Source organism: Microcebus murinus, chromosome 2 (assembly GCF_040939455.1).
Source record: "Microcebus murinus isolate Inina chromosome 2, M.murinus_Inina_mat1.0, whole genome shotgun sequence".
Lineage (NCBI taxonomy): Eukaryota > Metazoa > Chordata > Mammalia > Primates > Cheirogaleidae > Microcebus > Microcebus murinus.
In genome coordinates, this window is record NC_134105.1 from 94,356,845 (window position 1) to 94,422,920 (window position 66,076).

General features: G+C 43.6%; 1 protein-coding gene across 1 annotated transcript; it reads left to right on the forward strand.

Moving 5' to 3' along the window:
* The first annotated feature begins 30,982 nt into the window (after positions 1 to 30,982).
* On the forward strand, positions 30,983 to 60,744 carry ATP1A1 (ATPase Na+/K+ transporting subunit alpha 1). Its single transcript, XM_012761812.2, has 23 exons — positions 30,983 to 31,270; positions 41,567 to 41,677; positions 42,339 to 42,398; positions 43,738 to 43,941; positions 44,590 to 44,703; positions 45,120 to 45,254; positions 45,376 to 45,493; positions 45,968 to 46,236; positions 46,730 to 46,928; positions 47,295 to 47,404; positions 49,306 to 49,440; positions 49,901 to 50,093; positions 51,519 to 51,694; positions 52,683 to 52,819; positions 53,648 to 53,798; positions 54,393 to 54,561; positions 54,705 to 54,859; positions 55,230 to 55,353; positions 56,626 to 56,771; positions 56,879 to 57,009; positions 57,271 to 57,372; positions 59,510 to 59,601; positions 60,398 to 60,744. Exons 1-23 carry the CDS (start codon positions 31,259 to 31,261, stop codon positions 60,424 to 60,426), a joined length of 3,072 nt encoding a protein of 1,023 aa, XP_012617266.1. The 5' UTR covers positions 30,983 to 31,258; the 3' UTR covers positions 60,427 to 60,744.
* The last annotated feature ends 5,332 nt before the right edge of the window (positions 60,745 to 66,076 follow it).

A 66,076-nucleotide genomic window follows, 5' to 3' on the forward strand; every position in this document is an offset into this window, starting at 1 on the left:
CGGCTTGAGGATGGAGGAGCCACACAGTAAGGGATGCAGGAGTTAATACCTCTAGGAGCTGAGAGTGGGCCCCAGCTGGCAGCTGCAAGGAAACAGAGACCTCAGTCCTACAGCCACAAGGACATGAATTCTGTCAATAACAACAGTGAGCCTGGAGGAGGACCCCAAACCCCACATGAGAACTTCAGCCTTAGCCATGCTTTGATTTCAGCCCAGTGGGACCCTGAGGAGAGCATCCAGCCATGCCATCCATGCCCAGGCTTCCAACCTACAGAAACTGAGATCATTATTTTGTGACACTTAAGTCTGTGTCAATTTATTACACAGTAATAGATAACTAACAAAGGGGATAAATAAGCAATGGCCATACAGTAAGATAGTGCTATGAGAAAGCAAAGTTGCAGTATATGTCATTGGTTTTCAACTCAGGATCTATTCCCCCTTTCTCTTCCCTAAGTGAATCTCAGTTTTGTTCAGGTAGCTCATCACATTCATGGCCACTGACTGTACCCCCAGCCAAGTGCAAGGCTAATTGATCTAAAACAAGGCTTCTCAGCTTTGGCCCTATTGATATTTTAACCTGTATAATTATTTGTTGTAGGGGGCTGTCCTGTGCAGTGCATTGTAGGATACTTAACAGTGTCCATGGCATCTCTCCACTAAAAGCCAGGAGCATGCACTTCCCCTGTACCCCAGCTGTGACAATCAAAAATGTTTCCAGACAGGAGCTGGGCATGGTGGGGTGCACCTGTAGTTCCAACAACCCAGAGGTTGAAGCAGGATGATCACTTGAGCCCAGAAGTTTGAGATCAGCCTGGGCAACATAGCAAGACCCTATTTCTTATTTAAAAAAAAAAAAAAAAAACAAGGTTCCAGATATTGCCAGATGTCCCAGGTTAAAGGCGAGGGGAGACAGGGAGCAAAATCATCCCCATTTGAGAATCATTGTTCTAAAGGTGAGCTCATTGCCTTGCCAATGATTGGTTCAAGGGTAGGTACACTAATGGAAGTAACCCTGCTTCTCATCCTCCAGAGGTTCATAAGCACAGATGTGAGTCCTAGAGTTGCTGCAGCCATCTCAAACCCAGCTAGGGGATGAAGTCAACACACCACAGAGGACAGAGCCAAGACTAATGCAGGGAAATGGTCCTGGAGCCCCCAGGTGGAGCCAATCCTGAAATCTACTCTACCTACAGACTGCTGCTTGTATAAGCAATTAATTTCCTTACTGTTCAAGGGATATCTGGTTTTTGCAGCCAATAGCAGCCTAATTAGTGCCAATCTACAAGGTGCTACAGAAGCCCAGAGGAAGATGCACTTCATGAGGCTGAGTCAATAGATAAAAAGGAAAGAAGGAAGACCCAGAAGAGTACAGTTCGTATAGTGCTTTCGCATTCCACATTGGGTCCTAACACCAGTCTCATCTCGTGTCTCAGAAAAGTTAATGGCTCATCCACGGTTACAAGGCAAGCATGAGTCAAGTTGCAAACTGAGTCTTTGTGATGCCACATGTCATACTTTCCCCACATTTCCCTGAACCATGACTTCTTTCCTATCATCCTCCTGCTCAAAAATATTTAACAATTCCGTGGCCTCTAGGAGAATGCTCAAACTTTTTAGCTAAGGATTCGAGGTTTTCCACAAACCTGCTTCCACTGACCACTCCAGAATAGGTAAGCTCATCACTGCAGCTAATCACTCCAGTTGGGCCTTTCCTTGGACTTCCCCGTCTACACTTCCTTGCCATTTCTACTCCACTTGTTTTAGTCCATTATTTCATAATGTCCAAGTTGATTCTTGAAATTATGTAAAATGGCCCTAGGTCTTGGTGAAGTTTTTTCTTCTTAACTCTTAGAGCGTTGACTAAGCATGAGTCACCCAGATGTCATCAGACTTCAACAGATGGGGCCTAAATAGTAGTCACCATATTTATTTTATTTTATTTATTTATTTATTTATTTATTTATTTTGAGACACAGTCTCACTTTGTTGTCCAGGCTAGAGTGAGTGCCGTGGTGTCAGCCTAGCTCACAGCAACCTCAAACTCCTGGGCTCAAGGGATCCTCCTGCCTCAGCCTCCCAAGTAGCTGGGACTACAGGCATGCGCCACCATGCCCGGCTAATTTTTTCTATATATATTAGTTGGCCAATTAATTTCTTTCTATTTATAGTAGAGACGGGGTCTTGCTCTTGCCCAGGCTGGTTTTTAACTCCTGATCTCGAGCAATCCTCCCGCCTCGGCCTCCCAGAGAGCTAGGATTATAGGCATGAGCCACTGCGCCCGGTCACCATATTTAAAAAGTTTACAACTTTGGTCCCCATCTTATTATATAGATCCCATCACCACTCAGCTCCTCCTACTAAGTCCTCCTCACTGACAGCCTTCTCTTGGGGAGCTTCACCCCCATTCCTGCACCCCTCACTGGGAGGCTCCAGTGTGTGCACCCAGCTGGAGCCTGAATTCTCACGGCCCCAAAGCGTCCAATTGTGCTGGTCCATATGAAAAAAGGAAGGCGCCACTCCTAGTCCAGGCCACTTTTGGTCCCCTGAAAGCCAAAGCAGCTTTGCTTCTGCCTTAACTCCCCCATTCCCAACCCAAAGACGGAGCCCTATGGGAAAGAGCTTCTTCAGCCTTCATCTGGGCCCCCTCCTGGCGTGGCTTGGCTGGAATGGACACAGACCCCATGCTGCTCTCTCACATCTTTGTCTTTATTCCAGAAATGGTATCATCCTCCACATTTGACTTCTTGCTCTGGGCCAGGAATCGTGCTGAGCAACTAACAAGTCATTTCATTTAACTCTCACCCATAGATAGGAATGGTCTCTTATAGCAGAGTAACTTGCCCAAAGTCACACGGTTCATTGCAGAATCCAGATTCTACTAATCCTGTGCTCAGTAAGCACAACACCAAAGTCACAAGCTCCCTGTCTTGGCCAGTCAAAATGGAAGGCCCTTAAGAAATGACTCATGCAAGTCAGCACCCATCCACCTCTAGCACCCATCCACCCGTTCTGTGGACACACTAGGACACACTGCACGTGGCGTCACAAATCATCATTAACATGTACTGAGTGCTTACTATGTGCCAGGCACTATTCTAAACACTTTGCACCGTGAATGCATTTAATCCTCAAAACAGCCCTGTTAGGTAAGTACTATCATGACCCCTCATTTCATAAGTGAAAATAACATGAAAGCACTGAAATGGTAAAAACTGTGCCCGTGGTCGCACTGCTGATAAGTGGCAGAGCCGGGGTGAGCGCGCAGACAGTCCGGTGTCTGGGCCTATGTTCCTGCCACTCTGCTGCTGATTGTTGGGCATCTACTGTGTTCCAGGTACCAGCCTGGGTCCTCTGCATACATTTTTCCTAATCCTCACAATATTCCTGTAAGAGAGTTATGTCCCCAATTTTACAACCAAGGAAGTCAGAGAGATTAAATAAATTTGCAGAAGATGTTGGTTAGAAAATGTCAACGTCCAGATTCCATCAGGCCTGTGGTGTCCTGTAAAGTTATTTACCTTTTCATGCACATGTTTTTTTCTGCAGCTCTAACCAGACTCCCTACTCCACCCTCCCAGGACCTCTCTGAGAGCTGTGGCCTGGGTCTGTGTTCCGGGCATGTGTAGGAGGAGGAGGGAGAGAAAAGAAGGTGGTGGCTGCCAGCTGCTGCTTCAAACAAAATACATCCACATTTACAAAGGCACCAGGGCTGGTTGCCTAGCAACATCTTTCTGTCTCCCCAACCTGCTCCACCCCATCCTCACCCACCACACATTATACACATGCCTTGGCCTGCAGTGCCCTTCTGAGACCTCCCCCTTCAAGGCTCCCTTTGTTCATTGTAACCTGGTTTGCTGGGCAAATGCTTGCAGCTTGCGACTTGCAGGCAGTCCAGGAATCACACAATTTGTATCGCAGATGGCCCTGGGACAGGCAAAACAGCTATCCTCCCTGCATAGCCCATACCTTGGCACTCACAGGGTATCCAGTGCTGCAGGAAGGAGAGGGTCTCGTTTCGGGAGCTTTGTCATATCCCTGAAGGTTTAAAAAAAGGGTTTTGTTTTTCACATATGTCAGGTCCTTTAAATAGTTCTTTGAAATAAAAGTTTGATTGGGATAGAATTAAAGCAGGCTGTCTGGATTTCTTTTTTCATCTTATCTCCCATGTTTGAAGTTAGAGCCTCTTAAATTTAAACTTATCTTCAGTTCAACCAGTCCAAAAAGCCTTGGGGCTATTTTTGTCCTAGAGTCTCAAAGGGAGACGGAACAAGGCAGAATACACAGTTCTCTGAGCTTTTCAAGCATAAATGAAAGGGTATAGCAGGAGTGGACCCCTCTCCCCGCCAAGTCCAGAAGCTTCTGACTTCACGGTAAGAAAGTGATGCTGAGCTGAGAGCCAGGCCTGCACTGTCACTCTCATGGGCTCTAGGCACTTTTGCCTTCCTAGGCCCCTTCCTCCATGAAAAGAAGAAAGAATACTAAAAATTATATTTTGTTACTGTGCTGATATAAACACAAATACAACCCAGGCAGGATTCACTGCTATCTATTCATTGTTTTTTATTATGTTACGTTCATTTTTTTCTGGCATTTATTTATTTATTTATTTTTTGAGACAGAGTCTCATTTTGTTGCCCAGGCTAGTGTGAGTGCCGTGGCATCAGCCTAGCTCACAGCAACCTCAATCTCTTGGGCTCAAGAGATCCTCCTGCCTCAGCCTCCCGAGCAGCTGAGACTACAGGCATGAGCCACCATGCCCGGCTAATTTTTTGTATATATATTTTTAGTTGGTCAATTAATTTCTTTCTATTTTTAGTAGAGACAGGGTCTCACTCAGGCTGGTTTTGAACTCCTGACCTTGAGCAATCCGCCCGCCTCGGCCTCCCAGAGTGCTAGGATTACAGGCATGAGCCACCCCGCCTGGCCTTTTCCTGGCTTTTAAAAGAAATTGAAATATTTTCATGGCCTCTGAAAGTATCACAGGCACAAGCCACTGTGCCCACTGTGCCCAATGGATAAGAAGGCCCTGCCAAGAGTAGGCCAGCACCCAACAGTGTTATTGAGATATTGGTGCCCAGCTCTGTGCTCGGGGCTGTGGGGTAGGGAAGTGTGAGTGCCTTGAGTGAGGTGCCTTTGAGGGTGGTGCCTGCACGGAGAGGCTTCCAGCCTAACTGGAGAAAAAAGCAAGCTCGACAGCTGCCATCACTGAACCACAGGAACTCAGCTTGGCAGCCAGTAAGGAAACCGTTGGAACCCCTTTCTTGCTCGGTTGTATTGCCATTAATGGAATAATACATTTTAAAATGTACTGCCTATTGAGAGAAGTCCAGAGACGTGAGAGATGACACTAGCAAGTGCGGTGATGGATTGGATGGATATTGGGTTAAAGAAGAGTTGAGAAAGTTTTCTGGGCTGGGGCTTGGGTGACCGTCTACATATATAGGAAATTCAGAAAGGGGAACAAGCTGGAGGGGAGACCATGAGTCTAGTGTTAGGTGGATTGGTTTGAGATGTTTTGGAGAGTAAAGGCAGAGACTAAAGCTGTTTTGCTCCCCATGAGAGTCCCATTTCCCAACACACAACCTGACACTTCACCTGTATTAAGTAAATATTTATGGAATTAAGTGAATACAGGTAGATAAAGCTAATAATTAGTTGCCTTTACAGGCCTAATGCCCACAACAGAGATCTGGGCTATAGCTAAAGATTGGAGTGTTGGAGCAGATGCTAGCCCCAGACATTCACTCTCTATCCCAAAAGCTGCTTATGTGAACACTTGCAGCTCCCTGTCTTGTTCTAGCCTCAGGAATAGATTTGGCCCAATTACAGGACAAGCTGGAATTTCCAGAGAGTTAATTCCCAGAAGCAATCCTCAACCAGTGATGGGCAGGGAGTTAATAGATGAATAATCCAGCTCCTTATTCTTCAGCTAGGATAAGACTAAGGCACAGTCTATACAATCGCCAAGAATTCTCCAGTGAGATTGAGTTTCTAGAGCCCTGGGTGAGGCTGGAGTCATCCTGACCACACCTTCTCTGAGTGAGAGGTTTCTTTGGATGAAAAGGCTGCTTAGCTAGCTCCAGAACTATGTGCATCTGGAAACTAAACGTTGGTATTCTTAGTAGATAATCATCAACTTCTATAATACTTGAATATATATTTATTTACATACAGGGAGATTGCTATTGATCTCTACTTTTATTCCATGTGGGTGGAGAACAAACTTTGTATAATTTTAATCCTTTTTAATTTATTGTAGCTTATTTTATGACCTAGCATTTAGTCTATCCTGGAGAGTGTTCCATGTTCACTTGAGAAGAATATACATTCTGTGCTTGTTGTATAGAGTATTCTGCAGCGATCTGTTAGGTCTAGTGGGTTTACAATGTTGTTCCAGTCATATACATATATATTTTTCTGTTGATCTTATGCTTAGCTGTTCTATCAATTGTTGAAAGTGAGGTATTAAAGTTTCCAACTATTATTGTTGAGTTGTCCATTTTTCTTTTCAATCCTATCAGTTTTTGCTTCATGTATTTTAGGTGCATATATGATTATGATTGTTACCTCCCCCTGATAGATTGACCCTTTTTCATTATAAAATGTCTTTCTTTAATCACACAGAAAATTACACAACACTTAGAGATGACTAAAAATGAAAACACAGCATACCAAAACTTATGGGGCATTGCAAAAGTGGTACTAAGGGAGAAGTTTAGAGCTATAAATGCTTACATTAAAAAAGAGAGAAAGTCTCAAATCATTAACCTAACTTACAACTTAAGAAGCTAAAAAAAATAACAAAAACAAACTAAACCCTAAGCTAGCAGAAAAAAAGAAATAATAAATATTAGAGCAGAGATAAATGAATTAGGTAATAGAAAAATGATAGAGAAAAATAAAGAAAACAAAAACTGGTTCTTTGAAAAGGTCAAAAAATTTGACAAATTCTTAACTAGACAGACCAAGAAAAAAGAGATAAGACTTGAATTACTAAAATCAAAACTAAAAATGGGGACATCACTACCAATCCTACAGAGATAAAAAGGATTATAAGAGAGTACTATGAATAATTGTATGCCAACAAACTGGATAACCTAGATGAAATGAACAAATTCTTGAGAAATACAAAACCTACTATCTCAGTCCATTTGTGTTGCTAAAACAAAATACTTGAGACTAGGTAATTTATAAAGAACAGAAATTCATTTCCTCAGAGTTCGTGAGCCTGTTTCCATCAGGGCACTGGCAGGTTCAGTGCCTGGTGAGGGCCCCAGTCTCTTACCCCAGGATGGCACCCTGAATGCTGTGTCCCCACATGGCAGAAGAGCAGAAGGGCAAAGGAGGATGGAAGGAGCAAACTTGTCTCCTCAAGTCCTTTTATAAGGTGCTAATCCCGTCCAGAAGGACAGAGCCCTCATAGCTTATTCACCTCTTAAAGGCTCCACCTCTTGGTACTATTGCATTGTGGACTAAGTTTCAACATAAATTTTGGAGGAGACACAAATATTCAAACCAGAGCACCCAAATACTATATGTTCAGAAAAACTCAATGAAAAAACTTTAAAAAATGACAAAAACACTTGAAAACAAACAAACAAAAAAAAACTCATATTGGTAAAGGACTTGCATAGACATTTCTCCAAAGGAGATTTGCAAATGGACAATAAGTACACGAAAAGACGTTCAACATCACTAATCACTAGGAAAACATAAATCAAAACCACAATGAGATACCATTCCACACCCATTATAATGACTACTATCAGAAAAAAAAATGTTGGTGAGGATGTGAAGAAATGGGAAACCCTGTACACTATTTTGGTAGGAATGTAAAATAACACAGCACTATGGAAAACAGTATAGTGGTTCCTCAAAAAATAAAAAATTTAAAATAGGATTACCATATGATCTGGCACTTCCACTCTGGGTATATACCCCAAAGAACTGAAAGCAGAGTCTCAAAGAGATATCCTACACCCATGTTTATAGTACTTTACTCGCAAAAACTAAAAGGTGGAAGCAACCCAAATGTCCATCAATAGATGAATAGATATACAGGATGTGGTATACATACATAAAGGAATATTATTCAGCTCTAAAACAGAAGGAAATTCTGATATATACTACAACATGGATAAACCTTGAGGACATTATGCTAAGTGAGTAAGTGAGTAAGCCAATCACAAAAAGACAAATACTTTATAATTCCACTTATATACAATATTGAGTCAAAAATAGAATGGTGATTACCAGAGGCCTCTGGGAGAGTGAGAATGGGGAATTATTATTCAATGGGTATCAAATTTCAGTTTTACAAGATGAAAAGAGTTCTGGAAATACATGCTGGCAATGGTTACACAGCAATAAGAATGTATTTATAATACCACCGAACTGCACACCTAAAAATGGTTACGATGATCAATTTCGTGTGTATTTTATCACAATAAAAAAAAAAACTGAAAAAGGTCCTTCGTTATCTCTATTAACATTTTTTTAATTTTAAAGTCTATTTTGTATGATATTAGTACAACCTCTTGTATTAGTTTTCTATTGCCTCTGTAAACAAAGTATCCCAAATTAGTGACTCAACACAAATTTCTTATCTTACAGTTACGGGGGTCAGAAGTTCTGATGTCAAGGGGTTGCAGGGCTGCATGCTGTTTGGAGGCTCTAAGGGAGAGTCTATTTCCTTGCCTTTTCCAAATTCTAAAGGCCGCCTGCATTCTTTGGCTCGTGGCCCCTTCCTTCATCTTGGTGGGCAACCACACAGCATCTTCAAATCTCTTTCTCTCCCATCTGCCCTCTCCTTCTGTCCTTCTCTGTCTCTCTCTTCTCTAACCCTTGCCCATCTCCTCTGCTTCTCTTAGCATGGCTCCTTCTTTGTGTCTGACTCTCCTGCCTCCCTCCTTTAAGTGCCCTTATGATTAAATCTGGTCAACCTGGGTAATCCAGGACCATCTCCCCATCTCAAGATCCTTAACTTAATCACATTTGCAACCGTTTGGCCATGGCAGGCAACGTATCGACAGTTTCTAGGGGTCTGGGCATTATTATGTGGAGATCTTTGAGAAGGGGAAGCATTATTCATCCTACCACACCACTCATTCCAGCTTTGTTATGGTTGCTGTTTGCACAATGTATCTTTTGGTTTTACTTTTGACCTTAAAAGGTAAAGATTCACAATATTTCCCCTTATTCTTCTTTTTAGGCGAACCATTCCAGTGACCATTAACTATTCTTTGGATGATGTGGTTTTGGATATTTTTATCATTCTAGACTTCCTACTCTGCATGCCTTAAACATGTTGGGATAATCATCACTGTACATCAGAAATAAATACTTACTAAATGTCTCCTCTGTGCCAAGCACTATGCTAACCTCTTTATATGAATTATTTCATTAATCCTTATAACAGATCTGTGAGATAGACATTGGTATGTGTACCATGTATAAATGAGGAGACTGAGGCACATAGAGGTTGAAGAGCTTGCTGCTGGCGTCTCATAGCTAGCAAGTGGCAAAGCCAGAATGTGGACCAAATAGTCTGGTTCAGGAGCTTCCTTTCTTAGTCATCTCTCAAAAACATAACACCTATTCCATTAAATTCAAGCAAAATCTGTTTTAATGATTTAATAGAAGGCCAGGCATGGTGGCTCACACCTGTAATCCTAGAACTCTGGGAGGCTGAGGCATGAGGATCTCTTGAGGTCAGCTGTTCAAGAGCAGCCTCAGCAAGATCCAGACCATCTCTACTAAAAATAAAAAGAAATTAGCCCAGCAACTAAAAATAGAAAAAAAAAAAAAAAAATTAGCCGGGTGTGGTGGTGCATGCCTGTAGTCCCAGCTGCTCAGGTGGCTGAGGCAGGAGGATTGCTTGAGCCCAGGAGTTTGAGGTTGCTGTGAGCTAGGCTGATGCCACAGCACTCTAGACCAGGCAACAGAGTGAGTTTCTGTCTCAAAAACAAACAAACAAACAAGATTTAATAGAAAAACATAGTACGTATGGTATCATACCATTGTGCAAAATTATTTCTCTCTCTTTACCTCTTTTTCCGTCTGTCAATGTGCATAAAAAAATACCTAGAATGATATTCCTCAAGTATTGACTATAGTTATTTCTGGGTGATAGAATTTGGAACATTTTTGCTTGTTTGTTTATATTTTCTTTGTTATTGGTTTTTGTGTTCTTCTCTCAACTAATTATGTGGCTTGAGTTTTTACGACAAACACATATTATAATTTTTTCCAGTGGCTTTACTGAGATATAATTTAGACACCATAAAATTAACTCATTTCAAGTGTATACTTCAATGAATTTTAGAATGTTTACAGAGCTGTGTGTCTATCACCACAGTCTAATTTTAGAACATTTCCATTACCCTAAAAAGAAACTTTGCTCTCATTTACAGCTACTACCCATTCCCACTCCCAGCCCTAGGCAAACACTAATCTACTGTCTCTACATATTTTCCTACTGTGGACATTTCACATAAATGAAATCATGAAATATGTGTGGTATTTTGTGTCTAGCTTGTTTCACTGAACATATGTTTTCGAAGTTCACCCATATTCTAGCATACATCAGTACTTCATTCCTTTTGGTGGTCAAACAGTATTGTATTGTGTGGATATATGCTGCAGAACTTATCCATTCATCAATTGACCCATAATGAGTTGCTCCACATTTTGAGTATTGTAAATAATGCTGTAATGCATATATGCAAACAAGTTTTGTGTGAACATCTGTTTTAATTTCTCTTAGATAGACACCTAGGGGTAAAATTGCTGAGTCATATGGTAAAGCTATATTTAAATTTTAAGAAACTGCCAAACTGTTTTTCCAAAGTGGCAGCACCATTTTACATTTCCACCAGCAAAGTATGAATAGTTGTCGTTTTTCTCCATTCTTGCCAACACTTGTTATCTTCCATCTTTCTTATAGTTATTCTAGTGGGTGTGAAGTGGTATTTCATTATGGTTTTGATTTGCATTTCCTGTTAACTAATGATATTGAGCATCTTTTCATGTGTGTGTTGGTCATTTATGTGTCTTTTTTTTCAACGTGTATTTTTTTTTAATTCTTAATTTTTTTAGAGACAGGGTCTCACTCTGTCACCCAGGCTGGAGTGCAAGGTTGCTGTCATAGCTCATTGCAGCCTCAAACTCCTGGGCTCTAGTGAACCTCTTGCCTCAGCATCCTGAGTAGCTGAGACTACAGGCATATAGCATCATGCCTGGTGAATTTTTATTTTTTTATTTTTTGTGGAGACAGGGTCTTGCTATGTTTCCCAAACTGGTCTCGAACTCCTGGCCTCAAGTATCCTCCCACCTTGGCCTCCCAAAGTACTGGGATTACAGCCATGAGCACTGTGCTTGGCAAACATGTGTTATTTTTATAACAACCCAAACTATTATATTTTAAAGATTTTGTTATCTATCATTGGACTGGCCATCCAGGTGACACTTGAGCAGTATAGAGCACAGTAAGTGTGGTTGCCTGTGACTTGCTGTCTACACTTTCACTGATGCAGCCAAAACATCGAGCTAATGTTTTAGCAGACACATTACACCATTGGCTCCAATTAAGCCTGTGGTCATCTAAATACCCTAGATCCTGTTCTCATTGACTATCGTGGAGCCGGATTTCTCTCATTCTCTATTTGGGCAATTGATTTTATTGACCTTAAATGCTGGACCTAACATTTATCCCTGTTGAATTTTATCTTGTCAATTTAGATCCAATATTGTCATCTGTAAAAATAATATTTTACATCAATTCTGACATCTCACCGTACCTTCCTTTAACCCCCTTTCCGATGCCAAAATATCCAAGAAGGTGGATTTTTAACCATTATATTTTCTTTGTCTTCCAAATCAAAATGAGTTCATACTTTTCCATAAGCAATAAAAGGACTCAATTATGATGCATGAAAGTTTGTTAAAAATAAGCACCTCAAAAATAAAACTAATGAAAAAGACTTATAAAAAACTCTATATTTTTCATAATCAACATAGGGACATATCTCTAATACATACAGGAAAAGTGATTAAAATGAAGCACTGCCATTCAACTTTGCGTCATAGTAACAGCCACTTTTAATAGATTTCTGTTTAAAAAAGAACAAGACTGATGAAAGAAGGAAGTATATACAATGCCACTGAAATGCAGACATGTCATATGTAGGGTTGTCTATCACATTTTGATTCTTTCTAATTTTACTGTCAGTGGGAGATTTTTTTGGAAATTCTGGATGTGACTTACCATCATCTTTATGTACTAATTACTTTATCCACAAACCATTCTATGTCTTTCTGGAAAAGTCTTTTGGGCCTTTCCAAACCACTCTGACCTTACCCCTTCTCTGAAGTTCCTGAGCAGAGCTGAACTGCTCACTCTGTTCAGTCCACAGCATGTCCTCCCTATTTTGTGCAGCCTCCTCTTTGTTTCGTTCTCTCCCTTTCAGCCCATCCTCAGTCCTCCTTCCCCTCTTCTCCAGCACCCACTCTGGTGTGTTTAACGTATGTCCTTTCAGTCCTTCTTGCATGTGTTTGTTTAGATAAATGTACATCCTTAAGAAAGTGTTTATATGTATATGGTTTTAAATAACACAAATGACAGTGTGCTATAAATCCTATTTGATTTCTTACTTTAATCTCTCCAACATTGTTTTTAAGAGAGATTCACGTGCTACACGCCAATCTAACTTAATACTTCTGCCTGCTGTGTAGCAGTCTATCAAATGCACACACCAAAAGTACTTATCTGTGTACTTCCAGGGGACCCTCAGGGTGAAGAACTCTTCCGTGGACATCCTTGTAAGTATACTGTACTTACACTGTTCTCCATGCAGATCAGAGAAACTGTCCAGAGAGAAACATTTGCAGTTTCCACTTATGGACAGTTTCTTTGAGGTATGTACTCAAGAAGGAGATTGCCAAGTCATGGGATCATGCATACATAATTTCTATGAAATTCGCCATATTGCTTTCTAGAAGAGCTGGAGCAGTGCATATCCGTAGTGCAAAGGTTTTGTTCCAATTTATATTCAGCAGCACTTGGTTTTGTCTGACTTTATAGTTTTTGCCAATCTGATGGATATGAAGGACCACTTTGATTCAACCAACAGGGTGCTCCATTATGCTCTTCCCTGATTATGGTTAGAAGGAACATGTACCTCTTCATGTGATTAGTAACCACTCATGATTCCCCTTCTGTGAATCGCCTATGCATATCCATTGTCCTTTTCTTAATTCTGTCTTTTTTATTGCTGACTTGCATTCCCTGTGCATTATGGCTATTAATACTTAAAATACTTTTTTCCAAAGTATTTTTCTAAACAGCCTATCCTTTTACTATGCACTGTGAAGCTGTCCCTATCAAAATGTCACTTTTGATAGGTGCATAGTTTGATTTGGGGACTTTCCATTCTTTCCATTGATCTGTTTGCTTGTTCTAAACCTAAGCTTTACAACTTTAGTTGCTATGTCTTTCTCAAATGTTTCATTTTCTAGTAGAATGATTCCATCCTTTTGTTCGTTTTCAAAATTCCTCACTCAAAAGACTTTATTCTTCCATATAAAATTTAAAATTGATTTATCATAATTCTAGAAATCCCTGCTGTTATTTTGATTAAAATGGTAATGACATATATAAAACAATCTGGAGCCAAATGACATCATAGAAATACTAAATTGCCCCAGTCATTTATTTGGGTCTTTTCTTTTTTCTTTTAATAGAGCAATAGAGCTAAAAATAATTTCTCAATGAAGATCCTGTACATCCTTCATTAGCGTAATATCAGACACTTCTATTGCTTTTGTAAATTATATCTTTTTTTTTTTATTTCGGCATATTATGGGGGTACAGATTTTAAGGTTTCAATAAATGCCCATTTCCCCCGTGTAAATTATATCTTATATATAATGTATAAAATTATATATATGACTTTATAAATTAATACTATATTTTATATTTGTGCTCCTGTGGCCTCTTCAGAGTCACATTTGAGGAGAGGGAGCCAACACCTGAGCGATTCCCCCTCATGTTTGTAACCATGTTTAATGTGTGTATATTATGTACACACGTGCAATGTCTTATTTCATTTGTGACTAGTGGCCCCAGCGAGACTGGAATCTTTGTTAAGATGGCTACCGCACATTACACCTTCACAATGCTTTCCTCAAGACCTAGCTCAGCGCTATCGGTATATACGCAGCAGACAGCTATAGCCTGGGGTACACGGTTGAATTGGAATTATTAATAGAAGACTTGAGTGTAGTCCTTCCTCGACCTCTGACTCTGAACTAGTTCTTAACACTTCTGAGTGTCACTTTCCCTATTCCTAACACAAAACTAGTAAGGTTATCACAAAAATTCAAAGAAGAAATCAGTGTATCATGCACAGCATTTGGCATGTGGAACCCATTCCTGCCATTTCAATCTAAAGACAAGAAATACTTAAATCAGCTATAGCCAAGAGAAGAATGATGGCAGGAAATAATTATGAATTTCAAAAACTATTATTCCCAATGAATAAAATAAAAATTATTATCAAACTTACTCCAGCCAAGGACATCATAGACAATTTATAATTGTGTCTCCAGACAACATGTGCGTTCGTCAGTCATAGTTGAAAGCAGACCCTCCCACCACCTTGAAGACCATTGCTGGCCCTGGCTTTCCTGAAGCACTCCAGGAAACATTTTCTCTGGGAATCTGGTCTTTTGGGTGAAGGAGGCAGCTGCTTTGGGTTATGAGATACTCTTTCTCTGCAAGAGATAATTTAAGCAGAATCTCAAATAGTACAACAGAATGATCCATATTGAAATGCAAATTTGAGGGGTTTAAAAATATAATTGAAACAAATAGGAATTCTTCTTATTTCCAACCTCATCTTACTTCTCCATAATGGAGATATGGGATGAAAGACGACTGCAGAGTGAGTATGGATTTGTAAGATGTAGGATATTGTAAGGAATGCTGGCGGTTGTCCCCGCAAACCCTTCCCAGTGTCCCGAAACAGAAAAGATAAAGGCAAGGCATTGAGACTTAGCCATGAGAGCCAAGGCAGGAAGGAAATGGCAGAGAAGGTTGGAAGAACAAGGAACAAGGCATGTAGCACCCTTGTTGAAAGACTCGAGGTATAGGACTGGGCACCTCCTCAAATGCAGCTCTCCCTGACCACCCTAGCAAAAGTACTCCTCTCGCTCACTCCCCAGGCTACTCTATCTACACCACTACTCTATCTACACCACCCCACTTACGGTCCTCTTTCGGCTGGTCACTGTCTTATACTGTCTTGCTTATTTATTTATTTGCTCTGTTATGATTAATATTTATTTTTTCCACTAGGCTGAAAACTCTATCGGGGCAAGGACCTGATCTGTCTTGTTCATGTGCCTCAATCAGTGCCAAGCACAGAGTGGACACTCAATGAATGTTATTTGCATGAAAGAAGGCAGTCCAGATCTGTCAGAAATGGGGAACTATTTATTGCTTGTTTTTTTACATCATACATGGGCGTTAGCCCACCTTTTGTGATAGGAAATAAAATCAGAGGATGGAAACTTGCTATAAGTGCTTCGGTGGAACAAACAATGGCTCAGTTGATTGCCATCGCAAGGAGCACTTTGAATTGGTCTGCCTGGAACTCTCACAGTAAGAAGGATGAACACACATTGGCCCTGCCCTGGCTTAACCCCTGGATCCTTGTGCGTCCACACATTCCTGGGTTTATCTTTCAGATAATTATGGTGGAGTAATGTGAGATATAGAGCCCATGGCAATGGCCTTGAATGAATGAGTAATGCAACAAATTACAAAGTTCTTAAAAGAACATCTGAGGATATCTCCTCATTCTCTTGGGCTTCTCTAGTCTCTGTTCATTGCAGATGAGGTTGTGGGGGAGGATTTATATAAAGTAATAATCAATTGTTCTGTTTTCCCTTTACTCCTACCCCTCTCGCTTCATTTTTTTGAGGGAGAGAATGAACAGGGTAGGACTGGAAAGGTGGCGGACTTCTAATGAAATCACAGTTCAAAAACAAAACAAAACAAAAAAGTGATAACACTAAAACCATAAGGCAAACCAGTAGGGGGTGTTAAAGATAAAATTACTACTCAGAAGTCAATGGAAATGTAGTTATAGGCAATTATTGCATGTTCTCTGTGTGCCTTATAAGTGAATTGACCTTTACAAATAAAATTGGTCTTGATTGTTTTTTAAATCTCATTTCTGTGCTTCTAAGATTGTTTCCAACTGTTGTCTGTAGTTTTTTAAATCTCTAAATGTACTCTTATAAATAATAGTTATCAAAATTTATTGGATTATTAACTTTCCCTTATATTTTTAAACATTCACATTGAATATCTAACAATGAATAAACAAATCATGATATTGCCATAAGATAGAATATTATGCAACCACAAAATAGTATGTTTTAGGACATTTTAGGATATGCAGAAATGTTTGTTATATAATCTTATATAAAAACACAGAATACAAAACCACCCATAGAGAAAGCTCTATTTGTGTTTTGTTATGTTTAAAATAATGATTATGAGATTATGACTATGATTATGGATGAGTTTTATTTTCTTCCTTATATAATTATTTCTCTATAATTTCTGAATTCCCTTCAGTAAAAATAGATCTCACTTTTAAAGTCAGGAAAAATTATGTTCAGATATATTTTCAATAGAATTTAATTTTTCTATAAGGTATTTGTTTGAGGTAGATAGGGAATAGACATTATTTTTCTATTTTAAATGGAAATACTTAGGCACCATGAAATGTCCTTCCTCTAATCACATAATTCATGGCAAAGAACTGGAGTCTGAAAGAGAAATCAACCTCTTGGATTGGCAGGGTTTATCGCCCTCCCTACTTACATAAACCCAGTGAGAAATGCACAGGGACAGTCTCTTTCTGGGGCTCTCAGTGGCTGGCTCTCCAGGGACTGCCTTCCCCTCTATACAGAACGCATCTGGAGGGACCCAGAGCATGAGCCTGAGGCTTCCCTTCCCTGGAGACAGCTCTCGCTAGGCTTCTACTAGGGAACAAAAGAATCCTGAAATGTTATCTCTAGATTACCACAATTTCTAAATAATTGGATCTATCTGGTTGAGATCATTTCAGATACAAATGTTATTAAATAGATATTAACCCACTAGTCATTAGCCTTGGAACATTGTACCTTGAGGGCACTGGTATAAACTCAGACTTGGTGGACGGTATCTTCAGTATGCAGCATCTTATTGCCCTATGAGATGATTTGCTCATCAAACATGGGATCCCTAAATTTCCATTTGGGGAATCAATAAACTCTTTTAATTCACTTTAAAGTGACTCTTCTCCTTTTATAAAGTGTCAAATAACAACTGTTTCTTTCTTTGGGTCCTGCCTCTTCATAAACAAAACAAAAAACAGCGGTTACCTGGGCCCACCCATAGAGATTTTTGGCTTTAACTGGTCCCAAATGGGGCACAGGCATTGGTATTTCAAAAAATATCCTTTGACAGTTCTCAGCCAGGGTTGAGAACTACTGATTTAAAGTGTGAATCTTTGCGAATCTTTGCCTCTATGACATATTTAGTATCTGTGATTTATCTGATGCCAAGTCTTTGGTCAAGAATGCAACATCCAATTATAACACAGATCCCACGGGTAAGATCAGTTTTAGGATTTTCCATGTGGTTTCCAGAAATGTACTGCAGTGAGAACCAAGTTTTGTTGGATATTTTATATTTGTCCAATGCTCCGATATCCTCCAAAAAAAAAAAAAAGTACCTAGGAGAGACTTGTTTTCCTGATGTTCATAGAAGCTTTGAGTAGCACCCAGAGAAAAAAATCACAATATGAGTGAGTCTCCTACAGAAACCTCACCTTTTATTGTCAGTGGGCTATGGTAAGAAGGGCAGCCTTAAAAAGGAAAATGAGTTGCCAAAGGAATCTCTGATACCTGCGTCAAAAGAGGGAAGTTTTGCTGCTGAGATGACAGCCCTTGTCCCGAGGCTACAGATCTCTCCAGCCAGGTCTCTCCACTCCCAGATCTCTCCAGCCTCCTGGCATCCCTGTCCAGAAACTGGACCTAAAATCAGTGTTTTCCCCACCACCACCCTATTCTAAAGCATGGGGATCTGATTTTCTGCACCCTAAGCACAGATCCAGATGAGAAGCTGGAGTCTTATCTGATATGAGCCAGGAGGAGAGTCTGTTCTGCATAAAGGCAGAGACATGGATAGATGGATTGCCCTGGCAGCGAGAGAGAAGCAAGAGTGGGCGAAGGAACAAGGAGAGTTGAAACACTGTCCATTTGGCAAGGAAGAGGAGAATGAAGAGACAACAATGTCTCAGAGGCTTAAAATGTTAATGATTCTAGATCGATATCGAAAGAGCCATATTGGACAGAAATTAGCTTTGAGGAGGAAATTTGTGAACCTAAATGTTGAGGACAGGATATTGTGGATGAAATAATATTATGGCACCTTTTCAAATTTAGGCAAGTGCCCCATTACTGGATTAAGAAAAGAGATCAGGAGGCTGAGAGAGCATAAGTGAGTCTGCTGGGAGTTGGTCCAGGCCTCATCAGGCTGCTTTAGCTTTGCTTTTCTGCCTACCCCAGCTGCACACCCAGGCCCTGGCCCCAAGCTGCTGCCTCCTTATTCTCGTCTGAGTTCTGCTCTTGGCTCCTGTGGAGACCAAGATGGCCGTGCTGTGGAGCTGAGACATGTCATCCGGTAGCCTGAGGAGCCCCAGTGCAGATGTGATGCAGGGCCCGGGGGACTGTCATTGGAGAGAGAAGAGACTTCCCAGGAAAGAGGCAGAGGGTGCTCATCCTGAGCCTGGGAATGCTGCAGAAGATGGTTAATTTTACCTTGACATCATTTTGACAAAAGAAAGATGCTTCCTTGAATTCTCTCAAATTGAAAACAGTAGTGTGTGTGAGTGCGTGTGCGTTCGTGTGTGTGTGTGTGTGTGTGTGTGTGTGTGTGTGTGTGTGTGAACTTATATATGAGTATCCAGGGCATCATGGAAAATTCTATTTTAATGAAGCTTGTCCTTTAAATGACATGTTTTGGATAACCCTCATATTTTTTGTTTGTTTAGAAGCAAAATATTCCTGTTCTCTGAGTTGATTCTTTTCTAGTGGTCCTAAAGCTAAGGAAACAGTATGGTGCAGTGGAAAGAGAAGGGCCTGGGTGTACACGATCTTGCTTTAATACTGAGAAGCAGCTCCGTGACCCTAGAGAAAGCATATATACTCTCTCAGCCTCCATCCCACCCTGTAAAAGAGGAGGTGAAACCAGATTATTTCTGATGTAGAAGTTTCATTCTTTAAGCTCAGTGTACTTTGTAAAGCCCAAACTACCCATGGACAAGAGTTCTATCCAATGCATAGCTCCCCTCCCAACTCAAAAATCAAATGTTGCCTGAGCAAGGCTCCTAATTGCACTCAGTTCTGTTGTTGACATTTCAGAGATGTGGGCGATGGACTCAAAGGAAAGTATAAGGACTTGCTCAAGACCACTCAAGTTCAGACTGGCTCTGTTTCTTGCTATATCTTGTCCTAGCCAACACTTCCCCTGACATCAACCCTGTCTGTACACGTAAATGGACAATGTACTTGGCCCAGACAGCTCTGGCTGGGGAGGTGCTTGCAAAGTTTCTGACTCCTTTTTTTGGTGGGGAGGGTATATGGTAGTAGGAGGTGGGGAACAGGACTGTAGCCCCTGCAAACCCTTCATGCTGCATGATCGTGCTCCCCTTTGGGGAGCAGGAGTGACTGGCAATGAAGAAAGCAGTAGAGAAGGGTAGGACTTGGCACCCAAAAGTTAGGTAGATCCTTGACATTCCTCCCAGGCTGCCCACCCCTCTCTCCACTATTTGAGGAGCTAGGAACACTCAGCATTTTGCATCCTCTAGGAGAGCAAGGTGATTCAAGTCGCACATATTTCTATGACATGGATGTCCAAACAGGAAGGGAACTGGGTTTTCAGTTTTTGGGTTTGTTTTTTTTTTTTTAAGGCAGCAATGGCTAGGAATGGACAGGCCCGATCATTACTGCTATAATTCTAAATGTCTGCAGCCTACAAAACCTACCATGCATTGAGGTAACCTGATATAAAATGGCCTTCCCTATTTTGAAATGAAGGTTTCTCCACTACTCATGGAATGTGAGCCTGTGTTCAGAAGTCAATGCAGGACCTTAGCTGACACTTCCATACCTGCCAAGTGCTGCTGATGTGAACCAGGTGGCCTGCTTCAAGCAGAATTCAATTACCCAGATGGCAACTGTTTCTTAATTCAAAACTTAAACAGAGCCTTTTTTGTTGTTCCATTATGAAAAATGAGAGGGGGAAGAGAATACATTGAGTTTGAGCACTTCTGGTTTATGAGATTAGAGGCATGGGAGGAAAGTGAGTCCCTGGCCTCTGCCAGCTCCCTGCGGCTCCAGCCTGCAGCGCTGTGCCTGCCTGACTCGCTTCTTGTTCCCGGAACAGGAGTGATGGTCCTGAAACAGCCTCCTCTCGGGTCTGTTCTTAGGAAGCTAGAATAACTCTCCCTCACTAATTAGTGATTGCATTAGCAGATGGTACACGCACACACATACATCTATATTTTATAAGTAAACAGGAAAAATAAGAAAAGGTTTTAAAGGTTTGAAATTGCATTTGGAGGCAATGCTGTCTTTTTCCCTAAGGAGGATGTGCTACATCAGCCCCTGCAGTCCACACCCTGGATATTCAGCCTTCTTATTCTGAAGGTGAAAGTCCCTCAGCTGGACTACAGCTGCCATGTTTTAGTGGGCTCGTTTTCCTGGTGCTTACCTGGGTTTGGCAGTAACCAGACCAGTGCAGACAGGTAGAGTGTTGACTGACCTCCACCCCTCAGCTCGGCGCACTGGCTGGCTGTGTTTCAGGAGACAGGGGCTTTGTTGGATAAAGGAGATTGGTGCAGGACGAGGAAACCCAGCATAAAATAGCTTCTGTCCTCACTCCCTCCTCCTCTAGACAAATTTGCATGGATGCCTTTATCCTTGGCCCTTATGTCTCCCAGGGTGAGTAGGAATTTGAAATCAAGACAAGATAATTTCCTACATGGCAGGAAATGTCCTGATGGTGCAAGTGTATCATGTCAATTGCTCCTCATAGCAGCCCAGAGATACAGTTACTAAGACAGATAGCTTTTATAGATAAAAAGCTTCATGCGGGTAAGAAAAATGCTATTGTTTGAAGGAGGTATTTGTTTGAGATCCGGTTATTTGGTCAATTGGGGTCTATCACTTCCATCACCACCATCACCATCCCCATCCCCCCCACTCCCATCACCATCATCCTCATCACCCCTGCCCCCCACCAGCACCATCACCCCTCCCCCACCTCTGTCACCACCACTACTTTTATCATCATGTCCACCACCAGGTGTCAAGTGACAAGTTGGCAGGGACTTGTCAAAAAAGCAAAAAGAGATTTATCGGCACAGGGACATCTTTAACTTGAGCTATTTGGATAATTGAGCTAAATTATTCATTCATTTGGCCTCTTCCTCTTTTTGTTTATCCTCTATAATCTCAGTCTTCGTATGTGAGATTGCTTGCCAGGTGGCTTAACATTTGTTTAGTCAGTAGAACTGCATCAGGCGCTGGTCTCTGAGAGAAATGGAAAGTAACAAAGTATTATACTTGGTCTATTTGGAATTTGGTTTAGCAAAAAACACTGGGAAAGCAGATGAAATACCTGAGCCTTCCTAGCGAACTGAACTATCTTCTGAGGCTAGGGAGTTGTATGTTAACCAATTGTTAAAATTATGTCCTAATTCCAGCTTTTCGTCATACCCAGCAATTTGTTTATTTAATTTTTTTCTATACATATATATATATTTTTTTTAGTTGGCAAATTAATTTATTTCTACTTTTAGTTGAGACGGGGTCTCACTCTTGCTCAGGCTGGTTTTGAACTCCTGACCTTGAGTGATCCACCCGCCTCGCCTCGGCCTCCCAGAGTGGTAGGATTACAGGCATAAACCACCACGCCCGGCCTCTGTTTGGGGGAAGTAATGGGTAATGCAGATGATAATGGGGATTGAAGCTGCATGTGTATGCACAAAGAAGAAGGAAAGTACAATTAGCATGCTATTGCAAAGATATATGGGAAGACAGGTTTCCTGAGATTCTGAATTCAAAAATGTGATCAGAGGAGCTTTGCTAAATGTACTGGCTGTGAAGCCTTGTCCCAGCACTCTGGTACTGCCAGAGAAATCTTTCCAAAGCACAACTCTGATCATGCTACAGCCCTGCTTAAAACCCTGCAGTGTCTCCCTATGGCCTACAGGGTAAAGTCCGAGCCCCTAGATGGCATCCAAGTCCTCTAGGACCTGGACTCTGCTCACCTCTCGAAGCTTATCACCTGCTTTCTTCCCTCTCACAGCCTAGGCTTTAGCCCTTTTAATCTACTGGCCAGTCCTCCAACAGACTAAGTTTGTTTCTGTCCTGAAGATTTTGCACACATGCCACTTTTGCTTGTGTCCCCCGGAGCCCCCAGGCACACTGCCCACTTAACGAACTCCTCCCCATCTTTCAAGATCCAGCCAGGACAGCCTTTCCAACTCTGCGGGCAGAGCTGGCCACTTCTTTCTTCGTGCCCCCGTGATGCCCTGCATAGATACAGCACCTGTCACTGTGTCACTAGCATCTCCTTGCCTGTCTTTCTTTTACACCAGATGGTGAGCTATTTGAGGGTAGAGATTGCATCTTAGTTATATTTATACGCAGCACCAAGCACTGTGTTAGGCTCAGAGTAGGTACCCAATAATGATTATTCTGGGTTTTTTTTTTTTTTTTTCATGAACTACTTCTTACTTCTGTTAAACAGTATGGAGTACCAGAGCTAGGGATTGGAGTAGGTTCTTTATGAACGAGGAAGAAAAAGAGGGAACCCTTCTTAGGGGCCTATTTGTAACAGTCTCCATGTGGAGGTCACCATCACCGAAAGGAAAGTCTCCGGAGTAAAACATAAGCTGTTAAAAATGAATTGAGCTGGTTACTATTTTCATGCCTGACCTACTTTTTGGTTACTTTTACTGCTGTTACAAAAACTTCCAGACTTTTATAAATGAACCAAACTACTTTTTGATGGTTTTGTGTTCTCAGCTCTCCAGGTGGCCCTTAACTCTACTGAAAGGAAACTCTGCACAGTCTTTGAAGCCCAGTTTAGTGCAAAGACATCTATGGAAGAGTATTGATCTCAGTAGGACCAAGTTCCACAGAACTTTCTCAACTTTTTTTTTTTTTTCATGGAAGATGTTAAGGCTAAGAATAGTAAATCTATCCACCACAATGATGGCATTTATTTCCTTAGTGGTCATAGTTGCACTCCTGGAGAGCAGGAAGGGTTAAGTGACAGGCACCTCCTGCTGCCTCTTCTCAGCTTTGGGCTTGCCCTTGCTGGGTGGTAAGCCTGCCCGAAGCTGTGTCTCTGCTGGCTAGATGAAGATGGGACTCTGGCATTAGAATATTTTTTGGTCCAGATCCCTTCTTTGTTGCCATTTGATTTTTGTTTGCAATGCCCCGGTGGTTGTCGATTTGCAAAAAACAATTGGCGAATTTTTAAATGCCAGGATATTGTAACATCACATGTATTATGAACTAGGGTCAGGGGAGTAGAAGTGGGGGGGGGAGTGCTAACAAGACAGAATCTTTGCTCTTAATTTCAGGATCTTATATAAAACATACCGGAAACAACTGGAGAATCCCTTCTTACTGTTTTCTTTACAAAGACCACTATTAATAAGAGCAAATTATTTAAGTGGCAGTTGTTTTAAAGTGATACTGAGTAAAAGACTGAGGACAGGAGTGTGGAACCAGTAGCCTTAAGGCCACATGTGGCCTTCTAGGCCCTTAAATGTGGCCTTTTGACTGAATCCAAATCTCACAGAACAAATCCTTTTATTTTTATTAATACATTTTGGTTCTTTTATATTTTTATTTTATTTTTAAAATGAATGTATTTAAAATACCAAAGAATAAAATAAGTTTCAATGAAATAATCCTCCCAGACTGACTGGCACAATTAGAACATTAGTAATCCATGAGGGCTAAATTGATGGCTGCTATGCTCAGGATTTAATTCTAACTTTCCCCGCCTGACTGGCGCCACTACTGCATGAGGCTGGTTGGCGAGAGTTTATGGGGGTTGAGTGCCCAGTCTATTATCAGCTTTTGACAGTAGTGCACTGTGTTTCTATTTGAAGTGGATTTGTGAATGGTTGCACAACTTGACAGTATTTTTTAATTCTGTCTGCTTAATAGCCCATCATGTCAAAGAAGACCAAGAGAATGCTGAAGGAAGAAAACAGATTTTTTTTAATGAGGATTGGGAATTGCAATATTATCTTGTTTCTGCTAAAGATGAGATGATTTGCTTGCTTTGTGATACTGCAATATCAACATTAAAGAAATTCAATGCTCATCAGCATTATAACACTTATAAGGACCACAGATATTTTAAATTAGAGGGAGAGAGATGTGAAAGGTTGTATTGCAACAATTAAAAGATGAAAAGCAAAAGCAAAGATAGTTCTTTCCATCAGCAATAAGACCTGGAAATAACACCAGTGAAGCAACTTATATAGTAGCTTATATACTTGAGAAAAAAGGGAAGCCATTCAATGATGTAGGAATTATGAAAGAATGCCTTGTCAAAGTTGTAGGATGCTTAGACCCTGATAACGTTTCAAAGTACAAACTGCATCTTTCAAGAAGAACCATAACTGATCAGCAACATAAATTAGCATTCAGCTTAACAGAAACAACTTCAAAAGGAAAATATACATTATTCAATCGATTTTGATGAGTCAGCTGATACTACTGACTTGGCGCAGGTTTTATACTTTATTCAGGTCATAAGAAGATTTTTTTTTGCTATGAACAGTTACTTGCTTTGGGCACTGTTGCAAACAGAACACGGGGAATAGATATTTTTCAAACAACTTTCAAGATAAATGTGAAGTTGGACTGAATGTGGTAAATTTAGTGCATGTATGTACAGATAGTGCACTTTCCATGACAGGAAAGCATTTTGTATTACATACAAATAAAAAAAAGTATTAACAGATGCAGATGCTCTCATTTCTTTTCATTGTATCTTGCATCAGCAAAATCTCTGTGCTAAAGCTACTATTTTAAGTGACACTTTGCAACAAGTTATAAGTATTGTTAACTATATTTGTGCAAATGCAACACAGCATCATCAGTTTCCTGACATGCTAAGGTTGAACAATGAGGTATTCAGTGTGGACTCGCCATATCATTCTAAAGTACATTGGCTATTGCAGAGACAGGTGTTAGCCAAAATTTTATCTCTGCAAGAACAGACAGCTAAATTTTATGAAGAACAGAATCAGCAATGTGAATTATTATTTTCTTTTTTTTGAGACAGAGTCTCACTCTGTTGCCCAGGCTACAGAGCTGTGGCATCAGCCTAGCTCACAGCAACCTCAAACTCCTGGGCTCAAGAGATCCTTCTGCCTCAGCCTCCTGAGTAGCTGGGACTACAGGCATGTGCTACCATGCCCGGCTAATTTTTTTTTTTCTATATAGTTTTAGTTGGCCAATTAATTTCTTTTTATTTTTTTTTTAGTAGAGACGGGATCTCCCTCTTGCTCAGGCTGGTTTCTAACTCCTGACCTTGAGCAATCAGCCGGCCTCGGCCTCCAAGAGTGCTAGGATTACAGGCGTGAGCCACCATGCCTGGCCAGCAATGTGAATTATTGAAAGAAAATTTCTATATGAATGTAGCATTTCTGTGTGATATCATGTCAAATCAAAACAATTTGAATACTACTTTGCAAGGTAAAACTAAGTCTATATATGATATGTGGCAAAAAATCCAAGCATTTCAAAAAAAGCTCTTTTTTCAAAACACTTCTTCTTCAAAAGGAAATTTCAGATGAACATTTTTCCCAGTTAGCAAAGGTCATTGATGAGCAGGATGATGTACGTGAATCATTTGACGAATACACAGCTGTTACACACCTATTCATTGGAGAACACAATGAAGGTTCACTGACTTTGAGAATCATGACATCACACTCAAATTAGCATTTCAGCCTCACCTAGCTGATATCACCAGACACCAAAAGAGCTACAGATAAAATTGATTGCACTATCAGTAGATGACATTTTAAAGTCATTGTCTGATGCTACATTTGAAATATGGAAAAATGCAGTAGAATACCCACACCTTCAGCAACATGGCCAAAAAATACTTTCTTAATTTTCAACCACTGATTGCTGCAAATCTAAATTCTCCTACCTAACCCAAATCAAGATGCCCTTAAGGTCACAAATGTCTGATACCCATCTAGAGGATCAACTGAAAGTGGAGACTTCCATTCTAACCAAATAGTCAAATGCTTTCCACCAAAAAGCAGACACAATATAGTCATTAAAATGTTAGCTAACTTTAACATTAACAAATAGTTTTTGTTTTTTGAAATTATTAAGTACATATTAGTTAAATTTTTATAAAATAATGCATATTTGTAAGTATATCTAACCGAAGTTTCTTGAAGGCAACTTTATTTGATGACAACTACATTAATGTGGCCTTCTTTTTTTTTTTTTTTTTTCAGACAGAGTCTTGCTTTGTTGCCCAGGCTAGAGTGAGTGCCGTGGCGTCAGCCTAGCTCACAGCAACCTCAAACTCCTGGGCTCAAGCAATCCTTCTGCTTCAGCCTCCCAAGTAGCTGGGACTACAGGCATGCGCCACCATGCCCGACTAAGTTTTTCTATATATATCAGTTGGCCAATTAATTTCTTTCTATTTATAGTAGAGATGGGGTCTTGCTCTTGCTCAGGCTGGTTTCAAACCCATGACCTCGAGCAATCCGCCCGCCTTGGCCTCCCAGAGAGCTAGGATTACAGGCGTGAGCCATCGCGCCCTGCCTAATGTGGCCTTCTAACATGAAAAGTTTCCTCCCCCTTCTCTTGAAGTTGATAATCACCTATGACAGACACCAAGTAAATGCCAACTCTTCCACATTTCCAGAAGCAAAACTTGAAGTCCTCAACCACCATTAACAGGAGAAAATATGTTTAAAAGAATCTCACGGAGCTTTCCAAAGGCATTAAGAGATGAGCAGAAAATGGGGCCTAGGAGGAAATGTAATAGGAGCCAGAATTATTTAGCTGACTGATTTTGATGGTTAGCATTGCACCTAGAACTGCGCTTTGAAAACTGGAGGTGATATGTCTGCAGCTGAATAGAAGAGGAAATAGATTTGCAATGGAAAGATAGACACTGGCTAGGAGAAACTGTGGATGATAAGAAGAGCTGGCTTTAAGGCAGCAAGAGGTAGCTTTCTGGGGAACTTGGGAAATTGGTGAAGGATAAAGATGCATCCTTATGAGTGTTTGTATGCTAACTCTAGGGCAAACTAAGCCAAAGAAAATCCTGTCCTTCCAGATTGCTAGCTCATTTTTGTATCCTATGGACAATGCTAACCTGGTGTGGGCTCCAACTCATATTCTAAAACTCTTAATTGCAATGGTGTGTTTATTCAATTCAGCAAATACTCAAAGTGCTAGCATTCCTGGCTCAAAATATTGACTTGCATCATATTTTCATACATCTGCTGACTCAATTCACAATGACTGGGTCAACCCTCCATATCTGTGATCAAATCCTCCTCAAAGCCATACACACTGGGCAGCCTTGAGGTTTGTAAATGCTGAGCCTCTGGGCCAATCAATTTAATTGTGCCCCAAGCTAAGAGCTCAAAAAAAGCTAATAGGGTAAGAAGCAGATAGAATGGAGAGGCACGACTTCCTCCATCCTCTCTTCTGCAATCTACATTTGTTCCCTGCACTGGGTCTGGGAGTTAGCAAAGGTTCCTGGAAGTCCTACTACTGTCCTTTGAATATCCAGTGCCAATTACTCCCTGGGCCTCAGTTTCTTCATCATAAGATGAGGGGAGTGTTTGATCTTTGATCTGTAAGGTTTCATTCAGAAGCCTCTCCCAAGAGTAGAAAAGAATGATTTCCAGGAATAGAATTTTTCACCTTTGGTCACCCATGTTCCCAGGTGTGTCTCTCGCACCTGAGACTTCTGCACCTCAGTCCAGGCCATGCCTTACCTTTTCTTAGTTCCATAGGCACGTCCAGGGCTCTATGTTACAACCAGGCAGGGATCCTTTCATGACTCTTTCCCAAAGAAAGCTGATTCTGTGCTCATAAACTAAACTTTAGGAGTAGAAAGATGGTTCCCATTCTGCAATTTTGAGGCCACGCTCCCCCAATCACTAGCTGAGTGGCCTAGTGAGAGAGTCCCTGAGCCTCTACTTTCCCACTCTTTACCTTGCAGACTTGTGAGAATTCAAGGACACTGTACGTGTAAAAATACTGTGTGGAGTCAAAAGCAAAATATAGATATTAGTTAGCATTTCTTATCTCTTTTGCCCTTTTTCCATCCTGGAACACAGCTAGAATTTTGGGATCCTCCTGCAAGAACTTCAGCAACCTTTAACTGCCAAATAAACAGCTCTAGAGAGAAAGGGAAATACCTTGATCTATCAGAGTTATTTTGTGGAATGAGCAAATGATAATTTTACTTATGAAAGGAGAAAGTGGTGATCAGCTGGCGGAAGAAATCTACATTGTTCAGATTTGTGCTTTCTCCATTTTGTTGTTGCTGCTACACGTTTCCCATTTGGATCAGGGTCCAAAGGGTAATTCATCTTAAACGAGCTATGTTTACCAAGAAAAAGCCTCCTACAAAGTAGCAATGGAGGCTGTCAGGCATGTAAATGAAGCATGTATGTAATAGAACTTTAGAGGTGGAGCCCTGATAATACTCTGTAACCTTCTGTTGAATTAACAGTGTTGGGAACTCTATTTTGGATTTGGGATCTCTTCTCCCAGCAGTCATGATTTTAAATTCTGTTTACAATTCCTCTGCTCTCCATGGCCTGGACTGATTCAACCAAGTCTGCAGATCACTGAAGGTGACATCAGCCCTTAACAACTGTGGTCCCCCAACCCCCAGGCCACTGGACCATATAGGTCCATGGCCTGTTAGCAACCAGCCACAGAGCAGGAGGTGAGCAGTGGCAAAAGCCAGCCCAGCTTCATCTGTATTTACAGCCGCTCCCCATTGCTTGCATCACCAAATAAGCTCCGCCTCCTGCCAGATCAGCGTACACACTAGATTCTCACAGAAGCACCAACCCTACTGTAAACTGCACATGTCAGGGATCTAGGCTTCACACTCCTAATGGGAAACTAATGCCCGATGATCTGAGATGGAGCTGAGGTAGTGATGCTAGCGCTGGGGAGCAGCTGCAAATACAGATTGCCATTAGGGAGAGGTTTGACTGCACAATAAATATAATGCGCTTGAATCAGCCTGAGACCATCTCCTTCTCCTATCCCCGAGGAAAAATTATCTTCCATGAAACCAGCTGCTGGTGCCAAAAAGGTTGGGGGCCACTGCTTAACGATACATTCTGGGGGAAGAGGAAAGAGACTTGAGTAAGAAAGTTTCTTCTAAGAAGGGGTAAGAATTACCCTAATGATGTAACGGATAACACAGTTGCTAGTTTTTCCTTCTTTCCATAGTTTCTTCCCCATTTTTTTCCCCAAGCTTCATATCCTTATTTGTTCATGTTCAATTAATACTTGAAGTTGATAGGGTCGGCTTTAACTTTGGAACCTTTGCTTAGGAAGTTAACATTTTCCTTGTTTCTTTTTTTTTTTTTTTTTTTTTGTCAGTAGATACAGCTGAGAACATTTTCCTTGTTTCTTGTAGGAATTCCCAGAGATGCGGAGTGACTCTCCTGTGAATCCTGCGCTTTCCCAGAGAGTACTTGCCTTCCTGCAAACATTGTTAATAATAATGCTTCGTTTCTTAAATGTTGGAGAACTTCAGACATTGCAGCCTCTGCTAAGAAGCTGAAGCTATATTGAGAGAGAAGCTCCGAAGTGCAGCAGGCCAGGGTTCTCCAGGGACTGGCGCACGGGTTCCCGGGCTGCTCAGAGCACGGAAGGCTGTGCTGGAGGAGGCGCTGCTGTGCCAGGTGGGAGGCATGGAGTGGCACTCGACAAGGCCTCTAACGTCTCCCCCTTGAGTCAGCACCTCTTGCTAAAGATAAGCATTCCTCTGGCTTTCAGTCTTTTCTTCCCTAAAAAGAGAATTCCCAAACTAGAAAAGCAGAATTTTTCCACGGGGATAGGAGATGCATCCGCACAGTATTGTCAATGACTTCATTGGTCACACTTTGGATTATCATTTTGGGGTCTTGAAAGAAGGGAAGTGGTAGGGAGGGCTCTTGGGACTTTTGGCGAGGCCAGTTCAGACCCATTTCTCCTATGGTGGAGCGGGAAGTGAATAAAGGGTACCCCAAGTTAGAGGAGGCAACAAGAGGCCATCCGCAGGTGGGCGCGGGGCCTGGGATTCCACACCGAGGTGGCGTCCGCAGGCAGGCGCTAGCTGCAGTCACACCCGGGCCTCCTCGGTGCATCCGCTGTCCGAGAGGAGATCCCTGAAGCGCTGGAAAAGGCATTCCACGCGAGGCTTTTTTGCCTGATATGCGGCGATCGGGGAGCCCAGTCCTGAGACCGTACCGCACCCACTGCGGACCTCCCGGGCCCTACACAGCAAGCGAGTCACGCAGGGCGGCGGGAGGACGGGCTCGGGAGTGCCACAGCCGCTAAGTCCCCGCCGCTTGGCCAGCAGGCGCGCCCCGTGGCCCTCCCGGGACGTGGGCACGCGCGCCCCGGGCCGGGCGCCCTCCTGCCGGGAGCCGGGACCGGCCGCAGCCGGCGCTGCCCAGGCCCGGGGAAGAGGGGGGAGGCTTGGGGAGGGGGTGGAGCCAGGCCCTCCGCCGGTGTCAGGTTGCTCCGGTAACGGTGACGTTTCGCAGCGTGGGCGGGGCCAGCACGCAGGTTGCATATTTTAGGAAGTGAGGAGGCGGCGCGGGCTGGAGCTGCGGCGGGGCCTGGGGCGCAGAGCAGCGGCGGGAGGAGGCGGACACGTGGCAGCAGCAGCGGTAGCAGCCCCGGCAGCGGCGGCGGCAGCAGCAGCGGCGGCGGCGGCATCGGCCCGAGCCGCCGCCCTCCCTCCCGCCCCGCGCAGCCCTCGCTCCCTCCACTCGGCCCCCGGCCCCGCTCGCTCGGCGGGAGCTGCTCTCTTCTCTTGTCTCCTCTCTGATTCCCGAGCGACAGCACCCGGCGCCGGGCACAGAGCACCGCCACCATGGGGAAGGGGGTGAGTACCGGCGAGCCCGGGAGGGGCGCGGAGCCCTGGAGGGGACGAGGAGGAAGTCCGGAGGGCGACCGCGGCCGGCGGCCGGCGGCGGAGGAGGAAGCGGCGGCGCGGGCTGGCAGAGCCGCGCGGCTTAAAAGACGACGCACTTTGGAAATGGAGGGAGCGCAGTAGCCGGGCGGGGGAAGGGAGCGCGGCGGCGCGGGCGGCGCGCAGACCCCGCAGTGCGTGCGGGCCGCCGGGGCCGCGCCGGCCGGGGGCTGCGGGAGGCGGCTCTCGGGAGCCGCGGGCCGGGAGGGCAGAGGGCGGGCGGCAGCGGGGCGGCCCCGCACGGAGCCGGCCGCCGGCGGCATCCCCGAGCCCGGCTGCCCTCCCTCCGCTCGCCCTCACCTCCCTCGCTCTCCTTCCTTTTTCCCTCCGCCCTCCGTGCCCAGAGGAAAGGCGCGCTCCTCCCCTTCCCCTGGGGCGCTCCGCCGGGCCCCTCTCGGGCTGCGGTTCCCGCCGCGGCCCGGCGCCGGCGGGGCAGCCTCCGGGTCGAGGCTGCTGCTCCGGGAGGCGCAGGGGCTCAGCTGGCTCCCCGCAGCGGCGGCCGCCCTCCCCCAAAGAGCAAAACTGGCTTCCCCTTACTGCAGAGCCAGCCGAGCGGGCTGGTGCCAGAAAGGGTGTGTCTTCGCCGCCCCAAGATGGCCTTTAAGGTATACTTTCGAGAGCGTTAATGGGCCACTTCTCGTAAACACTCGATGCGCCCGTGGCAACTGGAGTTGTCATCCTGGCGGTGGGGAGGAGTGTGCAGGATTTTTAGAGGAAGGAGCCTGGAAGGACAGACTGACCCACCAAGGGCCTTTGGGTACAATAAACCCGAAAAAGGATTGGAGCCTGTGGGCATTCCGTGGTTGTGGGAATGCCCTGCCGATTTCCAGCGCCGCGGACTCACCAAAAGGGGTCCCTGAAGGAGACCAAGGGTCTCAGGGCAGGAAAGGGGGCGCAGAGTGCTGTGGGGAATACCATAAAACGCCTTGTTTTTACACTTCTGTGGTGAAGTCTTGATTACCCGTAGCCACCGCGGGAGACTGGGCCCCTCACCCCAAAGGAGCCAAAGTCCAGCTGAGAAAAATTTGCACAAAATAATCTCAAAAATTCATGGGATAAAAATGATCAGGTCATGAGTATGCAGGTGGGAGCGAACCCACTCCATTGTCTCCAGGGCTTAGCGCAGTGTGGACATTCAGTAGGGCTTTGGAAGTCCTGGGGCTCCTGGACATGGACAGAGCGATGGGAGCAGAGAGAGAGACAGGCTGCATTCTTTGGGGACCCTAAATGGGTTTTGAAGGAGGTAATTGAAAGGCTTGGGCCTGGTAGAGAGAATAGAGATGGGTGGGAATGCACAACTTGTACGGCTTTTAAAAGCACAGTGTGGAGGGCTGGCCCCCCAGTCAAGAATCATCAAAGCAGAGAGCTGAGTGCCAGGCCTCTCCACTCCCGGATGGAAGCTGGGTTAGTGGCCTGTGCTTGTACAACACCATCAAACCCCAGGTCATTCCTGTAAACAAGCTCTTCTAAGCTCATTCTCTCCCCCCACCAAAAAAACCCAAAAAGTTTATTTCCTGAGAGGAGACGTTACTGATTTGGGGTGATGGAGAGATCATAACTGTGTATCTGAGGCCTACGAAGGTGAAGTGACTTGCTCAAGGTCAAACGGTTAGTGACAGACCAGACATCTCTGATTCCTGAACAGCCTGTGGTCTCCCAAGCCTGAATATTTATTTACTCTTTAATGTTACCTTACATGCAGAACTCTTCAGATGAAACTGGCATATTTGTAATATTGAATTAATAGGCTATGGAGATGTCCGAGTAGCTAAGTTATGTCCGTATTTTTAGATGTCTCTTTTATAATTACGCACACATATGCACAGTAGTCATGCAGTGGTTATACACCTGAATAGTTAGTTAAGGTTCAACCCAGATATCTTACGGATTCTATCAAAACGTCTAGTGGCTAGCAAACACAAGATTGAAGGACAGCTGGTTAACACAGGATGGTATGCTACTTGTCTACTTGTTTGCATTTAGTTATTTTGAGTACTTTGATACATTGAACATTAGTTTGCATTAGTGCATGCATATGTGCATGTGTGTTTTGTCCCCAGTGACTTATTGTGATAGTCTAAATGTTCAGGAGAATATTTCATGCCGAAATGTCGGGATTTTTCCACATGGGGATTAAAATGTGGGTGGAGTGGTGACTAAAGCCCTGCTGATAATTGGTTAACCAGGAAGCCTATGCCGGCAGCTTTTTTTTAAGGTCATTGTTAATTTTTTCCCCTCCTCTCAGTACCATTTGTGGCCTAGGTTTTGATGATATTTCAGGTGATTTTATATGTCCTTAAAAGTCTAGCTCCTAAGCATCTGGTAAGAAAATGAAAGAACAGCTCTTGCTGAATCATTCCTGGCTGAAGTAGGATTTTGTCCCTTTTTTTCTTACTGGGTGTTTTTGCCAGTGACTTGTCGTAAATCTTCAGCTAGGCCTACCACCCACAATTGTTTAGTTCACCAAAGGTACACACCGTAACTGTTTAGAAATGCAAAAGACTTTTTGTTTTCTTAAGTTTATAGAAGATGAAGGGGAGAGGGTCTCACCAAATCTTTCACTGTAGTTCTGGATTTGGTTTGAATATTAACTTAGTTACCTAGAAAATAAATCCTAGCTTATAAGTAGTGATTTAAAGAGGGTCAGGGAAAAAAGGTGCAGGTGAAGGTTGCACAAGGGATATACATGTCAGCAGAAATCCTGGTTGTATGGTAACATTATCAGCTGCCCTTTTGGAGCTCAACTTGGAGGTGTGACTGAATATCCCCTGGCTGCTATAAAGCTGGTACTTTAGACCTAAAACATTGTAAGGCAGAGTCCTCAGGGTGGAAAGTTGCCCAGGCCTGGCCAAGGGCAAGTGGAGCAGATACAAGAGAAACTAGCACCCACCACTGGGGGGCACGTTAGGGTCAGTCCTGTGTGTAACAGTCCCCTGCCTCTTGGGTGCTGTCTGTACCCTCTTAGAAGGGTGTATCCCCTTCTGGTAACTTACTGTTTGTTAGTTTGTAATGTTCTCTGCCAGTAAGTTTGTAACAGTGTAGTGACTCACCTTAGGGTGGGAGGGTAGGGAAGGGGGAGGCCTGCATCACAAACCTGAGAAGATGGGGACTAAAGCCAATAGCCCAAAAAGCAAACAAACAAACAAACAAACAAATGCTTTAAAAAGGTATTTATCCAGACGAGGGCTGAAACTTAAAATATACAGATTCTTGGGAATGCTATTCCTAAATTGCACTTAAAAATAAAAGTTGAATTCAACATTTTAAAAGAACAATAGGCTTGGCACTCATCCATGTTCCATTCCAGTACCCTTCTAAATCATTGTTTTCTGATTATTTTAGCAATAAATGAATGGATAAGTGACTTTCTGTACAAATCAGGCTATGTTTTTTTGTGTTTGTTTTTTTTTAAATTATATCTACACTTAAGAATGAGACAGGCTTTAACTAAAATAGCTTTGAAGGATTTTATATAGGAAAGTAAGTTAAATCTGAGTCTTCACTTAACAAACAGGTTTTAAAAAAGCCGTGAAGCTTCAGTTTCTCATCTGGCTCCTGGGTAGAATGTTCACCCTCAGAATCGAGTGAAGTAATCTGTGTTCTGTTTGCGCAGTGCATGCAATGGCCAGTCTGATTTGTGGCTATTGTTAGAGCTTACAAAGGTATAGTAGTTAGAGCTGAGAGAAGATCAAATCCTTATAAACTGGGTTTGCTGTTCATCAGTCATAAACCCTTTCAAAACTAAGGAACAGTTTTTCTTTTACCCTGAAAAACATATGAAGGATTGAAAATAATGGGAAATACTGTTAATTTCCCTCCATAGGAAAGCCAAATGGAAGTGTCTGGCAGCTGATACCACAGAGAACTGTTATATTTGCTCAGGAAGCAAATCTCCTATTTAATAGCATCTTAGAATTTTCGTCTGCTTTCACTTTTCAAGTAAAGGACTTTGTTCGTGGTTGATAATCATTTTTATGTTTTTTAAATCATGCAAAATAAAATGGACTTTTCAGCCTTATGTGATGATGGGGAGCCTGAATATTTGTGCTGTGCTGCCTTCTGCTAGATGCCCAGGGCTCTCTGCCAGCCAGCAGGCCAGAAGAAGAAACACGAGTGTCAGATCAGATGGGCTCACAGTAATCAGAGTGGCTGGGTTTGGACAGCAAAACACTGGGCAAAATGTTCCCCATCCCTGCCAGAGCTGTCCAATTCTAGATTATGCTGAAGATATATGTCCAGTACGTAATAATGTGAAATAAAGAGGACTTTAAAATCTACTAGTCCTTTTTTAAAACTCTTCTTCATTTATATATTTCTGGAAAAGGATATGTAACCAAGTCGGGTCTGACCTTTCTCACATTGCTATGAATTGAGTGTATGAGAGGAAGTGTATTCCTTGGCTAGAGTCATAGAGAGACTGTTCTTTGCATATGACTCACCTCATTAGTTGTGCTGAAATCTGTTGTCAGGAATCCACAAGACGTTCTTCACATTTATTTGATGTTTAGGATGGCAGATTCTGTTAGTGAGAAAAGAGGTGCCCCTCCCCTACACTTTCTCTTTGGTTTGGTTTTCATTTGGGTCCCGAGCAAAGGGAATTTTGACCAATAGACCCCATTCCTCAGTTCCTTTGTGACTTTACAGTGAAATATATCTGAACATTATCTCTTTATCTGGTTTTAGCTGTTGGCTATTTTGGTGATGTGAAAAGTTGATTCATGGTGGCTTGTGCCTTTTTGTTTTGAGACTTGTATTGTTTGGGAGCCTAATAATCAGTGTAAGGTTTTATGGATTAGTGGGCCTTGGTGCTTGATGTCTCTTCCTAGTCAGATATCAAGGTGAGGGCAGGGCCCTAATGCATTTGGGGGTTAATCTGCTTTTTTTGTTTTTTTCCTTTAATCCTCTATGTGATGCTTCCATGGTGCCATATTTGTTCTATTATTTCCACTTGTGATATTTCTTTAGGGCATTGGATAACCTTTAACCTCTTCAGCATGGCAGTCATTTTATTTGCTAGGCTAGGCTTCAGAATGCTGATTGAGGAAGGATCAGGACTTAACTGGGAGTTGATTTGGTCCCTTTGTAATACTTGGGCTGGTTATTAATCTGTTGTCTCTCAAGCCAGAGTAATCTAGCAAAATGGAGAAAAAGAGGATGAGGAGGGTAGCAAATGGAGGGAATTAAGGAACAAACAGAAAGTTTTAACTCTTCATAACCCAGGTGCCTAATGCAGAGGTAGACTACCCTATTAGAAAAACTAAGATTTTTGTTCGTTGTTGATAACTGGACAGAGTACATTTTAGTAAATCTAAAGTGTGTTGGTTCTTTACACATATTAGAATTTTATTTTTTGAATGATCATGAGTATATACTAACTATTGCAGGCAGGGTAGGCTGGCATGCTCATTACGAGCTTACGTGCAGGCAGATTGGGGGGGAGGAAGGTGTGTTCTTTTTTCACCTGCTGCGGGAACCTGCCAGCCAGACCTATAGCTGTTCCCTTTGTTCCCTGCTAGCTGATGGGCTACCACCCAAGTGTGGAGATACTGAACTGTACTCACAAAGGTACCTACTGCTTTGGGCTTGCTAGGTTATATTCTCCAGAATGCATATTTGGGTGAGTGAAAGAAGGAATATGAAAGCATGGTGGTCCCTCAGGGTCACCTCCTCTGCAGAGAGCTGCTCCTGCAGTGAAGCGTTGCCGCTGGGGCTGGAGCAGCTGTGGTACTATGACAGTGCGTGTCCTCCCTCACCTCCAGACGGCCATCTCTTGGCCCTCAGATCCCTGGCTGGAAAATTCCTTGTATGTAAAACTAAACTACTTAGTCATTTAGAGCAAAATGGAGATATAATGAACTGGCCTTGATCATTTCTCGACTGTTATTGACAAGATCAAATGAAAAACAACTCCAAATGAATTTTTTCTTTAAAGGTTTGAAAAGAATTTTCATTGGAAATGAAAAATGGCAGTAAGGTATAGGTTAATCAAAACCAAATTATAATCGTAACCTTTGTGTGGCATGCTGCAGAGAGTACCTTTACACGCAATTTTGTTTGATTGAATATGTCACCTAGGAAAATTAGAAGGCACCCCTCCTCCCTTTTCCTTTACAGTAAGGGTAGTGCAGGCTATGCCATGCCTCTAGGCAACCAGCAGCATCAGAGCCATCACCCACCTTTCCTGCCAAACTGAGTTTAGAGGTGCCTTTCCTATAACCTTCTTGGCCAGCCTCGAAATGGGCTGCATTTGGTGCAGTTACTTTGGCCATCCTTCTGACCTTTCTTGCTAGTCAAAAGCTTTTGTTTGTGGGCTTTGAAAATAGTACAGTTCTTAGGTGTTTCGTTTGTAAATTTGATGGTACCCTAATTAATCAAACTATCGATGCTTTCTCTAGGTTCTTTAATAGTTATGCCAAATGTTATTGCCATTTTAGGGATGAGGAAACTGAGGCTGAATGTTCAAGGTCTTGTAGCTGGCACATGGCAGTACTAGAATGACTTAGGGATAACTTAAAAACACCGTCAACAGACCTGTCTAGAAGGAATGGAAATCTTGAACTTCTAACCCTCTAGACTTTGTTAGCAGGAATTTCAGAATTCTGAAGAGTTGAGGTCCCTATTGGCCACAGGACGTTGTGCTTTTGATATGGTGAGAACTCTGGCCAGAACTTCCGTAATGCGCAGTTGAGAAAGCCTTTGAAACCTGCCCTGTTTGTTAGAGGTTAGTGATTGGGATGGGTATGAAGTCCCGTCCCAGTTTATGCAGAACTCAAGCGATATACCTCTGGGATGGAACCTCCTTTCCTAAAAAAAGACTTGGCTTTCCCCTCACTGCTTATAATTTTCTTTACCTGTCATATCTGTCCCCTCTAGTTAACTGCTAAAGAAGAAGGTGCATCTTCAGCTCTCATGGGTCTTAGAGATGTCTCACTCCCTGTGAGATTCAGTATATGTTTTTAAATGAGTGAGCCTTGTTACATGTTTTAACCTTGGTTCCTCCTGTCAAGAATTTTCTCACCTCTCGGGCACCGTTTCCCTCTACCCAGATCAAATAGCAAAATTCTTAGTTACTCTTGGACAGGATGGAATCCCTGGGAAGCACAGGGTGAAATGATGACACTGTCTTAAGCTGTGTCACAGTGGGCAAGCCCCTGCCCTTGCTGTGACTTTCCAGTTCCTAAATTAGAATGGAAAGAGAAACAAAAAACCCATAACCCAGCTTACTTCATTTTCACCAGTGTCCCTTTTGAGAATGGTGTGTCCTGTAGGGGTGCCATTGCATGGCACTCCTAGGAGTGGGAAGTCATCACCCCCAGTCCTCTGTGGGGAGGTGATCTGAATTTTCTAATTGGAAAAGTAGGAATTGGCATGCCCAATGCCCAAACAAGTGGGAAGGTCACTGGTCGATTGAGGAAGTACCATATTTGTCATTTCCCTTCCCGTGACTCTTACTTTTCCCAAATGCTTTTAGAAGAAATAATAAAACAAACGTCGTCTTACCCATTTTTTCCACTGTTTCCCCAGCCCCATGGACTTTTTCAGCTTTGAAGCCATGGTAGCTGATACTGATAGGGAGGGACTTAAGTAATATTTGATTCCCACTAGGATAAGCTAATGTTAAATAATTGTTTTACTTGTGGGGAAAGAAGCGAATTGTATAAGCTGCCCGGTTCTTTTGGACAAACATTGCCTAGTGAAAAAATTATTAATAAAATTTTAAAGAAAAGGCAATTTCACATGTTAATACTTTTCCATGTCTCTCTTAATACTTTTTCATGTCTCATTTAAAACTGTGCCTTATGTAACATGAAGTGATGAAGAAAGGAGAGAATTATTAGGGAATGTAGATTCCCAACCTACTTTACCATTGATAGCAAAGCTGTGGGCAAGACATTTATTTTTGTAAATGAGAACATGCCCAAGGCCTCCTGCCCCAGTAATTTCTTTTGGAGTGGACTATATTGGAAGTCTGAGATAATCAAAGCATACAGATGGTGAGGCTGAGGAGTTTAACTCTGATTTTCATTTATTTAAATATTTTAATGATACTCAACTTGCTTAAAGAGAATTTGTGAACTGTATTTTAAAAATCAATACAAACTGGCCACATAAGTCTTTTTTAGAGATCCTTAGTCAATGTCTTTAAAATGAGTTTAAGTGTTGTGCTTTCCCATTAAATGGTTCCTCTCTGGTAGAAGGCCTGTCTTTCCCTTTTGTTTTATTTGTCCATTTGCTTTCAGTGCGTGTGATTATTTTTCATTTTAACTCTGGCACCAAGAGCTGTGCTCAAAGCCACTTAACAAATGTGGTTGCTCCATAGTGGAGAGAATGTCAAGAATGTTGACTATCTTTAGACTTGCTTCATTCTTAACAGATAAGATAGGAAAGAAAGAACCCACTCATAGGAAGAAGCTATTAGTCTGATAACACTGTACAGGTGAACACAGGATAAAAGTGTCTCTGCATGTGGGCAACACCAACAAATTAGGAGCAGGATTTGTCACTGGAGTCTTAAGAGAGAGCATTTTCAAATTCAAGTGAATATTATATTATGCTACTGTTCTATTTTATTTTATTTTGAGACAGAGTCTCACTTTGTTGCCCAGGCTAGACTGAGTGCCATGGCATCAGACTGGCTCACAGCAACCTCAATCTTCTGGGCTCAGTGATCCTACTGCCTCAGCCTCCCCAGTAGCTGGGACTACAAGCATGCACCAGCATGCCCAGCTAATTTTTTGTATATATATTTTTGGTTGGTCAATTAATTTCTTTCTATTTTTGGGAGAGACCGGGGTCTCGCTCAGGCTGGAACTCCTGACCTTGAGCAATCCTCCTACCTTGGCATCCCAGAGTGCTAGGATTACAGGCGTGAGCCACCTCGCACGGCCGCTGCTGTTTTAGTTATGACTGAAACACATATACTTTCTGATTTTCTTTTGTTTTTATTTCACACACTAAAATTATCATCTGGACCTATGAGTCCCTAATTATTACTTTAGTAGCTGGTATTATACTTTCAAAAGTTAGGAATGGGTAAGGGAGAGCCACAGAATAATAGTAATAGCACCACATACCACCCATTTTAAGAAAATTGCTCATGTCCACTTTTTGGCCTTTCTTAAGTCATAGCTGTGGGAGGCAGTCTGTGGGGAGGGGGTGGGGGGATGTTTGGAATGAGGGCCCTCTTTGCTCCACTAAGCTTTGGAGCACCAAGTTCAAGCTTTGTATAGATAAGCTCAAGAATTTTCAACAGGGGGGTGGGGTAGTGGAATGATCTAAATTTAAACTATAGAATCAACGTTTTCTCTAAAATTTGTTCCAGTTTTCAAGAGGCGTAGGTGGATCCTGTGAATTATGTGATAATGCACACGCTTTCCCTACATCCTGCTTATGTCAAAACATTTCCAGTGACTTTCATTTTGGAGGCTTTATTTTCAGGCTACAGATTGGGGTGGGGACTCCTTTTTTTTCTTTTATTATGTAAAGAATTTTGAGGACTCTTAGGCTAATGTTGACTTTTTTTAAAATATGAGAAGGTGAAAAAGGTCAGTATTCTGTGAGCACTAAAGATAACCTAAATTTGATACTTAACGACTGCTTTGCAAGGTGAAGAATTTTTAAAGTATAAAAGTAACTAGCATTGAGGTGTATTATATATTGAATCCTCTCAAACACACTCAGTGAGGTTGGCTCTGTTCTTATCTCCATGCTGCAGAAGAAGAAATTGAAATGTGAAGGTAGTGACTTGCCCAAGGACACACAGCTGGTAACCTGGTGGGGCCCAGGATTTTAGCTGAGGCCTGATTAGAAAGCAGACTCTTAAGTACCATCTATACTCTGTTCCTCATGTAAAGGTGGTTTCATTCTTTCTGTAGGGAAGCTGGGAAGCTGCAGAATAGGGATTTTGACAGCACAGCTCTCTCCTCATTCACCCCACATGGAAGTGGCTTTGCAGGGCCATTCTGAGGCCTGCCATGACTTTCCCCCGTCTTAATGCCCTTGGGTGGGGATGACGTGTCTTGAGCTAATGATGGCAATATTAACAGTAGATTGTTTGTTTATGTAGTATGCAGTATAAGCTCATAAATTTTCATGCGTATTATTCCACTGACTTCCAAATGATGGCCGTCCTAACCCCCTGCTCCAGAATCTTCAGTTTCAGATGCTGTTCATAATTCACAGCCACACTTTTCCCACATTCTCCTGTAGGTTGGACGTGATAAATATGAGCCCGCAGCAGTTTCAGAACATGGTGACAAAAAGGGCAAAAAGGCCAAGAAAGAGAGGGACATGGATGAACTGAAGAAAGAAGTATCTATGGTAAGTACCGGGAGGAGGGTTGCGTCTGTTATCCGTCTGAAAAACTGTCTTATATCTATGAGTGTATGCTGCCTACCCCAGTCCCCACTGTAAAATAAGAATTGCCTTATTTTAAAAGAGAAGATATCGGTTTGTACAGACAGATCTTACCCAGTTGTAGAGGTTAAGACGGAAAGTTTTCTTTTTAGAAAATGTGTAGAGGATTGGAAAAGTTACACCGTCACTCTGGCATAACCAAGGGTCCACAGAAGGAATTGTGGCTGGTATCATGGGTCTTTGCTTGTCTCTGGATTATGCCAATTATTGGGAACTTCCAATCTCTCCAGGCTATGGAGGTGTCCACAGAATCTGCCTGCTTATCAGAGAAGGCAAATGAGCTTGTATTAGGTCTCTGCGAGCTGCTGGGTTTCTCCAACGTGATGGGGCAGGCAGTAACGGGCCACCATTACACAGCTTTAGCCATTCTCCAATGAAGAGCTCTCTGTGGATAGCTGCGTGCTTGCCAAGCCATTGCTCTTCAATGGTGAAGAGCATACTAACGTCTTCACTGAAGAAAACTCCTTTTATGAGCTTAATGATAATAAGGAGTAATATTGATGCTTTTTTTTGCCCATTTTTATGCTGCAATGTTTAACTTGTCTTTGTTTCTGTTTTCTCTTAGGATGACCATAAACTTAGCCTTGATGAACTTCATCGTAAATATGGAACAGACTTGAGCCGTGTATGTTCTAATTTGAAACTTGTACAGAAGCCTAGTTTTCCCTAATATGTAATCCCCCATATTACAGGCCTAACTTTGGGGGCTCTGGAAGGATGGCAGCTGCCATCTGCTTTTCTGTTTTGTGACATTCACAGAGCTTGGGCTTTTATATGCTACCATTTTATTTTCTCTGAAACTCTTTGAAGGTAGACGTTTTTTCCCTATTTGATAATGGATGAAAACCAGTAAGTGTAAGCACCAGGACTTGCAATTGACTCCAAAACCATGCTTATTTCCTGACCTCTTGATTACAAATTTTCCCTTTATTTTTGTACATTTGTTAAATTGAGTTGAATATTATTAGAGTCTTGTGGAATATGCTCTCTGTGTCCTGAGTCCACTACTTAAATGCTGTGTGTCTGTTTCCTTCCTTGTAAAATGGTGTTGATGATACCTAAAAAAGATTGTCATAGGAATTAAACAAGTTACTTCTTAAAGTGCTAAATTCAGTGTCTGGCCTGTAGATAGTGCTCAGCTGTTTGGTAACACAATCACAAAAGACAGAAATAGACATTTTAGGCAAAAATGTGTTTTATATCCTTTTTTTTTTTTTTGACCTGATATTTTGATAGTGCAAAAGTAATCATAGTTTTCCCTCTTAATGAGAGCCATATATCTAACTGCTCATTGTCAGTGATTCTTGGTGTTAAGGCCCATTAGGAAATAGCAGGGCTTTCGGAGGATACTTTCCCAGTGAATGCTTTCCAACTGACAAGCTTATTAGGAGTTAGCTAAAATGTGCATGTATATGAGCCCTTCCTGCCATACAGGTGCTTTAATTGCCTTCCAAAGAATAAAGTTCTATACTTTTAAAACTTGGCTGTTAGCCCAGTAAGAGGTCGGATTACTACAGAAATTTTTTTCTCCTTCAATGTTTGTAAAGGTTTTTTTCTTTTTTTTTTTTCTCCCTGACATAATCAATATACAGAAAACTCAGGGCTCTTAATTTGCAAAACTGAGTTGATTCATTAAAATAGATATCTTTTTGGTAAAAAGGCAATTTGGCAGGAATCGCTTTATCTAAACCTTAGAAGAAACCAGGCTGGGTTCAAATTTGTCCACGGATCCATTTTGAGAGTTTTAATCGGGGTGTTATGGGTTCCTTGGGGACCTTGGGCTTATTGTTTGCCTGACTACGTAGGGCATTCTCAGAATTATGCATGGTGTGGGGCTCTAGCTTGGGAAATTTTGTTTCCTCCCTAATCCTAAATCCTTTACTCAGCTTTCCAGCTACTGGGTAGGTATGTGAGCTCAGAAGTGCTGGTGCAGCTTGTCTTACTGATATTCTTGTACTTTTCAGGGCTTGACATCTGCTCGAGCTGCTGAGATCCTGGCCCGAGACGGTCCCAATGCCCTCACGCCCCCTCCCACTACTCCTGAATGGGTCAAATTCTGTCGGCAGCTGTTTGGGGGTTTCTCGATGTTACTGTGGATTGGGGCGATTCTTTGTTTCTTGGCTTACAGCATCCAAGCTGCCACAGAAGAGGAACCTCAAAATGATAATGTGAGTTCTGTAGTTCTGCGTATGGATTTGTAGGCATACATAAGATAGCCTCTTGGTCTCTGCCTCCTGGTTATTTTCAGTTATCACTGGTTACCTGATGGTTTTAAACACTGGGGAGTAACGTCAGCAGGTGTTGTCTCCAAGGCCCATCCATTCTTCCTTCTTCATGTCAAGTTTCTCTCTATCCCCCACTCAGGAGGCTCTTCTGAGCTGGGTGTCCACCCTGCGTGTTCTGCCGTGAACAGGCAGGTCTGCCCAGGGCCTGGCCCACGTCCAGCTGCCACTCGCTAGGTGTCAGGGCACCACTTTTAATGTTGACACATCACACCTGTCCAGAAATCTTTGGTAGCCCTTCTTCAAAAGTCAGAATTTGGTTGGGAGATATCTCTCTTTTGGGAGGAAGTGTGATTCATCTAGAACACTTCCAAAAGTCTGTCCAGCTAGTTTCCAAGTGTCTATGTGACTGACACCGTTTCCAACCCTCCTATACGAGGTCGCTAGAAAGATAAACATGAATATGTGAGTTCTGTATTTTTGAAGGCTGAGCTTTCTATGAAAAGCCTACTTTTTATTCAGCCAAAAACCTAACTAAATGTTCCCAGTTCTTGACGAGAGCCACCTAGCCCTAACTTGTCTGCTCCCTTCCAGCTGTACCTTGGAGTGGTGCTGTCAGCGGTTGTCATCATAACTGGCTGCTTCTCCTACTACCAGGAAGCTAAAAGTTCGAAGATCATGGAATCCTTCAAAAACATGGTCCCTCAGGTACCTGATGCTCTGTCCTCCCCAATGGACGCTTTAGCCCCAAGAATGTGAATTAGTATGAAAAGGTTTTCCAGTGTTAAGTGGCTCTAGCAGAGAGATGGATGGATGTCTTCTCCCCTCACCCCATACCAGACCCACTTTTCCTTCTACCCCAGGCAGCAGTAGCCTTCCTTCTAAATTCTAAACATAGACCCTCTACACAAGCGCACTGTCTAAAAGCAGGATCTCTCAGTAACTGATGAGCAAGCTTGTGTGACTTGTATAAATTACAAGGTAAATACTATCTTTGTTATGTGTTCAGATAGTTAGGGTTATATAGATTTTTATTTTTCTTGTTTTGTTTAGACACTACCCTTTCCTTGTTGGTGTCTGTTTTCATCTGACTTAATGGTGGAAACTGTTTTTCCCTTCCAAAGCAAGCCCTTGTGATCCGAAACGGTGAGAAAATGAGCATAAACGCGGAGGAAGTTGTGGTTGGGGATCTGGTGGAAGTGAAAGGAGGGGACCGAATCCCCGCCGACCTCAGGATCATATCTGCAAATGGCTGCAAGGTACGTCTTTAAACAGACCCCAGAGCTGGCTCTGCTGTTTGGGCAGATAAGTGGAGCAGCACAGGAGCCCGTAACGAGGCCAGGGTATTCCCGTGACGCTGCTTATTTTTCTCACGTGCAGGTGGACAACTCTTCACTCACTGGTGAATCGGAACCCCAGACTAGGTCTCCGGATTTCACAAATGAGAACCCCCTGGAGACGAGGAACATTGCCTTCTTTTCAACCAACTGTGTTGAAGGTAGATCGTTTTAAGGCACTCTCGAGCATGGCATAGTATTTATCCTGGGCATTAACAACAACCAAGAAAGCCATAGGCATGTATATCTCCTTGTTTTATTGGCTCCATTTTGACAACTTGCATCAAGCACAGAGCAAAAGTGCACAGGTGGCAACTTTGCTTGCTGGCAGGAAAACCCAGGAAGTCTTATGGCTGTTTCCCCCCTTCCCCTCCCCCTCAAGCGTGCCTCTTCTGTTTTCATTGCCGATCTAGCATGGATATTGCAGCTGCTGTCCTGCTAATGGATAGAAAAACCTTTGCCCAGGTGTCTGTGGTTTAAAACCAGATGCATGTATAACCAAGGAGCTGACTCTTAAAAACATGTGTTTTTGTCTCTCTTTTTTTAACAATGCTATGTAGTTGTGCAAATTCTGTGGCTTCTTTCCGGTTAGATACAATTTGGTGCAATTTTGCCCCCCCCCCTTCTTTCTTAAGGCACTGCACGTGGCATTGTTGTATACACTGGGGATCGCACTGTGATGGGAAGAATCGCCACACTTGCTTCTGGGCTAGAAGGGGGCCAGACCCCGATTGCTGCAGAAATTGAACATTTTATCCAACTCATCACGGGTGTAGCTGTGTTCCTGGGTGTGTCTTTCTTCATCCTTTCTCTGATCCTTGAGTACACCTGGCTTGAGGCTGTCATCTTCCTCATCGGTATCATCGTAGCCAACGTGCCAGAGGGCCTGCTGGCCACTGTCACGGTAAGAGGCTTGGGGAGGGGCGGGCACTCAAATCTGGTCAGCTTGCATGTGAGACTCATCCATACCCTCTTCTAAGGGACTGCCAGCTCACAGTTTACTCAGCGTGTTTGTGTGTAGTTTCTCTTCAGAGCCACGCCACTTGGTGAGCTGTGACAGTGAGAAAACCTCAGCATGTGTTTCTACAGAGGATAGTGGCCCCAAACACATGCATTTTGTCCTTAAATTATTACATGATCCAGAACAGTATAATGGAGAAAGGAAAAGAATTTGGGGTTGGGTGGGGGGAATAAATGTGATAGATCCTGTTACTATTTTTCTTAATATATTGCTTTTCGGAGGGCAAGAGAAAGCCCCATATACATTATTATTTCTTCAGAAGAAGGTTGGAAAGATTTAGTTTCAGACTAGTTTCTTCCATTTTAGGGTATAGTAGGAATCTGTGTAGAATTCCAACCTGGTTGAGTGAAGGAATCTAATTCCTAATATTTTTTAGGTGTGTCTGACGCTTACTGCCAAACGCATGGCGAGGAAAAACTGCTTAGTGAAGAACTTAGAAGCCGTGGAGACTTTGGGGTCCACATCCACCATCTGCTCGGATAAAACTGGAACTCTGACTCAGAACCGGATGACAGTGGCCCACATGTGGTTTGACAATCAAATCCATGAAGCTGATACAACCGAGAATCAGAGTGGTAAGACTAGGCTGCCTCACACTTTAGCCACCAGCTCACTTTGCTTGCTTTTTTTAAAATAAGAAATTGTAATTTTTTTTTTAAAGCTATGGCAGTTTTTCGTTTTTTTTGTTTTTTTTTTAATTTTTATCATTTGGTAAAGAGTCAAGGATATGGGGTTTAGATTTTTTTTTTTTTGCATGTTAATAGGAAAGTTAATTTTCCCTACAAATGTGATTGAAAAATGCCTAAACCCTGATTAGTTTCATTAATTGGGAAATGAGATGAAACATACCAATTTTTTATGAAAGTTTAAGAGGAGAATCGAGAACATGTTATTTGAAGTTAATACATTCTTTGCCTCTTGTGTTTTCTTGTCTCCATCAGGTGTCTCTTTTGACAAGACTTCAGCTACCTGGCTTGCTCTGTCCAGAATTGCAGGTCTTTGTAACAGGGCAGTGTTTCAGGCTAACCAGGAAAACCTCCCTATTCTTAAGGTACGCTCAGGAGTTGCTGTTAGCCATTAGGTTGCCTTTTGCTGGGGTATAGATACTGCACGAGAACTGCCATTGAAGGTTCTTATTAAATAGCACATTATCTTTGAGGTCTAGAATAACCGTTCATTGTAGAACACTTGGGATGGTCTGTATGGTGCTTGCTACATATAACTGTATAGTAACCCTTGGTATCTAGATAGTTTGAGAAAAGGGAAGATAGAGTAAAAATTTGACCAACAGTGAGAGTGGGAGGTGAAAGGCAACCTTTATTGGTGAAAAACCTAATTAACCCACTTTACTACTGTGAGTTTATCTATCATCTAACCTAGTGGACAGTGAGGGCTACTCAAGTGACTCCATAATCGTATTTGCATATTAGGATACAGTAGATTCCAGTAAATCCCGTAAGCCATTTATTTTCTTTAAATAGCTCAGCTTATCTTATTTGTTCTTAGCTTATTTACTAATGATGCAAAAAGAAGCTCAAGGCAAAAATAAGCTCAGTCTCATGGAATTCTCATGCAGTTGGAAATAACTGGGATTTTTCTGTGACGCCCAAGAGAAGACGAAGTCTCAGAAGAGTCATGAGTTGCACAGAGTCCTTTAGGAGGAGAAAGAGCCGTGTGAGGCTCCCTAGGCTCAGTGTCTTCTCCATGGAGCTGTCGGTGGTAGTTCTGGGTATAAACTGAGTTGCCAAAGAGAATATGGCTTAAACAGAAGCTGAGATGGCTTCTGTTGTGAAGACAGGGTTTGTTTATTCTGTAAAGGAGATTTCCATGGCATTGAATTGATGTTGATTTGAGGATGGTAGTGTTTTATCTTGGGGATAAAACCTAAGATGCCTGCTTCATGCTTTTCTTTACCTCAAATTGGAAATTTTCTAGGCTTTGAGCATTGGGACTCACAAGTATCAAATTTTTTCTGATTTAAAAACCCCAGAAGGGTAGCAGAAGATACATTCTAAGTATTTCAGGAGTTGGGCAATGTCAATGGCATTGTTACCCAAAAGAGGGGGGCAGTACCCCTATTCTGCTATAATAACTAACTAGCTTTTGTTAAAAGTGATCCCCACTTATTTTGTGTCTCTTACCAAACCTGGACACCTTTCTTATTACACAGGGTCTGTATATTTGTGAGCATTAATTGGCTCATCTGCTTAGGCAGCCTTGCATGTCAAAGTTCTAAAATGTTTACCTATATAAAAGTTGTTTACAACTTGAAACGTTTTTACTATATTAAAATATAAGTGTGTCACCATAAAGGTATATAACACAAAATACAACTGCATTTCCTGACCTGTGTGCTCTAACTAAAATGTTAGCTAAGTAGATTATACTGCCGTTGGAGCTGATGGTAGCTTTTGGGTTGCATCCTTTAAGCCCAGATAATTTTGCATATTATGTTTAAAATATAAAGTCCTCTACTTTGCCCTTGACACATTCAGTTTGCCCCTAGTCCTGAAACCTTAAGCCATTTCCTTTTAAATTCTAGGGCAATGAAGGGCACTGTAAATGTTTACTCTCTCACTTGGTATTTACAGATTCATAACCAGAAATATTTAGCTGGGAATAGTATTGGCTTTGAGACTCTTCACCAGGCCAGGGGGAGATAAAAATAGGCTGAAGTAGATTGGAAGAGGGTGTGTTACGCTTCTCCTAGGGCAGGTGAGGCCTTCATGCACCCTGTTACCAGAAGCTGGTGTGGGCTGGGGAGGAGGTTGGAGTTTGAGTTGGAAGCGCTGTGCACGGCAGTGGCCACTCCCCACACCGCCGCTTCCTCCTCTCCTGTCCTTTCCTACTTCTGACAAGACTGGAATACGGTCTGAGTTATTTTTCCTGTTTTTCAGTGGTTCCTCAGTGCAATTGTTTGGGGTAATTAACAGAGGATGTCTCTGTTCACAGCGGGCTGTTGCAGGAGATGCCTCTGAGTCAGCGCTCTTAAAATGCATCGAGCTGTGCTGTGGTTCTGTGAAGGAGATGAGAGAGAGATACGCCAAAATAGTAGAGATACCCTTCAACTCCACCAACAAGTACCAGGTCTGACGGTCAGGGGTCCTGCGGTGGGCAGGGGCAGGCTGGGGACCCAGAGGGGAGGCACATAAATCGGAAGAAGAAATATTCTCCCTTTTGGAGCTTTACAAGTTCCAACTTTAAATTTTACCCTGACTACATATAGAAAATGCTAATTTAGTTGAATATCAGTAGATCTGTGAAACCTCTTCCAACATGTAGTGTGGGCTCTTTTGAATACATACTTGTAGTTGGGATGCGGGGTATAGGGGTGTATGTGCACAGATGTGTGTCAATCCCTTTGTTCTGAAATTTTCTTCAGGAAAATTTTGTATGTGAACAAAGCTCCAAAAGAAGGGATCTTGGGAGGTATTTGTTTGTTTGTTTGTTTTGTAACAAATAACTCAAAAGTAAGTGAAGCTTTGTTTTCCACCATGGACTGCCACATCCACCCACCCAATGTTTACATCTGAATGATCCTTCACAGTTGTCCATTCATAAGAACCCCAACACGTCTGAGCCCCGACACCTGTTGGTGATGAAGGGCGCTCCAGAAAGGATCCTGGACCGTTGCAGCTCTATTCTTCTCCACGGCAAGGAGCAGCCCCTGGATGAGGAGTTGAAAGACGCCTTTCAGAATGCCTACCTGGAGCTGGGTGGCCTCGGAGAGCGAGTGCTAGGTATATGGACGGCCTGGTAACAAAACGGCCTGGGCACGTCTCTGTCAGGCTGTCTAGTCTGGTAACAGTTACAACTGATATCATGCTCCTCTATGTCTTGCTGACTTTCCTCTAAGTCTTTTCTGGGACAGTCCTCCTACCTATTTATATTTGCCCCCTATTATTTTGAAAACACTACTTGCTGGAGAAATGTTAAGTGTATTGGGCTATGGGAAACAAAAGTCCTGATGGTTTGCTTCTGACTTGTACTTAGACCTTTGGTCTCATGCTAGTCAATTCTGTTTAAAAAAAAAAAATGGAAAGGAATCTTTATTATCCAACCTATGTTACTAAGGCCATGATTAATAAGCTAAATTAAATTAAAATTAAGTAATTCTTAGTGCATCTAGAATACACCCATTTCCTGACTGCCTTTGAATGGTTGCGAATTTATATAGGAGCTTTTGCACTCAGCTTATAAACTAGACTAACAGTAAACTTTTACTCTAAGATGCTACCTATCTTTCCTACCCTGACAGCCAAGACACTGAGGTTTAGAAGTTCATTTCCACACCCATGTTCCATGTATTTGTGAAATTGGCATTTATAATATTTTGTAGATTGATTGATATAAATTTATTATTTATGTAATTCTTCCTATTGTCCTTAGCTTGGATAACTTAGAACTGATCTCATACTCTAGTTCTTACCCTTTTCCTTATGTCTAATTCACGGTGTCTTTCACATGTGTCTATCCAACTTAAAGATCACTACCTTCTCTTAAGTGATTTTTTTTGCTCCATGACCCCAAATTAGGAGTCTGTTTTGTTCGAGTCCACATGGCACCTTATAGCACTTCAAAGATCATTGTAACCTTCATGCAAAATTGAAAGGGATGTCAAATATCTTGATTCATGCATTAACTATAATACTACAGGATGAATTCCTTGGGCAGAATGTGTCTGACCTTCATTAATCCTTAAAGTAGCCAGCATGATGCTCCATATTGGTACTCAGTAATATATTTAGGTTAAATGAACAAGTGAGCAGAGATGTAACCTCAGTTTTTCCAGAGAGAGTAGCTGACACAGATAATTACATGATTTGCCAAATCCAGATAACCTATGATCAGGTAGGTCTAGAACCCTAATATCCCAGTGCTCAGAATTAGTGTTATCAATTCAGTCTTCTCCACATCAAACAATTCCTGTATCTTTGAGGCTTGGTGTGATGGATTCTGTCTTTCGAATTTTTTTTTTTTCTTTCAGTAATTCCATATCATTCATACATGTTAAACAAAAACTTCATTCTGTTGTCAAATATAGACTTTTTAAAAATATTCCAAACCAAACATCCCGCTGAAGGCAGACATGGGGGGCAGCAGGCTGGTGTCATCCTTCACCGTCTACAGCACTGAAAATCCTCAAAGGCTCCCTGCTCTTGCAGGTTTCTGCCACCTCTTTCTGCCAGATGAACAGTTTCCCGAAGGGTTCCAGTTTGACACCGATGATGTGAACTTCCCTGTTGATAATCTCTGCTTTGTTGGGCTCATCTCCATGATCGACCCTCCACGGGCAGCTGTTCCTGATGCCGTGGGCAAATGTCGAAGTGCTGGAATTAAGGTAGTGCCTGGACGCCGCCTTAGCTTGGTTTCTCAGTGCCTTGGGCACCCTGCTTAGTGAATGTTGCCCCTGAGGGCCAGGTGGGCGCTGTTTTTCCCACCTGGTGTATTAATTTCTCATCTCACAAGCTTTGCTTGCAAAAGAAAAGATCAAATAGTGTTATAGTGTTGGTGTAAACATCAGATGAGAGATTAAAAACACTTCTTTAGAAAAGAAATGTAAGCAAAATAAAAAGAGCAAAAGACTCGAAGTTTTAAATTTTATTATTAAATAATACTTTTGTTATTCTAAATGAATAAACCTTATGCAGTGAAAGAGAATAGCATGTCTATTTCAGTTGACTTTTTCAGTGAATGTTTGTCTCTGTGTATCTGTCCTAATTCTCTTTAAGTACCTAAATGTTATTCAGGTGTACTAATACCGTGTTGCTGGGTATTTGATTTGTTTCTCTTTTTCCATTCTCACGAGTAATGCTGCTCTGAAAAGCTTTGGGGACAGATTCTCCTACCACTTTTTGACTATTTGTTTTAAAATATATTCTGAGTAAAATCATTAGATCAAAAAGAGTAGTAACAATTTTGAAATCTTGTTACATAATGCTCTTAGCCGAAATTGGGCCAGTGTGAGAATGCGGATCAACAATAACACATGGTACCTTTACAATCTCACCAGCATCACATTTTTATCATTTTTGGCTGGTTTTAGTAAATCTATGTATTTTTATGTGACTGTGTAAAAGAAAAAATAGATATTACGTATCATACACCAAGATAAAATCTGGGTATTGGCTTTGTGTTTTCTTTCTGTGAATACATATGTTTATGTTTTTGGCTTGTGGATGTTTATGAGTTTTATATTAGCATTCTTTTGCTTTTGATATTCTAAGCTGAATCATCCTTAATATTTATTCTTGCCTACAAACACGCAGACTTTTTAAGGTCATTTCCTTGCAGTGGTGTTCAGCAGATTGTCCTGTTTCTTCTTACAGGTCATCATGGTCACGGGAGACCATCCAATCACAGCCAAGGCCATCGCCAAGGGTGTGGGCATCATCTCAGAAGGCAATGAGACCGTGGAAGACATCGCTGCCCGCCTCAACATCCCAGTCAGCCAGGTGAACCCCAGGTAAGGCTGGACGCTCACATCAGTTTGCTGTGAACAAGCAAACAGTGGTGGTTTGAAACCTTTACCTTGCTTCTGTGATGTTTTGCCTGTGGGCTTGGCTTATTCTGAGTAGGCCATGAATCTGCACTACGAGAACGCAATCTTGCCATTCCTGCAGAGGGTTGCAAGTAAAAGCAAGTTATAATACCCAGCGTTTAAATGGTGTATTACTCCCACTTTGCAGAGCCTGGGAGAGGTTCAGAGTATCTCAGAACTGGTGAAGTCCTGCAATAAATTCAGCAGTCTAGCTCTGATTTCATGGTGTTAACCACTAAGCTATACTGCTTAGCACCTTGACAATTTCCAGGTCCACACTAACAAAACAAAATAAGAAAGGGACAGTTGCTTAGGTAGTTCAGGTCAAGAAAGGAAAAATTGGGCAATGAAGTGAAATGGATAACAGAGCAAATTAGTTTTTTGTTTTTATGGTTTAGGGCCCCTCGCCCTACTTTAAGATTAGGGGAGGGTTTAGTCTTTTGTCACCTCTACTACTTTCTAAAACTTGGTTATAATATTTTAGTATGTCTTGTAAAGATGAGGAAAAGGAAGATGACAGACAGGCCTGCTCCACAGATTGTGGTGAGCCTCCAGTGAGATAAAATACATGAAAATGCTCAGTAACCTGTAAAATACTACATGGATAATAGCTTTTATAATACATTCTGGGGGGAAATGTCTTCTGTCTTTGTGTTATTTACAAAGTGTACATATAATAGTGTCCCCTCTTGAAGTGATGGACATCATGCTGGTGATATGATGAGTGACTTTATTTTTTGGTCCTAATTCTAGAGATGCAAAGGCCTGCGTCGTACATGGCAGTGACCTGAAGGACATGACCTCGGAGCAACTGGACGAGATTCTCAAGTACCACACAGAGATCGTGTTTGCCAGGACCTCCCCTCAGCAGAAGCTTATCATCGTGGAAGGCTGCCAGAGACAGGTCAGCGAGCCCCAGGCTCAGACTGCTCCGGGCAGGCAGGGACCTCAGGGATTGAGTTCCAGTGGCAACACAGCAGCAGTGGCGGAAAACGTACCCAGCATTTCAGGCTCAGTGTGTAGATGCCAACGGGAACACTCAGGCCCAGAGAGGATGAGTTGTTAACGGTTGTACTAGTGCCAGAAGCACTCTGCACTCTGGTCCCCACTGTGGCTCAGAGCCCAAACCCCTAGTGGGGTCCCTTGGACTAGCAATATGGGCTGCTAATGTCTACAGTGGAGATCTGAATGGCCAGGACTCTCTTGTCCCTTACCTGGAAAAGACTAGGGGGCGTGCGCACAGGAATGGGGTTTTCCAGAGTGCCACTCACTCTGCAAAGTCATTACTTCGAGTAGCCCTTGTTGACATGGGGAGAGTCCGTCCGCCATCATGTCTCGATTCTGTTGCTTGGTTGGGCCTGTGTGGATACTCGGCTGAGATGGTTCAGACATGCAGTCTTCAGTGTCAGTCGCGAGCACTGGGGGGAGGCTGCATCTCACTCGCTTGCATCCCTGCAATGAGTGACTTTATAAACCCATCCCCTCCTTTTCTGGGTAGGGTGCCATCGTGGCTGTCACCGGCGACGGTGTAAACGACTCTCCAGCTTTGAAGAAAGCAGACATTGGGGTTGCCATGGGGATTGCTGGCTCAGATGTGTCTAAGCAAGCTGCTGACATGATTCTTCTGGATGACAACTTTGCCTCCATTGTGACTGGAGTAGAGGAAGGTGAGAGCGCTGTTTAAGGTCCTCACCCAAAACTCGTCCAGATACTGCCGTTCCGTATCCGCTTGTGTACACTTACTGGGTATGTTTAGTTTCTAGTCAGCCTGCCTCCTGAGCTGTACAGTAATCCAGTCTTGCTTTCGCAGGTCGTCTGATCTTTGATAACTTGAAGAAATCCATTGCTTACACCCTAACCAGTAACATTCCAGAGATCACCCCCTTCCTGATATTTATTATTGCAAACATTCCGCTACCACTGGGGACTGTCACCATCCTCTGCATCGACTTGGGCACTGACATGGTGAGTGAGTGTGACAACTGTCCACACGTCAGTGGTGGTAAGGTATGGGCCGTGTCCTTCTTCACTGGTATTAGTCGTCACTGTGGTGTTCCTGGGATCCAAAAAATTCTCCGGAGCAATACCCAGGGTATGTCCCAGTTCTGAGCATCAAAGAATCAGTGTCATCATTCTTTAAGGGAACAGTTAATGCTTATTTATCAGATGGAATATTTTTTAAAATATTTACCTTTTTTTTTAATGAGACTATAATACTGTCTTTCTTTAAAAACAGATTTTTAAAAGAGAGGACAGGAATTTTATAGCAGAAGGTCATAATATTAGCTTCCTTGTTTTTGGTAACTTTCAATTTTTCTCTCCCCTCCCACCCCAGGTTCCTGCCATCTCCCTGGCTTACGAGCAAGCTGAAAGTGACATCATGAAGAGACAGCCCAGAAATCCCAAAACGGACAAGCTTGTGAATGAGCGGCTGATCAGCATGGCCTACGGACAGATTGGTAAGCGCCAGCATTGAGCAGCAAGGTGGTGGCAGATTTAACGTGTCTATAGTGGTCGTGGCTGCCTCAGATCGAGGTTGGTTTCTGAGACTTCACATCTGGGGCAGTTTTCACTTGAGCCACAACGTAGGGTGAGACTGTGGAGTTTTCCCAAATTCCACATGAGAATAAATCCTGCGCAGTTACTTTTTTGTGGAAACTGTAGTTCTTTAGACTGAGCACCCCGTGACTGGGCTCAGCTCTGCCCGAGAACTGATGATGTCCTTGTTCACTGAGCCTTGCGGGACACCGAGCATTGTTCTGTGGGAACTCCGTGGATTGACTCAAAGGTGGCTTTCCCTGGGGATACACACTTATCTGTCACTAATTTGGATGGAGAGTTAGGCATTGAAGAAATCAGGGGTTTGAAGGTTTGGCTGGTCGGTAACCACCAAATGGTGAGCCTGCACCCACGCGCCCCTCCTGTTGATTTCTGCTCCGCCAGTAGAGCAGGACCAGCTAACAGGTAGTTTAGGTAGGGCGGGGGACAGTCAAAATGCCCTGTGTTTTTAAATCCTCTGCCAAGTCTCCTTCGAGGGAACCTGGTGAAGCCACCATGAGCAGCTTGTTCTCTTGGTTGCTTCACTGTGAACATAAGGGTAAAGTAGAATAGGTTGGTACATTGTGGAAATTATGGCAAAGATTCATTAGACTGTTGTTGGCAACAAAGTAATTGGATGATAGCCCATCCCAACCTTCTTCAGGAAGACCTAATTTTGAGAGGGAGGGAAGTAAATTTCCCCTAACAGAAGGAAATGATCAGGCCAAGCACGGTGGTACGCGACTATCGTCCCAACTACTCGGGAGGCTGAGGCAGGAGGATCACTTGCTTGAGCCCAGGAGTTTGAGGTTGCTGTGAACTGTGATGACACCATGGCACTCTAGCCCGGGCAACAGAGTGAGACTCTGTCTCAAAAAGAAAAAAAAAAAAGCAGCCAATGATCACATAATAGAGGTAGATGTCTTAAGAGCAAGGCATATGTGTCTCTTTCTAAGCTCTAAAAAATGAGTAAAAACTAGGTGAGGGCTCTAAGCTTGGTATGAGCTCCTGGGGTCTTGCATCCCTTCCCTCATAGCCCATCAATGACCAGGCAACTGTCTCTTGTGCATTTATCAACCAGTGACAAAAGCCTCCCTATGTCTCTCCCAGGCCTGCAGCAGTAATGAGATGAAGGGTGTAGAGATGCCCTTGTATGAATTTCTAGCATTAACGTTGTTTTCCCAACCTCTCAGGTATGATCCAGGCCCTGGGGGGCTTCTTCACTTACTTTGTGATTCTGGCTGAGAATGGCTTCCTCCCGATTCACCTGCTGGGCATCCGAGTGGACTGGGATGACCGCTGGATCAACGACGTGGAAGACAGCTATGGACAGCAGTGGGTGAGTGGGGCCTCTCCCCTGACCAGTGCCAGACCTCCTCAAGCCCACACTGCCACCAGCCGTGCGGGTGAAGACCGCATCTCATCTGCCTGCCTTTTGCATTTCAGACCTACGAGCAAAGGAAGATCGTGGAGTTCACCTGCCACACAGCCTTCTTCGTCAGTATTGTGGTGGTGCAGTGGGCCGACTTGGTCATCTGTAAGACCAGGAGGAATTCAGTTTTCCAGCAGGGAATGAAGTGAGTGAGAAAGGGCATGTCACGGGCCCTGGCCCAAAGAAGGGATCTGATGCTTTCAAACCCTTTTCAAAAAACCCAGCATCTGACAAAAATAGCCAAGTTTCTAGAATCTCTAGTTTGGGGAGCAAATTTATGAAACAAAATGTTATTTTCTAGTTTTTTCATCTGACCTCTAAATAAGTATCGAACTACCATTTAACATACAGCATTAGAAGATAAATCTATTTGCATCTTTTAAGCGTTTCCCCCCTTTGATTTTAGGAACAAGATCTTAATATTTGGCCTCTTCGAAGAGACAGCCCTTGCTGCTTTCCTTTCCTACTGCCCTGGAATGGGTGTTGCCCTTAGGATGTATCCCCTCAAGTAAGTTGATCTTATTGTAGCCCCCCCCAAAACGTGTTCAGTAGTATGTGTGGTTTTCCCCCTCGTGACATGCATCAGCAACTATTTTTAGATTTTGAGTGGTGTGTACAACCTATGGAGTGGCAACTTAGGAAAACTTGATTTGTCAGTAAATCAGACTAGCAAATCCAAAAGTTTGTTTGATGGCAGCCAGTACATAGGACTTGGCCCAAGATAAGAAGGGGTCAGACAGACTCTGGCACCTTGGAACAGCTAACTGCAGTGAGCAAAAGGGTCCTCCGCAGCCATAGGCCAGTTTTCTTTTGAGGCTGGCTAGGGCATCCTGGGGCGTGGGAGCCCCGGCTCAGATCTCAATTTGCTTATGTAGTACCTGCCCCAGTACAGACCCTCTGCCTTTCTGGGGCTCTGAATCCTCTGCTGTCAAAGAAAGAAGTTTGGAGAAGCCGATCTGAACTCCCACAGTGAATGGCTTTGTCCTGTGTGTAGACTTGTGTTTTCACATAGAGGGTTTACCACAAACTCCGGTAGCTTTTTGCAACATTTTCGGTTTGTTTGGGGATAGTCTGGTAACTGCTTCAAGTTAAACAGCTGCAACTTGATTAAAATATGCTAAGCCACAGAACGTGAGACCCATTAACACAGGTTCCTTCAAGAACACTTTTGGTTTAAAGCATCAGTCTGCTTTGAATCCCCACTGTCCCGTCCATGCTCAGAAACATCTGGACCATCCTGCCTGGCCTCTTGCCGCCACTTCCTTCCACTGATCTTATGCCTAAAGTAATCCAACCCAGTGGCTTCTTAAACCTGCTGGTGGGTCCCTGCAGACACCATCCATGGTCTGGGTGAGACTGGCATCAAGGGTCTGCCTTGTTGTCCCGCCCATCTTTGCAGCTTTGTTTTCACCCACCCAAGCTCATGTTAGGTGAATTCAGTATTCCCTTCCGCTGCCTATGTATTTGGTAAGGTGCTCCCTTCCCTCTGGGGTCCCCCTGCTGTTCCCTCCCACCCTATCAGTCCTGATAGTCCTTCAGGGCCGATTTCCTTGGAGCTTGTCCCGATGGGCTCTTGCCCTCCTGGGCCTGTGCAGCATCACCTCTTCTTTGGCATTACTTGTTACTTGCCATATCTGCTTCCTATTAGATTATAATCGCGAAGGCATGGGCCACAGTGTACTTGTTCTCTTTGTATCCCAGCACCCTGCACAGAGCTGGCATACAGCAGGGACAGGCCATGTCCAAGTTCAGTTCCATCAGCTTGGGCTATTGTTATCGAAAGGAGGCCAGGAGAGGACACAGAGATTTCTAAGAGGCTGAAATGGAAAACCACACCAAAAGAGGGACATGTTCATCTTCTGGGTCCTTCAGTCTTTGGTTACCACTAGAGAATTTGTTCCTGATGGGTTCTGTCCAATTTTACTTGGTGGCTAAGTCAAATGAGGTGGTCTCTTAGCTGCTGTCACAGACACCCAAGAAGAGGAGGAGGAGACCACCAGAGTCCTGTCCAGGGATAGCCTTTGTCACAAAATGGCAGGAGCTGGTGGTGACCACAGAGGCTGCCCAGAGCCTGTCTGCAGGCCAGGGACTGTGTGGTGGCAGCCTCTGGGCCCCTTGAAAGTCGTTGTGGTCTGTTAGGGCCCCCAGGTCTAGGATTCAGAACACACAGCTGGCTGTTCCAAATTCCATTGTCACAAGACCAAATTTAGGGGACCAATAAACTAGTTTTGACCCACGCTAGCAGATCTGGTTCTTCATTCAGATGCCAAGACATTAGGCAGATGGACTCAAAAGCTTGTTAAACGTTTAGACACGATAGAAGGAAAATGTCCAGTTGCCCTGGGATTGTCAACAGAAAGTGCTCAACTCACCTTCTAAACCGATTCTTATGAAAACCAAACTGAAGGTGGGTAGGGAGGGATTCCTTTGTAAAAGTCTGCACACTGCTTTCTTCATCTGTAGACCCCGGGCACACGGAGCGGCAATCTATTTTTAAGCCATTTTTATTTGTTCTGTTACTGACTCAGTAGTGAACTGTGACTGTACCTGGCTTCTCTCCTGTCACTATGGTGATGTGCAATTTCCCTTTCTTCCTCTGAATTGTGTTCACGTATGTGTAAATTGGCACTTGATTCTGTTTCCAGACCTACCTGGTGGTTCTGTGCCTTCCCCTACTCTCTCCTCATCTTCGTGTATGACGAAGTCAGAAAACTCATCATCAGGCGACGCCCTGGCGGTAATTACGGGCATTTTAACTTTGGTTGAGGGGGGTGCAGGGTTTGGGGGGTGTGGGCTGTAGTTCTGTTGGGCTTTTGTTCTTTCCACTAAAGGGTCTGGGCTCCCCCAGCTCAGTCAGATTGGCTAAGGCTGTTGCTCCAGCGAACTGTATGGTCACATCCTCGCGATGTGGATCTCAGTTAGAGTCTGAGAACTGATCATATTTTGTACTTTAAAATACAAAAGTAAATATGGGCCAGGTGTGGTGGCTCACGCCTGTAATCCCAGCACTCTGGGAGGCCGAGACGGGAAGGATCGTTTGAGCTCAGGAGTTCGAGACCAGCCTGAGCAAGAATGAGACCCCGTCTCTACTAAAAAAAAAAAATAGAAAGAAATTAGCTAGACAATTAAAAATATAGAGAAAATATTAGCCGGGCATGGTGGCGCATGCCTGTAGTCCCAGCTACTTAGGGAGGCTGAGGCAGGAGGATCACTTGAGCCCAGGAGTTTGAGGTTGCTGTGAGCTAGGCTGACGCCACGGCACTCTAGCCCGGGCAACACAGTGAGACTCTGTCCATAAAAAAGTAAATATGATTTAGTGAAAAATTGTCAGAACCCTAGACCGTCGTTCCAGGTAACATGGTTTTCCTTAAAATGTCGAAATAAATACAATTGAGGTCTCATGTTGAATTTGGATTTTAACCCCCCACCCGCCCCCGTGGTTCTCGGGCTGATTTTTGTCCCGGTTTTCCCGCTGGGTGCTGGAGTGAGGAAGACTCACTGTCGTCTGTCTTCTCTCTGTTTGCGGCCCGCAGGCTGGGTGGAGAAGGAAACCTACTACTAGCCCCTGCCCTGCACACCGTGGAGCATCAACGCCACGCACCCTGCATCCACCCCACCCCTTTGTGTACTTCAGTCTCGGAGTTCGGAACTCCACCCTGGTAGGACAGCACCGACGCATGGGGGGAGCGACGCCCTGGAATGAAGCATGTAGCCACTGGGGGGGAGGGGGGCTGCCTGTAAAACATCCATCTGTGGAAACGACAGCGGGGAAGGTTTTTACGTGCCTTTTTGTTTTTGTAAAAAAGGAGATCCCGGAAAGACTGAAAGAATACATTTTATATCTGGATTTTTACAAATAAAGATGGCTATTATAACGGAAGTTTGTCTGCGCCCTGGTCACTTCCTCGGCACGGTGTCTGTGTGATCTGGAGCTGTCGTTCTTGGTGTGCGGTCCCCACAGCAGCAGCGGATCATGGTCACCTGGGAGCTTGTTAGGAAGACAAGCTCAGGCCCTCCCCGAGTCAGACTTGATTCAGCCCTGTGGCTGAATAAACTCTCAGGGGATTTGGATTCACACTCGAGTGTGAGAACCACTGGCTAAGAGGGAACATTCTGCCTGTGCTCTTTTATTCGGAGGAGATGAACTCACCTGACCCATTTTCCTGGGCACTACCTCGGGTGGTACGGCTGTCACTCCACCTGCTGCCTTAGTGTCTGGCTGCTTGGTGGAGAAACACCTCACCTGAAGAATTCACAGACCCTGAGAATGTAACAAACTGCAGGTGAGGCCCTGCTCTGCCAGCCTGAGTCCCAGAACTCAGACCTTCCTGCTTTCTCTCCAAGGATCACCACCACAGGAGCCTCAAGTGTCTCTAGACCGAGGTTTATTTGAGAAGCAGCGATACATGGTCTGCCTGGGCATGTGTGCTCAGCAGAGTGGTGCCCCTCCTCCCATAGGACTTGTTCCTAATTTAGCATCAAGTGGCACCATGTCAGAAAGTGGTTATGTGGCAGCAGGCACTTAAGAACAGGGTGAATGAGATCTGTTTACTTCACCTCCCACCTTCAGAGTTGTAAAAGGCTTCTTCTCAGTCACTAGTTGTCCCCAAGTGCTGTCATCTGACTGTTCTCTGAGGCTGTCACTGCTGAGTGTTGCCTTCAAGCAAATATGACAAGGAGTCCTTACCTCTGGCACCAGACACTGATTGTGATCTGCCGGATGAGCACATGCCACATGCTACTCCAGTGCTGCTCACTCCCAAGCGGTGCGGGGGCGGCCCCAGGTGTAACTCCCAGGGCTGATGCTGGTCATTTCCGCCCACCCTCCCTCCAGCTGCAGGAACTGGGAGAGCAGGGTGGTCCATGACTTCTTAGTCTAACTCCCCTTTTGAGGGGCACTTTCCCCAGGGATGATCTCTATGCTTGTAGGCAAGTCATCTTTGGAGAGAGCCATTTGTTCAGACCAGTGGACATTCGCTTGTGACAAAGGTCATGGGTGTATCCCGACTGAAAAGAATTTGAGACAGCTGAGACTTTAGCCTCGGAAGTGGGGAGCCCAGAAGGTGTCCAGGCCAGGGCTTCTCCAACTGCCCTAAGGAGCCCTGGTCTGGGAAACAGTTTTGGGAGGGCAGGGCAAAGGGGAGGCTTTGAACCTCCCACCCCATTTTCCACCAGAACATTTCTGCCTTTTTCTCCTTGACAATCCTTTGAATGAAAAGTTTTACAGCCAAATGTTTGATCTAGAAAAAGATAAATGAGCTGCTATCCAGGGGAAAGCTGGCCCCAAAGCCAGCCTTGCTAAGGGGCGGGAGCTCTCCAAACTTTCTAAAATCCCTGGTGAGTGCTAAGGCTCTCATCTCTACCTCTTCCCTCTCAGACCCTCTCTCACCACTCGGCAGCCAGAACAGAAACAGCTCGCAGCCACCCTGTGTCTTTTAACAGCCTTGGCACAGATAACAGCCTTGTGACAGTGGCCCTGTCACGGAATGACCATGGACGTATAACTTCACCTCTTTTTGCTTCCTTAACTCTAGAATAAGGATGATGCTTCAGAGTTGTTAACATAGTTGAAATTATATGTAAAGAGAATCAGTGGCTGGCACTCAATAAATCATTCCTCTATTGCCGCCGCCGTCCACATCTGGCTGTGTGCACCGGCCCCTCCCGGGCTCCTCTCTGCCTGTCTCTAATCCAGCGGTTCTCAAAGTGTCCCTGGACTAGCAGCATCAGCATCACCTGCCAACTGGTTAGAAGTGCAAATTTCTAATAGCAATTCTCACACAGACTACTGTATCAGAAACTCTGGAGGTGGGACCCAGCAAGCTGTTTAAATCTTCCAGGTGATTCTGAAGCACTCCAGAATCTAAGAACAATGGCTCTCTCAACCCTCCTCCAGACTCCACCAGGCTGCCTCTCTCCACCATCCGAGCATCTTCACCCCGGACCCCAGCACATATGCCCATCTCTGCTTGGCCACTCAAACTCCTATGCAGTCCCCTAACATGCCGCCCGCCCTTTCCTCTGCTGTCCTGCTGTCCCTTTGGCATTCTCCCAACCCGCCCACCTTCCACCACCCTTCCTTCACCTGGGCGATCCACTCACCTCCTGGATACCCTCTAGGTCTTTCCTCGTTGAGAAGCACTCAGTGGGCCCTCACTTTTGCACACCTTGCTGTAGCACTTACACCTCTGTTTCATTGTGTGTTCCCTGATAGACTGTGTTCCCTCATGGTGTGGACTAGGTGGTGCCCTCCCCAACATCTAGTACAATCTGTTTGAATGAATGAATGAATGCTTGCTCACCTTTCCGTTGCTCAAGCAGCCATAATTTTAACATTTCACTCTCACTTTGAAACTCCGCTTCTTGGCTCAGGCTGATACATCACCCAAGCCAAGCCCACGCCCGCCCAGGCTTGCCACCAAGCCTCCCTCTCTCTCAAGACTTTGGAATTTGAGGTTTTAGAGTGTAAGAATTAGTCATGTGTGGAACTAGGATGTTATAAAGTTGAGTAGGGAACCATGGCAGGTAAGGAATGGGAGATCCATAAGGAGACACAGAAGGATGCTGGTCCCTGGACCTGCCTGGGTTCCAGAGCTTTTTCATTTGTTTGTTTTGGAGACAGGGTCTCACTCTGTCCCCTGGGGTAGCGTGCAATGGCGTCATCATAGCTCACTGCAGCCTCAAACTCCCAAGGCTCAAGTCATCCTCCTGCCTCAGTCTTCCGAGAAGCTGGGACTACAGGCACACACCACCATAACCAGCTAATTTTTCTATTTTCTTGTAGAGACGGGGTCTCACTCTTGCCCAGGCTGGTTGGTCTTGAACTCCTCACCTCAAGTGATCCTCTTGCCTCACCTCCCAGAGTGCTAGGGTTATAGGCCTGAGCCATCTCACCTGGCCTCCAGAGCTTTTTAATCCCTGTCCTGGGCCCCAAATGATCTCACAAGAAACTCTTGATACCCCCCAACTAGATTGGGATGTCCCATTAGATAGCTGATTAGTACTCCGTACTACTTTATAGACCTCACAATTCTAATTCATTGTTTATATCACTCAGGAGTTACCAATTTACTGTCCGTTTTTTCCTGCTAACCTGTAAGCTCTATGAGGTCACAGAACCTATCTGTTCGTTTCCATTTTATCCCTAGTGCTCAACTCAGTACCTCACAAGGAAAATGTAGCACTTAGCACAGGGGTCAGTACTCCCTACTTAAAGAGAAGGGCAAAGAAGTGAGGGGACTTGCTCACCTGGTTAAGAGGAGAAGGCAAGGCTCAAACGGGTGGGTCTCACGTTTCCTGCCCATTACTCTGGGCCGCCTGCCTACATGCACACCTGAGCGTACGTGTTCAGGTGCCTGCAGAGCGCAGGGGCCTCCCGGCTGGGCTCAGGCTTGCTTGTGGGGCTGCGTGGGGATTGCAGCAAGCACCGGGTTTTTTCACTCTCTCCCCCCCTCACTTGTGTGCCTGGAGAGGGTCGTCTCAGCAGATTTGTGAAGCCTGGTCCCTTGGCTTATTAGGTGGGCAATCACATAGTCTCTCTAAGCCTCTCGCTGTCTGCAAAATGGAGGTGACTGTCGTACCTATCTCATGAGGCTGTTGTGAAGATTAAATGGAGGAAAATGTGCAAAGGGCTTGGCACAGTGCCTGGTTCCTCATAAAGGTTCAATGAAAGGTTGAACTTCACCTCCTCCACCTGCCCACACACACATCTTCACTGTGACTGTGCTCCAGGTGTGTCCTGAAGATAAACCTAGGGGACCTTGCTCGGTGGCCCCATGTAATGGAAGTAGCTACTTGCCATACAGTGATTGTCATGTGCCAGGTTATGTGCTAAACTGCACCCACTTCACAAATGTGAAAACAGGGGCTCAGAGACGTGAAGTAGCTTGCCTAAAGCCACACAGCTACTAAGTGGCAGAGGTGGGCTTGGAGTCCGGGCTCCCATCACTTTGTACCTGGCACATACATGTGCTACGGCAGAAAGCTAGAGCAGGGGCCAAGAACAGAAGAAGGGCAGTGTTTTTATAAAAAACAAAGAACAGGGAAGGTTAGAGTTGGTGTTAAAACATAACATCATGGAAAGTTTCTTGGAAATTAAGTACATGCTGTTGAACAGTTACTCAGATGGATTTGCCCCAGGAGCTGCTGGGTGATCAAGCTGCAACTTGCGTAACCTCGAAGCATGGAGGCGGGAGGCTCTAATCCCAGGAGCTCTGGGCTGCCTCACTCTTGAGGCGGATGGGCAGATCTGCTCCCCAGCCTGCAGCCGCCCCTGCACAAGGCTGCGAGCTGAGGGGTGGCAGTGTCCCTCACCTCCTGTGCACTGCAGAGAGGCCTCCTCTGCATTCGTCACTGTTCCTCAGTAGACAGAGGTTTTAACGCTCTCCTTCCCGGCCCTGCCTGCTATAAAAAGCAGGGTCCCTTCCCTTCCGCGTTTGGAATCCTGACGCAGTATAGGAGATTCGCGCCTAGGAAAGCTGAACTGTTTAGAAAGACACTATAGAAAGACACTGATTTTATGTGGAAGGGTTTATAAGCCAGGCCTGGAAGGGATGTATGTGTCAGGTCAGGTCACATCCCACCTCTGAGAATAGTCCATCTCTGAGGCTGTTCGGTAACGTGAACAATCTTTCTGTAGCATAAATAATCATTCCATTTAAAACGAGTTTCAAGTTTTTAAAGTGTTCCTAAAGTGACAGAATAATGTCCTTAATTATAAGGACATTATTGCCAACTAAATATTGTCTCAGAAACATACTGGTATCCTTACTACAATGAGAGTCTTCTGGGTGCAGGCTCTCTCCCAGAGGATAGACAGCAAACCGCGCAGAGGCAGCTCTTCATCCCACGTGCGTTTGCCAAGAGGGTAGCCCGGAGACCTCGCGGGTCCCCCATTCCAGTTCCCTGTTCACTGGTGCCAGCAGGACAGTGTTTTCTAAGGGAAGGGGAACCAGCATTCACTGAACACGTGCTGTTGCTGGGGCTTCATATTCATTTCGTTTAATGCTATGAAGTAGCTAGAGGTAGATACTATTCCCACTTAGCAGAGAGGGAAACTGAGGCTTAAAGAAGTTAGTAACTTATAAAAGGTGGCTGATTGTACATCCACAGTGACCTGTGAAAAAAGAAAAAATTAACGTATAAAAGGTGGTTGAGAAAATGTTTGACAACAGATCTGCAAGCCTTGAGTCTTTCTACCACATCAAGCTGTC

What these genes read in the sequence shown, in the direction of transcription:
- ATP1A1 (XM_012761812.2), top strand. An exon ending in GCCTGCTGGCCACTGTCACG is followed by an intron (nt 46,237 to 46,729) that starts GTAAGAGGCTTG and finishes AATATTTTTTAG; the next exon opens with GTGTGTCTGACGCTTACTGC. An exon ending in CCTCGGAGAGCGAGTGCTAG is followed by an intron (nt 50,094 to 51,518) that starts GTATATGGACGG and finishes CTGCTCTTGCAG; the next exon opens with GTTTCTGCCACCTCTTTCTG.